The following is a 72,089-nucleotide window of genomic DNA, read 5'->3' on the forward strand; positions in this document are numbered from 1 at the left end:
TCCACTAATTGACGTGGTTAAATTTAAATATGCTACATGGGACAAGCTCCCGCTATCGGTAGCTGGTCGTATTAATCTGATCAAAATGATTTTACTCCCAAAACTGAGCTATTGTTTTCAACATAGTGCCGTTTCAATACCTAAATCTTTCTTTGCAACCCTAAACTCCCTTACTACATCCTTCATATGGGGGAAGGCTAGACCTAAACTTAAATTATCCACCCTGCAGAGACCTAAGCGGGGGGGCGGGGCGGCTTTGCCGGACTTCTATCTGTATTACCTTGCTGGACAGGCCAAAATGATAAGTGAGTGGATGCCCGGGAGGTCTCTCCCCAACTCTGAAAGCCATATATTACATTCAGCTAAAGTTGATTGCCCGCTGGGTTTTTTAGAGATGGAGAAAATTGCTGTCCCTCGTTTGCTTCCTTTGCTTCGCCTGGCACGATCAATATGGAGACAAATTAAAAAAGTGACACAATATGTAGATATAGCAGCCGAAATGCCGTTATGGAATAATGGTTACTTTCCGGGATTATTCGGTCACCCGTCTACCGAATTTTGGATATCATATGGCGTTCTCACGGTGAGCAATATACATAGCCGGGGGGGTTTTGTTTCTTTTGAACAATTACAAAACACTCATAATATACCGAAGTCTCAATTTTTCCGCTACCTGCAACAAAGATCTGCCTTCCAATCACATGTACGAAATACGGGTGCGGGTCGAGCTATTTCAACTCTGCCGTTAATAGGAATTCTTAATTCACAGGGCCCTCAGGGACTCATTTCCTCTTTATACACCTATCTGATTTCCATAGGCGAAGTATCTGCTATAGATTCAATTAAGGGAAAATGGGGGAGACTTCTTCCGGATACATTAGGAGAAGAATGGGATGAAATCTTGGAATCTCCAACTAAGGTCTCCCCATCAATCAATAATAAGATGATCCAATTATATATAATTTATCAATCTTATTTGACCCCGATTCGTCTTTTTAAAATGGGCCGTCTTCATTCAACAAACTGCTTGAGATGTCACTCTAGTGACGCAGATTTTATTCATATGATATGGAAATGTCCTGTTATTTTTCAATATTGGAGAGAAGTGACGGCACTATTGACATCTTTGGTGTCGATCCCTGTTCCACTTGAGCCACTGGTGTGTTTGTTTGGAGTATGGGAGGCGGAGGCTTGGGATCACCACACAGGAATATTTCTGAGGGAGTCACTGTTCATGGCACGAAAGGTGTTGGCACTGCGTTGGATGGGAGGCTCTAGTCCATCTCTTAGAGCATGGGTTGACTTAATAAATTCAATTATTCCGTACGAGCGGACGCTGTATCAGAATAGGGGTTGTCCAACTAAATTCGAGAAGATATGGGGAAGGTGGAATTCATCTTGTCACACTGTATAAGTTAAAAGGACTTAATATACGCATAAGAAAAGGGTGTATGATTCTCTAGATATTAGTTACCAACAGAGCGGGATGTCTTTAGAACTCTTCTTTGTAAGCGGCATTACGTTTGTATTAGAGGCTTTATTAGAAGTTAATGTAGTTACAGTTAAAATTTTAAAATAAGGCATTAATGATCAACATGCACAATTTATTATCTTTATAATATCTTATACATGGCTATGTATGGTAATTTCCTGTAATTAATGGAAAATGATGAATACGAGCAAAATGTGTATGATCTTTCCTGAAATCAATAAACGAATTTAAAAAAAAAAAAAAGTGGCAGAGTATGTATATGTTCCCTACACAATTGTTCCCAGGTACCATCAGTCCAGGATTTTTCTTTCCTAGCAACAACACATTGTCTCTACAGAAAACAAGCAAAAGACATTTGTTCGTTTAGTCCTTTCGGGGTCATCGTATCCAGTCTAAAAGTCCATTTGCATTCTCTTTGTAGAATGGTCCTATCTATATCACCGCCCCTTGGGCTCGGTTTTACCACTTCAATAACCATGAATTTTATATTTAAAGTATCAGTGGGATGTTGAAGTCTCATATGTCTGGCAAGTGTGGTATCTCTGCCATTTTTAATGTCTCCCAGATGTTCTCCTACCCTCCTGGGACACTCCCTTTTCGTTTTCCCAATATAATTTTTGGGGCAGGGGCATGTAGCCATGTATACTACTGCTGTTGATTTACAATTTGAGTAGTCCCTTTGATAGAAGGTCTTCCCTGTGGATGCACTCATAAAAGATTTTCCAGGTGTCATCCAACTACAAAATTTGCACCCCCCACATCGGTAGAAGCCACAGGGTCTCCTTTCCAGCCATGTGCCTCCTATTTTTGGTTTCATATAGTGGCTGTGCACCAGCTGATCTTTAAGGGATCTCCATCTCCTGAATGTAATGTCGGGATGTTCACCTATTACATCTCTAAGGTCAGGGTCCATCCTTAGGATGTCCCAATGTTTTTTAAACACCTCTCTTATTTTCTGATGTTGATAGTCAAAGGTCCCTATCACTCTTATTACCTCATTATCTGGTGGGGTTTCTTTTTTCTGTAGTAATTGTTGTCTCTTTGAGTTAGCCGCATGTTGATATGCTGTATTCAAAACGGAGAGGGGGTAATTCTTCTCTTTAAATCTATTTTTCATGTCAGCTGCCTGACTATGAAACATCCCACTGTCTGAGCAGTTTCGCCTAAGCCTTAGGAATTGCCCCTTAGGGATTCCCCTTTTGAGCGGGGTGGGATGGTGACTGTTCCAGTCAAGAAGACTGTTTGTACTGGTCGGTTTTCGATAGATACTTGTCGTCAGATGGCCCCTTTCTGTCTTTTTAATGACTACGTCCAAAAATGCCAATTGCTCTCTCTGTATCTCCCAAGTGAATTTTAGATTGATCTTATTGACATTAAAATTCGTCTTTTTAGGGTAACCCATGATTACATAGATATTACTATTACCCCGTTATATTTACTTTAAACTAACTGGCCAAAACCCAGCAACATCCATGAAGTCTGGCAGTTCCTCGGGTTGGTAGGCTACTACAGAAGATTTATCAAAGACTTCACTAAGATAGCCGCACCACTGCAAGACCTTTTAGTGGGCCAATCTAAGAAAACCAGGGGAAAGAACACCCTGTTTGACTGGAACGACAGGCTGGAGGGATCTTTTGCTCGGTTGAAGTTGGCTCTCACGGGAGATGAAGTACTGGCCTACCCTGAATATTACCAACCGTTTGTGTTGTATATGGATGCCAGTAACATGGGACTGGGAGCAGTGTTGTCCCAGGTGCAGAAAGGCAAAGAAAGATTAATTGCCTACGCCAGCAGGAAGCTTCGTCCCACTGAAAGGAACCCCGAAAACTACAGTTCCTTCAAGCTGGAGTTCCTCGCTATTGTCTGGGCAGTAACAGAGAGGTTCAAGCACTACCTGGCCTCAGCAAGATTCACAGTTTACATGGACAACAATCCGCTGACTCACCTGGAGACACCAAAACTAAGTGCCTTGGAGCAGGGATGGATGGCCTGGTTGTATAAACTATATATTCACCATCAAGTACTGTGCAGGGCACAAGAATGCCAATGCCGATGCATTGTCCAGGTTTCCTAACTTACCAGAGGTGGAAGAGGATCCAGAAACTCTTGAAGAGATTGAGTTACCAGCTTTCCATCACCCCGGGGCGACTCAGTATTCCCATACTTACTGTTGAGGAACAAGCAAGTAATGACAAGCAAGAAGCTACACTGAACCCATTACCTCATCATGAATGGACAGAGATGCAGGACAGTGACCCCACGGTCCGTCTGGTCAAAAAGCTGCTGACGCAGGCCGATTCACACCCTGGTCTAGATGCTCCACAAGAGACTCAACAGCTGTGGCAAGAGAAAGGCAAACTGTTTATGTATGATAGTAAGCTGTGCCAGAGGAATATTGATCCACGCACCTACGAGTTGGTCTGGCAGATAGTGGTCCCAAGACAAGATGTGCCAATGGTTCTGGAAGCGTACCATTATTGGGCAGGACACTTCAGATGGAAGAAGTTAGAGATCCTGCTACGTGGAAGGTTTACTGGATTGGCATGAGAAAAGCCATTGAAAAGTGGTGCCAAGAGTGTGGCCCATGCAACCTGCGCAGTACCGTGACAGTCAGAGGGCTCCCCTACAGCCCATAGTCACCAAACAGCCACTTGAACTGGTTGCCTTAGATCATGTGAAGTTAACTCCAAGCCGGTCAGGCTATGTCTATGCTCTGACCATTGTGGATCATTACTCCAACTTCCTGGTAGTGGTGCCTGTCAAGGACCAGACAGCGAAGACAGCAACCAAAGCCTTCCAGTAACACTTTTGCCGACCATACGGATACCCAGAGAAGGTACTTACCATCCTTTGAAGCGGAAGTGTTTCAAGAGCTCTGCAACCCGTACGGATGCAAGAAAATCGGAACAACACTGTACCACCCACAAACCAACAGTATGTGTGAAAAGATAAACCAGGTGGTTATCGATCTGTTAAAAACCTTGCCTTTGAACGAAAGAAACTTATGGCCAGAGAAGTTGCCAGACTTGGTAGACTTGTACAATCACATCCCAGTGAATTCCACCAACTGCACTCCAGCATACCTGATTAGAGGAGGATCTAGCAAATTACCTGTTGATCTTGACATGGGAGTCCTCACACCAGAAACTACCTCACCAGATGCAGATTGGGATAATGAGCGACAACAGAAGTACCACCAAGTACAAGAGTGTGTAAAAAGAAGCTTGTCCCAAGCAAGACAAACACAAGAGAGACTATAACCAACATGCCCCTGCAATTCCCTTGTCACCAGGTGAACAAGTGCTAAAGCGTAAGAGAAGAATGCACAAACTCGATGACCAGTAGGAAGCAGAACCATATACCATCTTACCATCCAACTTTGACAATACAAAAGTATGCCATATAAGTAAAGACAGAGGAGGAACTTCAACTGCGGTATCCAGAGATCATCTTAAAGTATGCCGTGATAAACTGAGAGAAAAAGAAAAGGATCCAGGAACTTCTCAACCAATGGAGGAAGAAGAAAAAAAATCCACACCGTTCTTGGAGATTTTCCCCAGTTTTGGACTCAAGTACATCAGGCCATAGTAATACCTGTCTTGACTTTTCCCCAGTTGGAAGTACTGGAACAAAATGTGATTCAAGACCATCCTGAACCAGAAGAGACTCTACAACAGCGGGCTCAAGCAACAGACGTCACACCAGCAGTGGAACCAGATAATCCACCCCCTGCTATCGGTGAATCTGTCATGCCCACAGTGAGTAGAAGTAGTCCCAGAAGGTCCAGTATACCTGTGCTACGCAGACTCACCAGAAGTGTAGCCATAAGAGAGTGCACTACACCAGTGGTGGCGAGAACAGTGAACCCCGTTAGGTCACTAGCAATCCCTGTACTGCATAGTTCTATGTAGCAAAAAAAAAGGAAAATCCAGCTCGTTTCAGGGACTAAAAATGTCAATAATTGGTGTTACCTGTTTGAAATGTTTGCTTATATTTGTTACAGGTTTAAAATGGACAATGGGATAATGGACAGTGAATTACCCAAAAACTGTCTTTGTACATAATTGGCACCCTCAAGGTGCACCCTGGTTCTACTCACTTTGACAGCGTGGGTAGGGCCTTGCTTCTTCACAGACCTGAAGCAGAAACCGTCTGGCGCAGCCGAACCCCGGGTGTGGATATGCCTTGTAGCCTGTCCAAACACTACGTTGGGGGTACTGTTTTATATAAACAAGGACACCCTGGTATAAGACCAGAGGTACATTTATACATTTGTTTGCAACGTTCAAGCTAAAATTGCCTCCCGTAAGGGACGAAAAAGTTTAAACCTGTTTATGTATTTCAAAATGTTTTTGCACCTTTGTAACCTGTTGTTTGTGAGTTCTGGATTTAACGGGGGGGGAATGTGGAACCCCAGGAGTTTGGGTACCACAGTAGTGCTACCTTCCTCTCGGGGAGGGTAGTGCTATGCCTGGAAACAAGAGGGATCTCTTTGGCAGGTAACCTCACACACACACCTTCTGTATCCAGGCAAGGAGGGGAAGCTCAAAACCCTGTTTTAGGGCAGCTTCCCTGGATAAAGATCCTGGTTTAGAGGAGGAATCAGACAATCTGGAGCAGACAGTGAAGGGAAAGGAGCACAGAGGAGAGAATAGGGCTCAAGGAGGCTGCGAGTGGGCCTCCGAGGAGCCAGAGCGCAGAGACCGGGTACCGGGAGCCTGAGGCTGTGGAGAGCTCCAAGACCCATAGCACAACTGGAGGGAACAGAACTACACGTGTACTGCCCAAATTTAGCCTGTGGTACAGCAGCATCCTGTAGCCTGGAGTCACCACGCAGAGACTCCAGAAGGAATGGATCAAGCTGCCTGCCATACAGGCACTGTCCCAGGACAGAAAAGGAACAGGACCTTGTTAGGACACTTCAGGCAGCAAAGGACTTATAGCGAGCGCAAAGTGGAAGGCTCCCAACATGACTTGCCAAGCAGATTTCACTTGTTTCCGGGCTGCCTGGATACCTAATGTAACTGTTGCCGGTACCCTGGACTGAGGCCTGCTACATCTTCAGGAAACCTGGTAAAGACTGCAACACTGTGTCCTTTACTCATTGACTGGCATACACCATCATCGCCATACACCTTAGGAGCCCTGGGGACCCCGCTTTACCTGTGGGAAGCGTCACCATCATTGCTGCAGCAACATCCCCCAGAGGACCCCTTTAAAGCAGCATCGGTCTCCACTGACCAAACACCACAGGTGGCGTCATGACAGGCTTTATCACAAATTCCCTTTAAAGGCCTTCCCCTTTTCAGTGAGTCCCAGGGCCATGGACCGGGTTGCAGCCACAGTGACATCCCCTTTAAGACCGAACCCAGTATCGAATACCCCGCTGCCTTGGTGGGCGACTCAGATATCCACTAAGAATCTAAGACTGAACGTTCATCCGTCCTTTCAAGATCAGCGGTATCGAGAGTTCTGTGGCCTGTCGTCTAAAGCTGCCAAGGACTATGAATGTACACAGTATTGCATGTCTCTCTACTGAAGCCTGTCTCTCCTGGTAGTTTCCTGGGATGCGTTGTACCCCCTCCACAACCCTTACTGGTAGATGGGCAGGAGTAGTTATTGGTGGAGGAAATCAATGATTACAGGATCTGCAGAAATCGACTTCAGTATCTTATAAGATGGCAGGGGTATCCACCTGAGGAGGACTGTTGCTAACACTTGTGCCCCAAAGAAGAGCACTCAGTTCCATCAAAGATACCCTGAGAAACCAGGTCCGGGATCATCCTGAGGCCGCTGTTAAGGAGGGAGTAATGTCAGGACTCTGATTCTCTGTTCACCTGTGATGCTTTATTGCCCTTTTTCAAGATGGCATCTGCTGCCTCACCTCTGCACATGTGATCCGCCCTTCCTGTCTTTATAACCCTAGTTTGCCTTCCAGTCCATGCTTGTGTATTCTGCTTGAATCCCTGGCTCTGTGCTGCAAGAGACTGCTCCTCTCCAAAAGGTTTGATTCTCCTCTTCCAGCAAACCTCTCCAGTTCTCAGTAGCAAGCTGTGTGTGTGTGCAGTGGCAGTATCTGTGACTGTTCTGAACTTCCTAAAAGACTCACAGTCCTGCACTGTTTTCAGGACTTTTATTCAGAGACTGCCAGCCCTGTTGTGAACGTTGTCTTCTGAACAGCTTCCCCTAGTGTGTGCCTCGCCCAAGAGACTTTGCCTGCAGCAGTGCTGCATATGAACTACTTCAGTATCTCCCTGTTTGCTGTGTTTTCTTGAACCATTGCTTACCTGCTGCACCTGCCTTAATTTGTGTAAATACAGACTTGTTACCATACTCCTGTTCAGTTTACTCATTGCTTCAAGCCAAGAGATTCCTGAGTGGTCCACTATAATTGTTACAGATACTCTACAATGCACAGACATTGACAGGGAGGGCCATGTAAAAACCTGAGGATGCTGCAATGTTTTTGCATTCAGGCACATGTTCAATGGCCCCATCAAGGTGTACATCCGAACTCCTGCAAAACGGGATTCGGAAGTATACAACGTTGGGACCATAGATTATAATGCTGTTGGCAGCACGACCTGCTCTCTGCGGTGCATCATTTTCGAGCGTGTTTGCTTACTTTAGGCAGACACTCAGACGTAGTAGACTCCGGCTGAGTGTTCATCTTCAGTAGGCATCATATCACACATTTGTTCTGCTGGCTTCATTATAATCTATGGCCCTGTCGGTGTATATGTACAGCACAAATCCCATTTTGCATGGGATTTGGACATAAGCCACAATGGGGCCACAGAATTGGTACTGGAGTGCAATGTGAAAGCACCCTATTACTGCTCAGGACAGCAGATGCTGGAGGGATTGAATTTTCTGGCATTTCATCATGCCTAGTCCATTGCTCCGCAAGAAGATCAGCTGCTGGCAAAGATACCTAGAAATCGACTTCTCCAGCTATCTAATGTGTATGGCTAATATTAAAGCATTTGGACCATGAGAACGTTTCCTTTTCTCATTTTTGCTTGCATTGTGGCCTCTTTTTTTATTATTATTTTATGTTTGTCTTCCCCTATACTGGTTAACAAAGTGAGAAGTGTAGTTTGATCGTGTTCCAGCTGATATGTCTTTGCTATTTCTTTAAGGGTAATTACATACAAATGAACAGGTTAAGCAGGTTCACCTCAAGGTGAAACCCAGGATTAACATCTTAAAAACATACTCAAGAAGCTTGTTGATTCTACCTCTTTAACCAGAGAAAGCGGAGGTTCCTCATTGTGACTTGCCTACACAGCATATGATACAGTACATATTTAGGCATGAGTACACTGACAGTATTCCAGTTTTTTTTGCCACTTAGGCACAGATAGTAACTCAGTTCAGATTGCATTAATCTTTATTGTTGCAATATGTAAATTTCCAGAAACTCAGTAGTAAAGCTGGATGCAGAATTGAAAATGCTGTCATACCCATGCTTGTTTTCAATACCTAGAGGGGAGTTCTCCACTGTCAAGACACCTGTGGTGGTGGCCTATGTCCCTCAAGAACAAAGGGATTGTGCATGTTGAAATCCAGCATGCCTAAAGGTACCGTCACACTAAGCGACGCTGCAGCGATACCGACAACGATGCCGATCGCTGCAGCGTCGCTGTTTGGTCGCTGGAGAGCTGTCACACAGACAGCTCTCCAGCGACCAACGATCCCGAGGTCCCCGGGTAACCAGGATAAACATCGGGTTACTAAGCGCAGGGCTGCGCTTAGTAACCCGATGTTTACTCTGGTTACCAGCGTAAAAGTTAAAAAAAACAAACACTACATACTTACCTTCCGCTGTCTGTCCTCCGGCGCTGTGCTCTCCTCTGCACTGTGTAAGCACAGCGGCCAGAAAGCACAGCGGTGACATCACCGCTGTGCTCTGCTTTCCAGCTGGCCGGCGCTCACAGTGCAGACTGCAGAGAAGCACAGCGCCGGGGGACAGACAGCGGAAGGTAAGTATGTAGTGTTTTTTTTTTTTTTTACTTTTACGCTGGTAACCAGGGTAAACATCGGGTTACTAAGCGCGGCCCTGCGCTTAGTAACCCGATATTTACCCTGGTTACCAGTGAAGACATCGCTGGATCGGCGTCACACACGCCGATCCAGCTATGCCAGCGGGAGATCCAGCGACGAAATGAAGTTCTGGACTTTCCCCAGCGACCAACGATCTCCCAGCAGGGGCCTGATCGTTGGTCGCTGTCACACATAACGATTTCCTTAACGATATCGTTGCTACGTCACAAAAATCAACGATATCGTTAACGATATCGTTCAGTGTGACGGTACCTTAATCCTTCTTATCTGAACAGCTGCTAATAGGGGAAAATCAGTGCACCTCATACTTTCTGTTAAAATTGCTCCATCTGTACATATTATATTGTAATAGATCTGAAGTCTATGAAATAGATACTGTAAGATTGATTAGAACCATGAGTAGATCATTTACGTCTTAATTTTTAGTAGCAAAGTTAGTGTAATGTTACAAAATATCTAATACCTAGAGAAGAGATAATTCTGCAGATGTTGCAAAAACAGCAACTCCTAGAATGACCTTACTGAAAATTTCTGTACAGCCCAAAAATTTCTTTACACTGTTAACAAGTTTAGAACTATATTATCCAGTTGTATTATTATTATTTATTATTATAGCGCCATTTAGTACATGGCGCTTTACATGTTAGGAGGGGTATATATTATAAAAACAGGTACAATAAGCTTGAACAATACAAGTCACAACGGGTACAGGAGGAGAGAGGACCCTGCCCGCAAGGGCTCACAATCTACAAGGGATGGCTGAGGATACAGTAGGTGAGGATAGAGGTGGTCGTGCAGCAGTTTGGTCGATTGGTGGTTACTGCAGGTTGTAGGCTTGCCGGAAGAGGTAAGTTTTCAGGTTCTTTTTGAAGGTTTCGGTGGTAGGTGAGAGTCTGATATGTTGTGGTAGAGAGTTCCAGAGTAAGGGTGATGCGCGAGAGAAATCTTGTATGCCATTGTGGGAAGAGGAGATAAGAGGGGAGTAGAGAAGGAGATCTTGTGAGGATCGGAGGTTGCGTGCAGGAAAGTATCGGGAAATGAGGTCACAGATGTATGGAGGACACAGGTTGTGGATGGCTTTGTATGTCATGGTTAGGCTTTTGTACTGGAATCTCTGGGTAATGGGGAGCCAGTGAAGGGATTGACAGAAGGGAGAGGCCGGGGAATAGCGGGGGGACAGGTGTATTAGTCAGGCAGTAGAGTTTAGAATAGATTGGAGGGGTGCGAGAGTGTTAGAGGGGAGGCCACAGAGCAGGAGGTTACAATAGTCGAGGCGGGAGATGATGAGGGCATGGACTAGGGTTTTTGCAGATTCTTGGTTTAGGAATGTACGGATCCGTGAAATATTTTTGAGTTGAAGGTGGCAAGAAGTAAGGGCTTGGATATGCAGTTTGAAGGAGAGATCAGTGTCAAGGATTACCCAGAGACAGCGAGCTTGTGGGACTGGGGAGAGGGCAGCCGTTTACTGTAATGGATAGGTTCGTTGGGGGGGGTCGCGTGAGATGGGGGAAAGACAATGCTGTTTTGTCTATGTTAAGTTTTAGAAATCTAGCGGAGAAGAAGGATGAAATAGTGGACAGACATTGAGGGATTCTGGTTAGTAGGGTGATATCTGGTCCAGAGATGTAGATCTCTGTGTCATCAGCATAGAGATGATACTGAAAACCGTGAGATTCTATGAGCTGTCCCAGGCCAAAAGTGTAAATGGAGAAGAGCAGGGGCCCTAGAACTGAATCTTGCGGGACTCCAACAGATAGGGGGCAAGGTAAGGAGGTGGTGTGTGAATGGGAGACGCTGAATGTTCGGTCAGTTAGGTATGACGAGATCCAGGATAGGGCCAAGTCTGTGATGCCAAGGGATGAGAGGGTCTGTAGTAATAGGGAATGGTCCACTGTGTCAAAGGCAGAGGACAGTTCCAGGAGGAGGAGGACAGAGTAGTGTCGCTTGCTCTTGGCGGTTAATAGGTCATTGGTGACCTTAGTTAAGGCAGTTTCAGTGGAGTGGTGTGACCGGAAGCCTGATTGTAAGCTGTCGAAAAGGCAGCAGGAAGATAGATGGGAGGACAGTTCAAGATGGACGTGTTGTTCCAGTAGTTTTGAGGCATAGGGGAGAAGTGATATAGGGCATTGTATCATCGCTGATGCACACCATGAGCATACCTGCAATCACACACCTTCATCAAACTGTTTTACTCCTCCTTTTAATTATTTTGCCAATCACAAAAATCAATAGCTTCATAGTAATGTAAATTTTTTTTAACTTTCTTCTTTAGAAAAAAGCTTGGATAATCCATATTAAGTTCTGCATATCTTTTAATTTTGGCGTATGTAACACCCCAGGTAACCGGTTGTTACCGTGATGTTGCCTTCCTTTCAGGGAGGGTGATGTCATGCCTGGAAGCAAGGAAGATCCCTTTAACAGGTAGTACACCTACGTGCAACACATTCTGATTCCAGGTCAGAATAGAGAGCTCTGAATCCGGTTTCAGGGGAGCTTCCCCCAAATATATATGCTGTATATATATTCTTGTCTGGAGGAGGAGTTAGTGGAGTGGAGTTGAGTGGAGAGACAGTGAAGGAGAGAGGAGTGTGAGCAGAGCTGGGGTCGTGCAGCCACGTGTGGTGCTGCAGCTGCAGGCCAAAGAGGAAAAGCATGAACGTTGTATTGATAGCAAGTGCCTGAGGGGAGAAGCACAGGAGAACAAAAGAGCTGGAAGGGAGCTGCAGTTGTGCTCCTTCCAAGCTGAAGAGCAGGAACCGGGCACTGGGAGCCCAAGGCTGTGTAGTACTTTATGTCCCACAGCAGAACCAGAGGACAGTAGATTTTAAGTCGACTGTCCTTACTCCAACCTGAAGGTACAGCAGCACACAGAGCCCGAGTCGTGATAGAGACTCTGTAAAAAGGTTTGAGTTGCCTATCATGCAGGTACTGTCCCAGGACAGAAGAGAGAGGACCTTGACAGAAGCCACAGGCAGTAAGGAACTCGCTTAAAAGCGCGAGACGGAAGGCTTATGAAACTCACCTGGGAAAGGGATCTGTAATTGTTTCCAGGCCGACCGGACCTCACCAACACCTGTTGCTGGTACTCTGGACTGTGGCTGTCTACCATCAGTAAACGAGGTAAAGAGACTGCAACCCTGTGTCCTCTATTTATTTTCCAGCACCACACCATCCTTGCCAACCACACCGGAAGCCCTGGGGACGCAGCTTCACCTGTGGGAAGCCATACTATCCCTGCTGCCATAACATCACCCCAGAGGACCCCTTTAAGCAGCGTTGGTCACCGAGTGGCGTCATGAACATTTATTATTTCACAAACCCCTTTAAAGACTGTCCCTTTTAATTGGGCACCAAGGGCCCCGGACCGGGTCACTGCCATCGTGACACATCCCTTTAAGTACCGGACCAGGTATACCAAGTACCCCACGGCCCTGGCGGGTGTTTCACGTAGTTTGCTGGATTCCTAATGGATCAAATTGAATTGCCTTTTCTGTTCTTGAATCTATAGCTCTTTAAACACTCAAAAAGGATGGCCTTTTATCCATATTATATCGTTTTTTCCATCAACTAGCTTTGGAAGGTACATTACTGATCTTACACAGGCCCTACTACAGTCTAACTACACTACATCCAGCTACCACCCTCCACTACTCTTCCCTCGTTTGAGGTGCACTCCGTATGCATTGATTCCCCCTCTAACCTCCAGCTGGCTGTCATCTACCACCTCCCAGAACTAGCCATCTCCACCTTTCTCGACCACCTCACCACCTGGCTACTTCATTTCTTCTCTGCTGACATCCCCACTATCATCATGGGTGACTTCAATATCTCCATTGACACTTCCATCTCAGCTGCCTCTAAACTTTTATCACTGACTGCCTCCTTTGGCCTCACTCAATGGTCCTCTGAGGCCACTCACAAACATGGCCACACGCTGGACCTCATCTTCACCAGCTTCTACTCCCTTACTAATCTCACTAACTCACCTCTCCCCCTGTCTGACTTCAACCTACTGACATTCTCTTCCCTCTCCTCTCCTAGTGTGCAACCCCCACTCCACAAACTCACCCTCGCAGAAATCTCAACACCTCAACTTACAATCACTCTCTGAGTCCCTTCTCCCTCTTACAGACATAGCCTCCCTTCATGACACAGATGCTGCTGCCACTTTTTATAACACCACAATAACAGCAACACTCAATTCGGCTGCACCGATCATGCATAGAAGAATTCGTACACTCAACAGACAGCCCTGGCTGACCAGCCTGACCAAAGAACTGAGACGGGCTTCCAGGATCGCTGAGCGGAGATGGAAGGGATCCTGATCTGCTGACCACTTCACTGCATACAAGCAGTCCCTCGCCAGCTTCAAGTACAGGTTCACTGCCGCAAAATAAACGTACTTCTCATCTCTCATATCCTCCCTGTCTCACAACCCTAAACAGCTTTTCAACACTTTCAATTCTCTACTCCGTCCCCCCGCACCCCCTACCTCCCCTCTCATTTCTGCTGAAGACTTTGCCTCTTTCTTTAAACAGAAGATCAATGCGATCAGAGAAAGCTTTGGCCCACAGCGCCTAATGCCCCTCTTAGCTGCTCAACCCTGTTCCTCCAAAACCAGCTTCTCCACCATAGCAGAAGATCAGCTCTCCACCCTCCTGTCAAGATCACACCTCACCACCTGCACGCTTGACCCGCTCCCATCCCACCTCATCCCTAACCTTGCCACGGTCTTCATCCCAACCCTAACACACCTGTTCAACCTCTCACTCAAAACAGGTGTCTTCCCCTCAGCCTTCAAACATGCCAAGATCACACCCATCCTCAAAAAGCCCTCCCTCGACCCATCCTCTGTGTCTAGCTATCGCCCAATATCTCTTCTCCCTTATGCCTCAAAATTACTGGAACAATACGTCCATCTTAAACTGTCCTCCCACATCTCCTCCTCCATCTTTGAGCAGTTACAATCTGGCTTCTCACCCCACCACTCAACTGAAACTGCCCTAACTAAAGTCACCAATGACCTACTAACTGCCAAGAGCAAGTGACACTACTCTGTCCTCCTTCTCCTGGACCTGTCTTCTGCCTTTGACAATGTGGACCACTCCCTTCTGCTACAGATCCTCTCATCTCTTGGCATCACAGATTTGGCCCTATCCTGGATCTCGTCATATCTGACAGACCGAACCTTCAGTGTCTCCCTCCTCCACACCACCTCACTTCGCCCCTTGTCTAATGGTGTTCCTCAAGACTCTTCTTGTTCTAGGGCCCCTACTCTTCTCCATCTACACCTTCAGCCTGGTACTCCTCCTCCTTAGCCTCCCATTTATGGGTAAAGGCCCCTTCACATTAAGCGACGCTGCAGCGATACCGACAACGATCCGGATCGCTGCAGCGTCGCTGTTTGGTCGCTGGAGAGCTGTCACACAGACCGCTCTCCAGCGACCAACGATGCCGGTAACCAGGGTAAACATCGGGTAACTAAGCGCAGGGCCGCGCTTAGTAACCCGATGTTTACCCTGGTTACCTTCCTAAAAGTAAAAAAAACAAACAGTACATACTTACCTAACGCTGTCTGTCCTCCAGCGCTGTGCTCTGCACTCCTCCTGTACTGTCTGTGTGAGCACAGCGGCCGGAAAGCAGAGCGGTGACGTCACCGCTCTGCTTTCCGGCTGACCGACGCTCACAGCCAGTACAGGAGGAGTGCAGAGCACAGCGCTGGAGGACAGACAGCGTTAGGTAAGTATGTACTGTTTGTTTTTTTTACTTTTAGGATGGTAACCAGGGTAAACATCGGGTTACTAAGCGCAGCCCTGCGCTTAGTTACCCGATGTTTACCCTGGTTACCAGTGAAGACATCGCTGGATCGGTGTCACACACGCCGATCCAGCGATGTCCACGGGAGATCCAGCGAAGAAATAAAGTTCTGGACTTTCTTCAGCGACCAACGATCTCCCAGCAGGGGCCTGATCGTTGGTCACTGTCACACATAACGATTTTATTAACGATATCGTTGCTACGTCACAAAAAGCAACGATATCGTTAACAATATCGTTATGTGTGAAGCTACCTTAAGTTGTTGCTGGTATTCATCCCAGCTCAGAACCTCTAGGACCTCTCCTTCCTTCTTTTCTGCCCCGGGGAACTCCATAAAATCAGTCCCAGGGTTCAACCAGCGGTATACAGTCCTTTCCGCGTAGATTTCACCCGGAAGGCTGGTGGGCTGGATCGGGGCCTTCATAAAACTTTCCATCCCCGTGGCCTGGTCCCATTCCCCCAGGATCTGAATGCGTCCGGATCCATAATGGGGTGGTGCAGCTAGCGGGCCCACTAGGAGTTCCTAGGCTACTGGGGCAGGGTCGGTCTCCTTACCTGCTGCTGCGGAGTCTCCAGTGCCGGTCTCCACTGCTGGTATCGAGGGCCGTCTGATGGGATGCAAATGGGAAGCGGTTCCTGCAGCGCTTCTCCTGGCACCGCCTTCCACGTTTCGGCGTTCAGCTGCATCCGCAGGAGCTGGCCGGTGATTTCTTCCACTCCGGCTTGCAGGAGTTCGGGGACGGCTGGTGACGGCTTACCACAGCTTCCATCCAGGTGGCTGGGGGAGTACTCCGCTTCCACTCCACGCTCTGGTTCCGGGCTGCTCGCCATGTCGTCCTCTGCTTTGCTCTTAGCGTCCTCTGGTTCCCGCTCTCTCCTTCAGGGGCGGAGCTTCTTCTTCCTCTTTCTTCCGCCATTTAGGCTCAGGAGGTGGATCTCAGTTGCTTATGGGCATGTCCGCACGGTACAGTAATATTTGGAGTGGGCGGTTATTATTTTTGCGCCACACAGTTAGTTCCCGCCCACGATGGTGCACTTTCCTTTTCCAGCGTTCCTCATAGCGCTATAATGGCGGCAGTTTTGGCGGCAATTCACAATGCACATGTCTCTCAACACAACACAGTCTCTTAGGCGCACATGACCCGATTCTCAGGGTCGGTCCATCCTGTTCGTGACGCCAAGATGACTCACCCACCAGGACCGTGGGGTACCCGCTACCGGGTCCGGTGTTCACAGGGGGATGTCACGGTGGCGACCCGGTCCATGGCCCTGGGCGCCCATGAAAAAGGGGAAATTGAATAAAGTTTGTTTGTGACACCACCTGTGGTATTCGGTCAGTGGGGACTGACGTGGCATTAAGGGGTCCTCCGGGGTGATGTTATGGCAGCTAGATGGTATAACTTCCCACAGGTGAAGTATATCCCCAGGGCTCCTGGAGTGTAGATGGAAGATGGTGAATGGTGCAGTAAAGAACGAGGACACAGGTTTGCAGTCTCTTTACCTGGTTTACTGAAGACTTCAGGCAGCCACAGTCCAGGGTACCAGATCACAGGGCAGGCAGGGTCCGGCTTGGAAGTGAATCCAGAGTCCCCTTTACCTGGTGGTAGCGTGGTGGTGTTGTAGTCCCTTACTGCCTATGGCTTCAGATAAGGTCCTCACTAGGGTTGAGTGACTTTTAGTTTTTCAGGGTCGAGTCGGGTTTCATGAAACCCGACTTTCTCAAAAGTCGGGTCGAGTGAAATCGGCCGATCCTATTGAAAAGTCGGGGTCGGGGATCGGCCGAAACTCGAAACCCAATGTAAGTCTATGGGTTTTTTGTTTGTTTTTTTACATTTCCTTCAGGGTGATATAGCAGAAAAGCCGGAAATTCAATTACCGGCTTTTCATTTCTCCTGCCAAAACCCGACATGATATGAGACATGGTTTACATACAGTAAACCATCTCATATCCCCCTTTTTTTTGCATATTCCACACTACTAATGTTAGTAGTGTGTATGTGCAAAATTTCAGCGCTCTAGCACTTAAATTTAAGGGTTAAATTGCGGAAAAAATTGGCGTGGGCTCCCGCGCAATTTTCTCCGCCAGAGTAGTAAAGCCAGTGACTGAGGGCAGATATTAATAGCCTGGAGAGGGTCCACGGTTATTGCCCCCCCCCCCGGCTAAAAACATCTGCCCCCAGCCACCCCAGAAAAGGCACATCTGGAAGATGCGCCTATTCTGGCACTTGGCCACTCTCTTCCCATTCCTGTGCAGCGGTGGGATATGGGGTAATGAAGGGTTAATGCCACTTTGCTATTGTAAGGTGACATTAAGCCAGATTAATAATGGAGAGGCGTCAATTATGACACCTATCCATTATTAATCCAATTGTATGAAAGAGTTAAAAAAAAACACACACAATATTAAAAAGTATTTTAATGAAATAAACACACCGTTTCTTGTAATATTTTATTGTACGCTCAATCCACTCGCTGAAGACCCTCGCTCTGTAACAAATAAAAAATAATAAACCAACAATATACATACCTTCCGTAGATCTGTAACGTCCCACGTTGTAAATCCATCTGAAGGGGTTAAAATATTTTACAGCCAGGAGCTCTGCTAATGCAGTGCTGCTCGTGGCTGTAAACCCCAGCGAATGAAGGTAATGTAGGTCAATGACCTGTAGTTACCTTCATTCGCGGTGATGCGCCCCCTGCTGGATGTCCCTGGAGCATGGGAAAAGTTCCCAGGCTCGAGGTCATATGAGGACATCCAGCAGGGGGCGCATCACCGCGAATGAAGGTAACTACAGGTCATTGACCTACGTTACCTTCATTCACTGGGGTTTACAGCCACAAGCACAGCTGCATTAGCAGAGCTTGTGGCTGTAAAATATTTTAACCCCTTCAGATGGATTTACAACGTGGGACGTTACAGATCTACGGAAGGTATGGATATTGTTGGTTTATTATTTTTTGTTACAGAGCGAGGGTCTTCAGCGAGTGGATTGAGCGTACAATAAAATATTAAAACAACCTGTGTTTTTATTTCATTAAAATACTTTTTAATAATGTGTGTGGTTTTTTTTTAACCATTTAATGCAAATGGATTAATAATGGATAGGTGTCAGAATTGATGCCTCTCCATTATTAATCTGGCTTAATGTCACCTTACAATAGCAAGGTGACATTAACCCTTCATTACCCCATATCCCACCGCTACACGGGAATGGGAAGAGAGTGGCCAAGTGCCAGAATAGGCGCATCTTCCAGATGTGCCTTTTCTGGGGTGGCTATTAATATCTGCCTTAATCCGATTGAACACTGGTGGGGGACATTATAAATGCCGTTTCTGAGGCAAAGTCAACAAATGCCAAAAATTGTGGGATGTAGTCCAAGAATCCTGGGCTGGAATAGCAGATGACAGGTGCCAGGAGTTGGTTTACTCTATGCAACCTAGATGTGAAGCAGTTATAAAAAAAAACCTGTAGGTGTACAACTAAATATTAGGTTAGTGATGCAGAGGAATGCTAAATTGACATAGTACATATTGTGAGTTTGTAAAGACAAGTGCAGACACTGCTATTTTTTTTTTCGAACAGCACAATGTTCATTTTTTGTTATTTTCTGTAAAGTAGTTAAAAATTATATACATTTCTCTTCATGTTTTGAATTAGAAAACAGTGTGCAACTGTTCCCAATGCAAGGAAATAAAAACTAGTATAAAGATTTTGTGATTAGCTCATGTTTTTGAACACCCTGCTATTTTGAACACTACGGAATTATATTGTGCCTTGTGACTTAGTCGGGACAATGGGACAAGAGGTAGGCCTAATAGGCACACATAATGCACACAGCAAGAAGCAATCTGAAATAACTGTCATTTTTTGACACTTACAGTGGGGAAAATAAGTATTTTATACACTGCCGATTTTCCCACCTATAAAGAATGCATAAGGAGTTATCCGAAGCTATTCGATCATCACTAATTGCAATGCATATGTTCATTCTTTAGCGTGTTTTCATGCAATTTATATAGATGTGTGCACATACCTTACTGGACTAGTTTCCCTGAGCACTTAAAGGGAAGATGCCACATCTCAAAATGCTATTAACATGCAGCTATGGGGTTAATCTGTGGGTTAATATAGTTCCAAAGACGCTGGTCCTCTGTACTAAGGCTAGGTTCACATTGCGTTAAGTGCAGTCTGTTCAGCGCGTACGCTAACGGACTGCGCTAACGCAAGTGCCGAAAAAGATCGCGTTTATGCGATCGCGCTAGCGCAGATGCTCTATCTGTGCTAGCGGTGACGGACCTGAAAACGCTGCAGACTGTGTCCAAGGCTCCATCACAGAATGACGGCACATCACTAACGCATGCCGATTATGACATGTGTTAGCGATGCGCTACATAATGGCAGTCAATGGGTGCACTAACGCATCCGTTACATAGCGTTAGTGCCGCTATGTAACGGATGCCGTCAGCGGACTGCACTTAACGCAATGTGAGCCCAGCCTAAAAGACCGGCTATTGGGAGTAAATGAACTTTATTCCTCCCAGCTGTCTCGGGCTTTCAGTAATAAAGGAGCGGTTTACCAGGCTTCAGTACATAGTGAGGGGCCACTGTACCTACACCTCGACACTGACTGATGCACTGCTGATACATATGTCCAAAGAGACTTTAATGTAGCATATGCAGGGTTAATGGGAGCACATACATACAATACATGGACAGGCCTCTAGTGTAATGTTGAATGTAAAGATGGGGTTTCTGGTGGGATTAGTTCACTAACACCTTTCTCCACTAGATGGCAGAACACGGCTTCTGTCCACTATTATCTTATATTGCGCTGCAATGATAGGGACCAGCATAAAGCTGTACATGCAATAAAGTTATATTCAGTAAAAATGAAAAAGTTAATGGCCTTTAGACTATTAACAGGAACCAGTAATGTATAAATACTGTTCAGTTATATTTGATAAAATCCAGGTTACCATAAACTCCCATTTTTAAACAGATCTTATGATTTCCTATCTGAGTCTTGGAATTTTGGGGAGGTGATATATTCTTTTATATCATTATTCAATTCAACCTAGTGAAAAACGCTGTGTATGAAGACATTTTAAAATTAGATCTTGACATTAGCATAACATCTGTCCATAATGTGTTTTACCAAAAAAAAAAATGCATGCAAGAAGAAATAACAGCACATTTTTGACTACATGATGCCTGCTTAAAACATTTGTCACATGATACTGTACAAAGTTCAAATTTGTTAAGCACCCTACACCCAGTTTTAAGATAAAGTAGGCCACTAAAATTAAATGCAATTTTTTAGCAGTAAAATTTGTAATTTTCTCTACATAATCCAAATTTCAAAGACGAGAATAGTGAGCGCGGTCTTTGAAAGAAAGGTAGAAGTTTGCAAGCTGTTGGAAAACGAGTCTGTCAACCTGTCACTAGGAAGATAGTAGATTATCCAGTGTAGTGGTCTTCAATAAAAATATAAATGTTATTAATTATAAAGCATAAAATGAATAGTCCAGTGTCACAAACACACCAGGGAATTACGGGCAAACGTGTTGGATAGAGAGCCTTAATCATTGCAACATGATCCGAAATGCATTTGCCTGGAATTCCCTGGTGCGGTTGTAACACTGGACTATCTATTTTATGTTTTATAATCAATAAAGTTTATATTTTTATTGAAGAGCAATACACTGGATTTTCTACTATCTTTCTGAATACATTCCTACATGGCACTACTGGTTTCTGCTCTATGATCTTCTAAATGGTGAGCTTTTTTTCCTTTTCTCACTAGAAAGGACTCAAATATCATATGGACCCCAGAACTTTCCTATCTATTGTTGTTTGTTATTGGTTATCGTTGACCGTGTTGGGTTAGAAATACCATTTGATTACCCGTCACATTGTTATTTTTCAAATGTCATATTGATGTTTTATATGTCCTATTCTAAGTTATGAAATGTTACGTGTGCTCTGTACAGTCCGCAAGGTGTTATATTTAGGTAGTATTTTGCCCTAAAGTTAATTATCACAATTTTATACTTGCATGTTTAATGATTTGACTATGTGATATGACATATTTGCAACCTAAATGTTAGTTATGCTGTGAGTGGGTGATTGCGCCCAAGGGTCAAGAAATGCCTTTTGCAGGATGTCACTGGGTAAGGGTTGAGAAGCTTGAGTCATCACTAGTGATGAACAATGAATCTTTGCCTTGTAGCCTTAAATATTAAGTTGCTCTGATTTGCAGGTGCAATTAGGTGAGGGCATGCTGCATGTGCAGCTTCTTCAGCTGCACAGTACCAGAGGTGGAGAGGGCCCAGCGATGCAGTGCTGGTACATATGTGTGGTGTGATGATACTTATGGGTGGTGTTCTGATAGTTGGTTTGTGCAGGCTCTTAGCAATCACAGTAGACATCCTATGTAGCTACACAGAACACTACTGTTTCATCATCTCTCTCTGTAGACAAGGTGGCACTATACATCTAAGGATATGCACTAAATGCTTTTCACATTTAATTTTCTAGCAGACCTAGGAGTCAAACTCAGGACAACTAGCTTCTAAAGCAGAAATATTTAAGGGGCATTCTCATAAAATTGATTTAGTTAGACAACATGAAAATAAGCAAGTTTACAGTTGTTGTCACTACATAATGTGGGACGTTCTGTGTCAGGATTCGAATCCAGCAGCTCGTGTACACCATTCTAAATCAGATACTAGTACCTGTGTTGTTCCTGATGTCTCCAACCTGAGTTCCTGATGTCTCCACCCCAAGTTCCTGATTGGTTCACCCTGTGATCTCCTTATTGAGCAACCTACTTAAACCTGGCACTGCACTTCCTTCATTGCGAGGTTATTGAGCTCCCAGCCTTTAGTCTAGCTTCTTCACACCTGCTGCTTATCTTCAAGATCCTACTGCTTCTCTATGTACTATTTACTTATCTCTGGCTATATCCTGACTACATTATGACACGGTTCCACCCCTCAGTGTGTCTGGGATGCAGTTATTGACAGTGCGGCCATCCAATCTTGTACAGGGGTGTGCTAAAGCTGTCAGTACTTTGATTGACAGCTCACCATCCTATCTGGTACAGGAGCATGCTGAGCTGTCAGTGTGTTGATTGACAGCTCGACTATCCTATCTGAGACTGGGAGGCATCAGCTGTCTCCAAGTGTTCATTATGCCAGGTGATTGCCATGCTTCTTAACTGAGCTGTTTCTCCTTGACCTCTGCCAGATGTACATTCATATTGTGAGGTTTGTGCACTTGTGCCTTGAGTTCTGTATGCTTGATCTTTTGTTGCCTGACCTTGCACTTTGTTCTGACCATCTGTCTGTTTAACCTCTTCTGCTCTAATCCTTTATCCTCCTGGTATTCTAACCTCAGAACGTTACCTGACTACGCTTTTGTCTCTTCCTTATGTTTCTGAAGTACCCTCCTGTCTTATGATCTTGGAGTCCTTGACTATTCTAACTCATGACCTGGCCGTGAGAAGTGTCAGACATTACCTGCTTATCCTCCCAACTATACTGCTGCTCTATAAACTGACCTCTGGCTATATCCTGACTACGATTCCCGCTTATCCTCAAGATCCTACTGCTGCCCCGTGTACCGACCTCTGGCTATATCTGACTACGTCACCTGCTTATCCTCCCAATGATGCTGCTGCTCTGTGTACTGATCTCTGGCTATATCCTGACTACGATTCCCTCTTACCATGAAGATCCTATTGCTGCTCCGTGTACCGGCCTCTGGCTATATCTTGACTATGATTCCTACTTATCCTTCCAACTACACTGCTGCTCCGTGTACCATCATCTGATTATATCCTGATGACGATATGTGCCAGTGCTGCCCATATTGGTTGCAATATCACTACTCTAACTCAGGCCAGTTCTTAACAGAATAATCTCACATACAAAATGGAGTCTATTGCTGCCCAAGTGAGACAACAAGTCGCTGAACTTCAGAATTTTGGTGCCACATACCAAGACAAATTTTCTAAGTTGCAAACACATGTGTTCGGTCACCAAAAGGAAATTATCGAGTTGCAGAGGCAACTTCTGGACTTACTCAACTCAGGCTCAGAATCAAATGCACGCATGCCGCTGCCCGCAAAATTCAGTGGGGATTGTTATCATTATCATGGATTCCTTAATCTATGTCGTATTTATTTCCAGATGCAACCTTCTCAGTTTACCAGTGATAGGTAAAAGATTCTCTTTATCATTAAGGCTCTTGCATTGGTCTCACCTTATGTGGAAAAGAACTCTGACCTCCTAAATGACTTACCTTCCTTCATCACTGGTATGGATCAAGTGTTTGATGACCCAAATCCTTGTGCTACAGCTGAAACCAAATTGCATAACCTACGTCAAGGGCAGCGCTCTGTAGCTGAATATACCTCTGAATTCCACAGCTGGGTGGCAGACACCACATGGAATTTAGCTGCCCAGAGGAGTCAATTTAGACAAGGATTATTATCAGAGCTAATTCAGTATAAACTTGCAAGGGTTGAGACCCCTGATAATTTAGAGGACTTTTTTCGACTATGCATCCAAATTTATCAGAGACTCACTGAATGAAGAAAGGAAAGACTGCGAGTATTGGGAAACAACCCTAACTACTCCTTTACTCGATCAGCCTTAAAACACCAACAGGAAATAGAAAGTGTTCCTGAACCTATGCAAATTGATGTAATCCGTAAACCTCTCTCTGCAGTAGACAAGAAGAGGCGATTTACAGAAAATATATGCATCTATTGGAGGGGACTGGTCATTTGGTCATCAACTGTCCTAATAAAAGGACCATAGCTTTCATAAATGCCAAAATTGAAAGCGATTTAAACCTTTTTGAGCAGTCAAATTTGGTTAAGCAGACCATCTCATCTGTAATGCGCGATAAAGGCAAAGAGCAATCACCATTGTCACATTTTGTCATTCCCATACAGGTCATAATTGGGAGCCAAAAAATACAATGCTCTGCCATGTTAGATTCTGGAGCAGAAGGAAATTTTATGGACTTACAATTTACACTTAATAATAACATAGTAGGACTAAGTCCGTGCCAATCAATATGGAAACTGTGAATGGATCACCTTTATCTTCTGGACATGTTACTCACGAAAGAATTGAACTTGAAATCTGTATTGAACCGAATCATCATTAAGCTGTTAGTTTCCATCTTACTTCCTCTCCAAAATTTCCAATTATTCTAAGAATTCTAGTTTTCAATCCATAGCCCATCTATCAATTGAGCATCGAGGACCATTACCTTATACTCTGAGTACTGTAAGAACAATTGGCATGTTAATCTATCTGTTCTCAAACAATTTCAAGTATCCAAGATTTCTCATCAGAATGATGATAAACTACCACCTCAGTAGCAGCAGTTCAGTGAGGTCTGCAGTAAGAAGAAAGCCGATGAACTGCCTTCTCAATGTTGTTCCGACTGTCCCATTGAATTGCTTCATGGAGCATCCATTACATTTGGGTGAATTTATAATCTTTCTGAACCGAAATTAAAAGTACTAAAGGAATATCTAGATGAAAATGTAGAGGAAGGCTACATTCAACCTTCTTCGCCAGCTAGAGAACGCTTGTTTTTTGTAGAAAAGAAGGACTCAACCCTGCGGCCATATATTGATTACAGGGAAATAAATAAGATTACCATTAAAAAATCGCTATCCACTCCTCTTAATTCCTGAGTTGCTGGAGAGACTGAGTTCTGCCAAGATTTTTGCCAATCTCGATCTAAGAGGGGCTTATAATGTCATACAAATTAGCCCAGGAGATGAGTGGAAAACCATCTTTAGAACTAGATATGGACATTTTCAATACCTGGTTATGCCTTTCGGCCTTAGCATTGCCCATGCCACCTTTCAGCACTTCATTAATGATGTTTTACGATATTTCCTGGATCAATTCATTGTTCTTTATCTTGATGACATACTTATATTTTCAAATACCTTGGAGGAGCATCGCAGACATGTCCAGTTAGTCCTGAAACTAGCGGAGAATCAGCACCATATCAAACTCGAAAAATGTGAATTTCAACAAACTAGGACTCAATTCATAGGATATATCATCTCTCCAGAAGGTCTGAGTATGGATCACAGTAAAATCAGAAAGGTAGTTGACTTGCGTACCCCAATAAATCTAAAAGACGTCCATTGCTTTATAGGGCTTGCACATTTCTACAGAAGATTCATTTAAAACTTTTCAAAAGTTATTTTACTAGTTACTTCACTTACAAAGAAAACCAAAGTGTATTCCTGGTCCTCAGAGGCACAGGTGATGATCGACAATTTAAAGACTCTTTTTACGTCCGCACCATTACTAGTCCATCCAAATCCTGAACTACATTTTGTTGTCGAACTAGACACCATACTCTGCATTGGGAGCCATTTTATCACAGCAAGTTTGGGACAAGATGCTCCATGCGAATTCCTTTCTCATACCATGTCATCTGCAGAAAAGAACTGGGACATTGGAAATAAGGAACTTTTAGCTATTAAAGTCACATCTGTGAATGGTGACATCTTTTGCAAGGGGTCAGTCATCCAGTGACTGACCTTACTGACTACGAAAATTTTGAATTCATCCGTCCAGCAAAGAGGTTGTCTGCAAGACGGGCATATTGGACCTCATGTTTCTCAGGGTTTATTTGTTTAATTTCTTATTGCCAGGTTCAAGAAATGGCAAGGCTGATGGTCTGTCCAGGATTTTACCAAACCTCAGGAGAGAGCTAACACTAACTGTATAATTCTAGCCCCAAACTTTTGGGGGGAAAACTGATCACCAAAGAATTTTTAGCAAAGATTAACCCCTTTGCCCTGAAGCCTGTTTTCACCCTTCTGACCAGGCCAATATTTACAATTTTGACCACTGTCACTTTATGAGTAGAGATGAGCGAATTTGATCAGGTCCCTGCTTATTCGGCAAGCTATGGCACTGTGTGTTGGGCTCACAATGCATGTGCTGTGACTGTGACTCAGTCGTGACACATGCAGTTGTGGAGCCAAACAGATGCTCAGCTGGCATGCTCCATGTATCTGGGTTCCCTCTGCAGCTTATTTGGCAAGCGCTATAGCTTGTTGAATAAGCAGGGACCTGAACAAATTCGCTCATCTCTATTTATTACCCATTATCCAGAGACTCCAGTACAAAAGCCTAACCATGACATACAAAGCCATCCACAACCTGTCTCCTCCATACATCTGTGACCTCGTCTCCAGGTACTTTCCTGCACGCAACCTCCGATCCTCACAAGATCTCCTTCTCTACTCCCCTCTTATCTCCTCTTCCCACAATCGCATACAAGATTTCTCTCGCGCATCACCTCTACTCTGGAACTCTCTACCACAACATATCAGACTCTCACCTACCATCGAAACCTTCAAAAAGAACCTGAAGACCTACCTCTTCCGGCAAGCCTACAACCTGCAGTAATCACCGATCGACCAAACCACTGCACGACCAGCTCTATCTTTACCTACTGTATCCTCACCCATCCCTTGTAGATTGTGAGCCCTCGCGGGCAGGGTCCTCTCTCCTCCTGTACCAGTTGTGACTTGTATTGTTCAAGATTATTGTACCTGTTTTTATTATCTATACCCCTCCTCTCATGTAAAGCGCCATGGAATAAATGGCGCTATAATAATTAATAATAATAATTTATGAGGTCATAAGTCTGCAACGCTTCAAAAAATCCCACTGAAACTGTTTTCGTGACATATTGTGTTAGGAGTCGAGTTTCCTCTGCTGCACAGGAGGAATCTCGATCCGTGTCTGCTGCGGTCTCCCATTCTGCATCGGCCGCAGTGGGGTCTGCTCAGCGGAGGCGTCACTCCCAGCGTCTTGCTGGGACTGATTCTGTGCAGAGGGTTACTACTGCCTTTTCTGGCTCTCCTGTTGTACCCTGCACTGATCTGCGGCGAGCAGGCTTCTCTGGGACTAAGTCCTTATTTTCACACACTGAGCATGCCCAGGGCAAGATCTCCCGTTGGAGATCAAGGGTCACATGCTCAGGTACTGCAGCACATTCCATTGGTCCTCCAGGAAGGTCCTGAAAGGGCAAAACTTCAGTAGCAGCTTCCTGTGCTGCAACTATATAAACTGCGCATGACCGCACGGCCATGCGCTAGTATTGTCTTGATAATATGTGTGTGTGTTGTGAGTGAAAGTCGCTCTTTAAAATACCCTCCCTATTGGATGACTGTTCGCGGAAGGTGTATGTTTGCTATCTAGCGCCCGACTTATCCAACAGCACGTTACACACATAACAGCGTCTAGTTGCTGTGACCGCCTGCACGGCGCCGTGCGCTTCCTCTGCGCTTTCCTTACCCAAGCCTGGGTGGTTAGTGGCGTCCGTCAGTGCACTCTCGTGCCTTTATATACTATTTTAATAGTTTCCTTACACACCCAGTTGCGGTGTTGTGCCAGCAAGTGGTCTAATCGGACTTCAATCCTGTGTTGGGGTTGTGTTCGCTGACTTCTTGCTCGCGCTCTATGTGCGGTACCGCGGTCCTGTGACTCAACAGGATCGCTTCCTTCACGCAGGGTGAAGTTAACCCGTGCGTGTATACTTATAGTACCGTCATATAGTCCGTCTTACTAGCAGCAGGGTTTTTACCTGCACGGTGGACCTCGGACTGCGAACGCACCTAGTTTCATATCATCTATACTTGGTGCGTTCCGCCAGTCCTTAACATAATACTAGCGCCAAGGTCTGGCTAGTAAATGGCGGACATTCAGCAATCTTTGCGGTATATCCAGCAGCTGGAGGGTACGTTGACGGCTCTCGAGAGCTCAACCTCAGCTGTGGATGTTACCGCAGTTGCTGTACAGGCTGCTAGCGTGGCTGCAGCAACCTTGTCCACTGCCACCCCAGTTCCAACATTATCCCGCCTCCCGTTGCCAGAAAAATTTTCTGGAGATTGCAAAACTTGTAGGGGATTCGTGAGTCAGTGCTCTATCCATCTCGAGCTCCTGGCTGCACGTTTTCCTACAGAGCGGGCTAAGGTGGGATTTATTGTCTCTCTCTTGTCGGACAGGGCGTTGGAATGGGCTACGCCGCTGTGGGAGCGTGGTGATCATGTGGTGCAGAATACTCCGTTGTTCCTGAGCACTCTGAAAAAGGTATTTTTAGGACCTCAAGTCACCCATGATACAGCGCTCCAACTACTGGCTTTAACTCAGGGTGAGTCCTTGGTCAGCCATTTTTCCGTCCGCTTCCGTACTTTAGCTTCCGAGCTGGAGTGGTCGGATAAGGCCCTTATCCCCATATTTTGGAGGGGCCTGGCTGATCACGTTAAGGACGCTCTGGCCACTAGGGAGATTCCTGCCACACTGGAGGAATTAATAACTGTTTCTACTCGTATTGACCTCCGTTTTAACGAGCGGAGGTTAGAGCGAGCCCAGTGTAGGCAGAGGTTTCGGCTGGCTCCCACCTTCGCCAAACCTTTGGAATCTCCAATCCAGTCATCCAAATCACATGAGGCCTTAGAGATGACACGAGCGGGATCCAAATCTCTGTCCGCCCGTGCACATAAGGTCCGTCATGTTTGCCAGCAGTCAGGACATCTTGCCTCCAAGGGTCCTCAGCGGTCGGGGAAACGTCAGCGTCTAGTGGCAGTTGGAGGAGGTACACTAGACACGGCGACGTTTGCCTCAAAGTTGTCCTTCAAGGGGACAATTACCATAGGCCCACCCACTCTTATGGTCGAGCTATGCGTGGATTCTGGGGCAGAGGGTAACTTTATGTCTTCCACTTTTGCCCAGCGTCACGCAATACCCTTGGTGATGCTCGCCAAGCCAGTAACCGTTCGAGTGGTAAATGGGTCAACACTACCCTCACAGATTACCCACCAAACCATTCCTTTCACGCTTTCTGTGTCTCCATCACATCAGGAGATAATCTCCCTATTAGTCATTCCTGAGGGAATTGATGAGGTCCTGTTGGGGATACCATGGCTTTGCTACCATTCTCCTCATATTGAGTGGTCCTCTGGGAGAATTTTGGGATGGAGTAAATCCTGCGAGGGTAGATGTCAGAGGGAGTGCGTTCAGGTTGCTACTACACAGGTACCCGCAGATCTTTCCTCTCTCCCCAAGCACTATTGGCCCTATGCAGACGTGTTCTCCAAAAGAGCTGCGGAGACCCTTCCGCCTCACCGCCCCTATGACTGTCCTATTGACCTCTTGCCTGGTGCTGAGCCTCCCCGGGGTCGAGTCTATCCATTATCTCTCCCGGAGACGGAGGCAATGTCTCAGTATATCCAAGAGAATCTGGCAAGAGGATTCATTAGGAAGTCAGTGTCACCGGCAGGGGCTGGGTTCTTCTTCATACAGAAGAAGACTGGAGACTTACGTCCATGCATAGACTACAGGGGTCTTAACGCCATCACCGTTAAGAACAAATACCCATTACCCCTGATATCTGAGCTGTTTGATAGGCTACGGGGAGCGAGGGTATTTACAAAGTTAGATCTGTGGGGTGCTTACAACCTGATTCGCATCCGTGAGGGGGATGAATGGAAGACGGCTTTTAACACCAGGGATGGGCACTATGAATATCTGGTGATGCCCTTCGGGCTCTGTAATGCCCCAGCCATTTTCCAAGACTTTGTGAACGACATCTTCCGAGATATGCTCACCACCTCGGTCGTAGTCTATCTGGATGATATTCTCATCTTCTCTCCAGATATTGACTCCCATCGGAGAGATGTTCGCAAAGTCTTCGACCTCTTACGGGCAAACTCCCTCTACGCCAAGTTGGAGAAGTGTGTGTTTGAGCAGGAGTCCTTGCCATTCCTTGGTTATATCATCTCTGCCCAGGGTTTGGCTATGGATCCTGCCAAGCTACAGGCTGTAATGGACTGGCAGGAACCCCATTCTCTTAAAGCGGTGCAGCGCTTTATGGGGTTCATTAATTACTATCGCCAGTTCATTCCACACTTCTCAACTTTGGTAGCTCCCTTGGTTGCCCTCACCAAAAAGGGAGCAAATCCCAAGTTGTGGTCAGAGGAAGTCTCCAAAGCCTTTCTCTCGATCAAGTCTCATTTCGCTATCGCTCCCATCTACATCGCCCCGATGTTGATAAACCATTTATCTTGGAGGTGGATGCCTCATCTGTTGGTGCTGGAGCAGTCCTTTTCCAAAAGGATGCTCAAGGTCGGAAGCATCCTTGCTTCTTCTTCTCCAAGACCTTCACACCAGCGGAGAGGAATTATTCCATCGGGGACAGGGAGTTGCTAGCCATGAAGTTGGCTTTTTCAGAGTGGAGACATCTCTTGGAGGGAGCTCGCTTTCCCTTCCAAGTCTTCACTGACCACAAGAACTTGGTATATCTACAAACGGCCCAGCGGCTGAATTCTCGCCAGGCTAGATGGTCCCTGTTCTTCTCCCGGTTCCATTTTACTCTCCATTTTCTCTCCGGGGAGAAGACCGTTCGTGCCGACGCTCTCTCCCGCTCCGTAGTGTCATCTGAGGAGGAGGAGCCTCGGCTTATTGTCCCTTCTGAGAGCCTGAGAACTGTAGCTCCGGTTTTGCTAGAGTCTGTGCCCCCGGGCAAGACTTTCGTGCCAGCTAACTTGCGACCGGAGGTTCTCTCTTGGGCTCACTCCTCCAGAGTGGGTGGGCATTTTGGGACCAAGAGGACATCTGAGCTTTTGGCGAGAACATACTGGTGGCCGCATATGGCCCGAGATGTCAGGGACTATATTCAGGCGTGTGTTTCCTGCGCCCAGAATCGGTCTCCTCAGCAACGGCCTGCTGGGTTGCTTTACCCTCTACCGGTGGCAGACAGGCCCTGGGAGATGGTCGGGATGGACTTAGTGGTGGGCTTACCCAAGTCGCGTGGCTGCTCCATTATTTGGGTTGTCACCGACCATTTCTCTAAGATGGTGTATTTGGTGCCGCTTCCTCGGTTACCTTCAGCACGGGCCTTGGCGGTGTTGTTCATTAAGCACGTTTTCCGATTGCATGGTATGCCTGATAGGATTGTCAGCGATCGGGGTCCCCAGTTCGCGTCTCGGTTTTGGAGAGAGCTCTGCCGTTTACTCAGCATAGAGTTAAACCTCTCCTCTGCATACCATCCCGAGACGAATGGGTTGGTGGAGAGAACCAACCAGACTCTGGTGACATATTTGCGTCATTTCGTCTCTGCTAAGCAGGACGACTGGGCATCTTTGCTACCTTGGGCGGAATTTGCCTTGAACAACGCCGTAGCCGATTCCACTGGTCAGACTCCTTTTCTCCTTAATTACGGCCAGCATCCGCGTGTCCCTGTGCCCATGCCCGTGTCATCCACCGATTCTAGGGTGGCAGACTGGGCGGTGGAGGCACGTGACATCTGGGACCGCACACAGGATGCCATCCGGGCCTCCAAGGAGAGAATGAGGGTTTCGGCTGATACACACCGGCGCCCCGCAACGGTCATTCTTTGCTCCTGGTGACTTAGTGTGGCTCTCCGCCCGTAACATCAGGCTGCGAGTTGAGTCCACTAAGTTTGCTCCTCGCTACATTGGCCCGTTTAAGGTTCTGGAACAGGTCAACCCTGTGATCTACCGTTTGGCTATTCCTCCACGCCTTGGTATCACCGATACTGTTCACGTTTCCCTCTTAAAGCCCGTTCGTTTGTCCCGGTTTTCTGAGTCATCTGCTGGGACATCGGGTTCATCCACGGATGAGTTTGAGGTGAATGCTATTGTGGGGTGCAAGGTGGTACGTGGCAAGAAATTTTATCTGGTGGACTGGAAGGGTCACGGCCCAGAGGATAGAACCTGGGAGCCTGTAGAGCACATTCGGGCTCCGCTGCTTATTGCAGCTTTTGAGCGTAGTGAGGCTCAAGGAGGGGGGCCCTAGGAGGGGGGGTAATGTTAGGAGTCGAGTTTCCTCTGCTGCACAGGAGGAATCTCGATCCGTGTCTGCTGTGGTCTCCCATTCTGCATCGGCCGCAGTGGGGTCTGCTCAGCGGAGGCGTCGCTCCCAGCATCTTGCTGGGACTGATTCTGTGCAGAGGATTACTACTGCCTTTTCTGGCTCTCCTGTTGTACCCTGCACTGATCTGCGGCGAGCAGGCTTCTCTGGGACTAAGTCCTTATTTTCACACACTGAGCATGCCCAAGGCAAGTTCTCCCGTTGGAGATCAAGGGTCACATGCTCAGGTACTGCAGCACATTCCATTGGTCCTCCAGGAAGGTCCTGAAAGGGCAAAACTTCAGTAGCAGCTTCCTGTGCTGCAACTATATAAACTGCGCATGACCGCACGGCCATGCGCTAGTATTGTCTTGATAATATGTGTGTGTGTTGTGAGTGAAAGTCGCTCTTTAAAATACCCTCCCTATTGGATGACTGTTCGCGGAAGGTGTATGTTTGCTATCTAGCGCCCGACTTATCCAACAGCACGTTACACACATAACAGCGTCTAGTTGCTGTGACCGCCTGCACGGCGCCGTGCGCTTCCTCTGCGCTTTCCTTACCCAAGCCTGGGTGGTTAGTGGCGTCCGTCAGTGCGGCACTGCATGCACTCTCGTGCCTTTATATACGGTGTTGTGCCAGCAAGTGGTCTAATCGGACTTCAATCCTGTGTTGGGGTTGTGTTCGCTGACTTCTTGCTCGTGCTCTATGTGCGGTACCGCGGTCCTGTGACTCAACAGGATCGCTTCCTTCACGCAGGGTGAAGTTAACCCGTGCGTTTATACTTATAGTACCGCCATATAGTCCGTCTTACTAGCAGCAGGGTTTTTACCTGCACGGTGGACCTCGGACTGCGAACGCACCTAGTTTCATATCATCTATACTTGGTGCGTTCCGCCAATCCTTAACATATTATACTTCACGATAGTGGTAAAATTTCTTTGTCATGACTTGCGCTTATTTGGGGAAAAAATGGAAATTTTACAAAAATTTTGAAAATTTTGCAATTTTCAAGCTTTTAATTTTTATGCCCTTAAATCAGAGAGTCATATTGCACAAAATAGTTAATAAATAAATAGATAATATTTCCCACATGTCTACTTTATATCAGCACAATTTTTTAAACAATTTTTTTTGTTAGGAAGTTATAAGGGTTAAAAGTTGACCAGCGATTTCTCATTTTTACAACAAAACTTGCAAAACCATTTTTTAGGGACCACCTCACATTTGAAGTGACTTTGAGGGGCTTATATGACAGAAAATACCCAAAAGTGACACCATTCTAAAAACTGCACCCCTCATGGTACTCAAAACCACATTCAAGAAGTGTGTATTGAGCACCTTGAACCCACAGGTGCTTCTCAAAAGTTTATAAGCCTTGAAAATAAAAAAAACTAAATTTTCCCCAGATAAATCTTTTTTAGCTCCAAATTTTGCATTTTCAAAAGGGTAGCAGGGGAATTTGCTCCATATAGTTTGTTGTGCAATTTCTCCTGAGTGACCAGATACCCAATATCTAGATGTGTATTGAACACTTTGAACCCCCAGATGCTTCAAAGAAGTTTATAACGTTAAGACGTGAAAATGAAAACATCACATATTTCCTGCAAATATCTTTTTTAGCTCCAATTTTTTTCAAGGGTAACAGGAGGAAATGGACAACAACATTTGTTGTGCAATTTCTCCTGAGTTCACTGATAGTCCATATATCATCGAAAACTACTTTTGAGGCACAGTGCAAAGTTCAGAAGGGAAGAAATGCCATATTATAGTGCAGATTTTGCTGTACTTGTTTGAGGGTGCCATGTTACATTGGCATAGCCCCTGAGGTACCAACACAGTAGAACCACCACAAGTGACCCCATTTTACAAACTAAACCTCTGAATGAATTCATCTAAGGGTGCAGTGATTATATTGATACCACAGGTGTTTCACTGACTTTTATACCATTGGGCAGTGAAGAATAAATAATTTACATTTTTACCACCAAGATTGAGTATTAGCCCAAGGTTAACATTTTCATACTGGGAAATGGGTACAAGAGGCACCAAAATGTATCCCACAATTTCTACTGAACGTGGCAATATCCTATATGTGGCGAAAGGAACGGAATGCTATTTGCCTCCTGGAATACAGATTTTCCTAGAATGGTTTGCGGATTCCATATAAAGAACCCCTAAGTGCTAAAAAAGCAGAATTCCCCCTTCAAGTGACCCCATTTTGGAAATTATAACCCTTTGGGAATTTATCTACAGATGTAGTTGTAAGAGGTCCCAGAGACTGTTTTATACCCCAAACACGTTTAAATGTTGTTAAATGTTGCTAACTGTATATGTTTAACCCATTAACGACCGCCGATACGCCTTTTAACGGCGGCAGTTAAGGGTACTTAAACCACACGGCCGTTAATTAACGGCGCTGTTGAAAAAGTAAATAACGCCCCCCAGAGTCCGATTTTCTCCGGGGTCTCTGCTGCCGGGGGTAGCCGAGACCCCAGAGAACATGATTCGGGGTTTTTTTTTACCGACCCCGCTTTTGCGATCGCCGGTAATTAACCGTTTACCGGCGATCGCAAAAAAAACCAAAACGCGATTTCCCTTTTAATTTCTCTGTCCTCCGATGTGATCGCACATCAGAGGACAGAGAAATGAGGTCCCAGATAGCCCCCCAATACTCACCTGTCTCCCCATCTCTCCACCATCGTTATCCGGCAAAAAAATGGCGGGCACATGCGCAGTGCGCCCGCCGGCCGGCACCGGGAGGATCTTTGGGGTCTCGGCTGCCGGGGGTAGCCGAGACCCCAAAGAACATGATCGGGGTTGGTTATACCGACCCCTGTTTTGCGATCGCCGGTAATTAACTGTTTACCGGCGATCGCAAAAAAACCCAAAAAAGTGGTGTGTAATTCTCTGTCCTCTGATGTGATCGCACATCAGAGAACAGAGAAATAGGGGGATTCGGGGACCCTATTATACTTACCGGTGTCCCTGGGTCCTCCTGCGTCCTCTCCTGCCCGCCGGCGTCTTCTTTGGGAAACAAAATGGCGGGCGCATGCGCAGTGCGCCCGCCATCTGTCGCCATCTGCTGGCCGGCAGTAGAAAGCAGTTGGGGCTAAAATTAGGGCTAGGGCTAGGGTTAGGGCTAGGGTTAGGGTTAGGGCTAGGGTTAGGGCTAGGGTTAGGGCCAGGGTTAGGGCTAAATTTAGGGTTAGGGTTGGGGCTAAATATAGGGTTAGGGTTGGGGCTAAATTTAGGGTTAAGCTTCTTTCACACTTGCGTCGGCCCGACATACCGACGCACGTTGTGAAAATTGTACATAATGTAGACAGCGGATGTAGTTTTTCAACGCATCCGCTGCCCAATCTATGTCCTGGGGAGGAGGGGGCGGAGTTACGGCCACGCATGCGCGGTTGGAAATGGCAGATGCGACGTACAAAAAAACGTTACATTGAACGATTTTTTGTGCCGACGGTCCGCCGAAACACAACTGATCCAGTGCACGTCGCGATCCGTTGGCAATACAAGTCTATGGGCAAAAAACGCATCCTGCGAGCACTGTTATGATATGGTGGTCTAGGAGCAACATGGAATGAGCTCTGAAGGAAGTGGTAACTGTACTGACCGCAGTCCCTAAGCTCAACACAACACTAGAAGTACCCGTGGGATGCTCCTAACTCTCCCTAGGCACCTCGTCACAGCCTAAGAGCTAACTACCCCTAAGGATAGAAGCAGAAAAACTATCTTGCCTCAGAGAAAATCCCCAAAGGATAGATTAGCCCCCCACAAATAATGACTGTGAGTGGAGAGGGAAAAGACATACACAGAATGAAACCAGGATGAGCACAGGAGGCCAGTCTAGCTTGATAGATAGGACAGGATGGAATACTGTGCGGTCAGTATAAAACACTACAAAAATCCACGCAGAGTTTGCAAAAAATCTCCACACCTGACTAAAGGTGTGGAGGGTAAATCTGCTTCCCAGAGCTTCCAGCAAGCTGGAAAAACATAGAAAGCACAGAACGGATAAGTCCACAATCTATGGACAGAAAAGAGCAAGCAAAAACTTAGCTTAGCTGAACTGGTCAGGATAACAGGGAAATCCAAAGAGATGTGAATCCAACAGGAACCATTTACAAGTGGCACTGGCTGAAGGAAAAGCCAGACATAAATAGCCGAGCAGAAAAGACGATCAGTGGAAGCAGCTGAAGACAGCTAAATCCAAGGAGTAGCCATACCACTAGAAACCACAAGAGGGAGCCCAAGAGCAGAACTCACAAAAGTGCCACTTACAACTTCCGGAGGGAGCCCAAAAGCGGAATTCACAACAGTACCCCCCCTTGAGGAGGGGTCACCGAACCCTCACCAGAGCCCCCAGGCCAATCAGGACGAGCCAAGTGAAAAGCACGAACCAAATCGGTGGCATGGACATCGGAGGCAACAACCCAAAAATTATCCTCCTGGCCATAACCCTTCCACTTGACAAGATACTGAAGCCTCCGCCTCGAAAAACGAGAATCCAAAATCTTCTCAACCTCATATTCCAACTCTCCCTCAACCAACACCGGGGCAGGAGGGTCAACCGAGGGAACAACGGGCACCACATATCTCCGCGACAAAGATCTATGGAAAACATTATGAATGGCAAAAGAGGCTGGAAGAGCCAAATGAAAAGACACCGGATAAATAATTTCAGAAATTTTATAAGGACCAATAAACCGAGGCTTAAACTTAGGGGAAGAAACCTTCATAGGAACATGACGAGAAGACAACCAAACCAAATCCCCCACACGAAGCCGGGGGCCAACACACCGACGGCGGTTAGCAAAACGTTGAGCCCTTTCCTGAGACAACGTCAAATTGTCCACCACATGAGTCCAAATCTGCTGCAGCCTGTCCACCACAGAATCAACACCAGGACAATCAGAAGGCTCAACCTGCCCAGAAGAAAAATGAGGATGAAAACCAAAATTACAAAAGAAAGGTGAAACCAAAGTAGCCGAACTAGCCCGATTATTAAGGGCAAACTCGGCCAATGGCAAGAAAGACACCCAATCATCCTGATCAGCAGACACAAAGCATCTCAAATAGGTCTCCAAGGTCTGATTAGTTCGCTCAGTTTGGCCATTAGTCTGAGGATGAAACGCCGAAGAAAAAGACAAATCAATGCCCATCCTAGCACAAAAGGCCCGCCAAAATCTAGAGACAAACTGAGAACCTCTGTCAGACACAATATTCTCCGGAATGCCATGCAAACGAACCACATGCTGGAAAAACAATGGAACCAGATCTGAGGAGGAAGGCAACTTAGGCAAAGGTACCAGATGGACCATTTTAGAGAACCGGTCACAAACAACCCAGATAACAGACATCTTCTGGGAAACAGGAAGATCCAAAATAAAATCCATGGAAATATGCATCCAGGGCCTCTCAGGGACCGGCAAAGGCAAAAGCAACCCACTAGCGCGGGAACAGCAAGGCTTGGCTCGGGCGCAAGGACTGCACAAAAGCACGGACATCGCGCGACAAGGAAGGCCACCAAAAGGACCTAGCAACCAAATCTCTGGTACCAAAAATCCCAGGATGACCAGCCAACACTGAACAATGAACCTCAGAAATCACCTTACTTGTCCATCCATCAGGAACAAACAGCTTCCTCACAGGACAGCGGTCAGGCCTATCAGCCTGAAATTCCTGAAGCACCCGCCGCAAATCAGGGGAGATGGCAGAAAGAATCACCCCTTCCTTAAGAATGCCAACCGGCTCAAGGACTCCAGGAGAATCAGGCGAAAAACTCCTAGAGAGGGCATCAGCCTTAACATTCTTAGATCCCGGAAGATACGAGACCACAAAATCAAAACGGGAGAAAAACAGGGACCATCGAGCCTGTCTAGGATTCAGCCGCTTGGCCGACTCGAGGTAAATCAGATTCTTATGATCGGTCAGGACCACAACGCGGTGCTTAGCTCCCTCAAGCCAATGTCGCCACTCCTCAAACGCCCACTTCATAGCCAACAACTCCCGATTGCCGACATCATAATTGCGTTCCGCAGGTGAAAACTTTCTGGAAAAAAAAGCACACGGTTTCATCAAAGAACCATCAGACTCCCTCTGAGACAAAACGGCCCCTGCCCCAATCTCAGAAGCGTCGACCTCAACCTGAAAAGGAAGAGAAACATCCGGCTGACGCAACACAAGGGCAGAAGTAAATCGGCGTTTAAGCTCCTGAAAGGCCTCAACAGCCTCAGAGGACCAATTCATCACATCAGCGCCTTTCTTCGTCAAATCAGTAAGGGGCTTAACCACACTGGAAAAGTTGGCAATGAAACGGCGATAGAAATTAGCAAAGCCCAAAAATTTTTGAAGGCCCTTCACAGATGTGGGTTGAATCCAGTCATGAATAGCTTGGACCTTAACAGGATCCATTTCTAAAGACGAAGGAGAAAAAATAAAACCCAAAAAAAAGACCTTCTGAACTCCGAATAGGCACTTAGACCCCTTCACAAACAAAGCATTATCACGAAGGATCTGGAACACCATCCTGACCTGCTTCTCATGAGACTCCCAATCATCGTAAAAAATCTAAATATCATCCAAATATACGACCATGAATTTATCAAGATAATTGCGGAAAATATCATGCATGAAAGACTGGAACACAGATGGAGCATTAGAGAGCCCAAATGGCATCACAAGGTATTCAAAATGGCCTTCGGGTGTATTAAATGCAGTTTTCCATTCGTCACCCTGTTTAATACGAACAAGATTATATGCCCCTCGGAGGTCAATCTTAGTAAACCAACTAGCCCCCTTAATCTGAGCAAACAAATCAGTAAGCAAAGGCAAGGGGTATTGGAATTTGACCGTGATCTTATTAAGAAGACGATAATCAATACAGGGTCTCAAGGAGCCATCCTTCTTAGCAACAAAAAAGAAACCCGCTCCCAATGGTGACGAAGAGGGCCGAATATGCCCCTTCTCCAAAGACTCCTTAACATAACTCCGCATGGCAGCATGCTCTGGCACAGACAGATTGAAAAGTCGGCCCTTAGGGAACTTGCAACCAGGAATCAAGTTAATAGCACAATCACAGTCCCAGTGCGGTGGAAGGGAACTGGACTTGGGCTCATCAAATACATCCTGGAAATCCAACAAAAACTCAGGGACCTCAGAAGAGGGGGAAGAGGAAATTGACATCAAAGGAACGTCACTATGTACCCCTTGACAACCCCAACTAGTCACCGACATAGTTTTCCAATCCAGTACCGGATTATGTTCCTGTAACCATGGAAAAACCAGTACAACAACATCATGCAGGTTATGCAACACCAGAAAACGGCAATCTTCCTGATGTGCTGGAGCCATGTACATAGTCATCTGCGTCCAGTACTGAGGTTTATCCTTGGCCAAGGGTGTAGCATCAATACCCCTCAAAGGAATAGGGCTCTGCAAAGGCTGCAAGGAAAAACCACAGCACCTGGCGAATTCTAAGTCCATTAAGTTCAGGGCAGCGCCTGAATCCACAAATGCCATGACAGAAAAGGACGACAATGAGCAAATCAGGGTCACAGATAAGAGAAATTTAGGCTGTATAGTACTAATGGTAACAGACCTAGCGACTCTCTTAGTACGCTTAGGGCAATCAGAGATAACATGAGCAGAATCACCACAGTAAAAACACAGCCTATTCTGACGTCTGAATTCCTGCCGTTCTGTTCTAGTCAAAATCCTATCACATTGCATAGGTTCAGGACTCTGCTCAGAGGACACTCCCATATGGTGCGCAGCTTTGCGCTCGCGCAGACGCCGATCAATCTGAATGGCTAGAGACATAGATTCGCTCAAACCGGCAGGCGTAGGGAAGCCCACCATAACATCTTTAAGGGCTTCAGAAAGACCTTTTCTGAAAATAGCAGCCAGAGCCTCCTCATTCCATCTAGTGAGCACAGACCATTTTCTAAATTTCTGGCAGTATAATTCTGCCGCTTCCTGACCTTGACACAAGGCCAACAGGTTTTTTTCTGCATGATCCACAGAATTAGGTTCGTCATACAATAATCCGAGCGCTTGAAAAAATGCGTCTACATTCAATAATGCCGGATCCCCTGTTTCAAGAGAAAAAGCCCAGTCTTGAGGGTCACCACGCAGCAACGATATGTTGATTTTTACTTGCTGAATGGGATCACCAGAAGAACGGGGTTTCAAAGCAAAAAACAATTTGCAGTTATTTTTAAAGTTCAAAAACTTGGATCTGTCCCCAAAAAAACAAATCAGGAGTAGGAATTCTAGGCTCTAAAGCCGGAGTCTGGACAACATAGTCTTGGATACTCTGTACTCTTGCAGCAAGTTGATCCACACGAGAAAACAAACCTTGAACATCCATGCCAAAGCATATATCCTAAACCACCCAGATATCAAGAGGGAAAAAAAGGCAAACCAGAGCACAGAAAAAAAAATGGTTCAGAACTTTCTTTTCCTTCTTTTGAGATGCATTTAATTCATTTTTGGCCACTTGTACTGTTATGATACGGTGGTCTAGGAGCAACATGGAACGAGCTCTGAAGGAAGTGGTAACTGTACTGACCGCAGTCCCTAAGCTCAACACAACACTAGAAGTACCCGTGGGATGCTCCTAACTCTCCCTAGGCACCTCGTCACAGCCTAAGAGCTAACTACCCCTAAAGATAGTTTTCCTGCTTCTATCTTGCCTCAGAGAAAATCCCCAAAGGATAGATTAGCCCCCCACAAATAATGACTGTGAGTGGAGAGGGAAAAGACATACACAGAATGAAACCAGGATGAGCACAGGAGGTCAGTCTAGCTTGATAGATAGGACAGGATGGAATACTGTGCGGTCAGTATAAAACACTACAAAAATCCACGCAGAGTTTACAAAAAATCTCCACATCTGACTAAAGGTGTGGAGGGTAAATCTGCTTCCCAGAGCTTCCAGCAAGACAGAATTAATTCATACTGATAAGCTGGACAAACATAGAAAGCACAGAACGGATAAGTCCACAATCTATGGACAGAAAAGAGCAAGCAAAAACTTAGCTTAGCTGAACTGGTCAGGATAACAGGGAAATCCAAAGAGATGTGAATCCAACAGGAACCATTTACAAGTGGCACTGGCTGAAGGAAAAGCCAGACATAAATAGCCGAGCAGAAAAGACGATCAGTGGAAGCAGCTGAAGACAGCTAAATCCAAGGAGTAGCCATACCACTAGAAACCACAAGAGGGAGCCCAAGGGCAGAACTCACAAAAGTGCCACTTACAACTTCCGGAGGGAGCCCAAAAGCGGAATTCACAACAGTACCCCCCCTTGAGGAGGGGTCACCGAACCCTCACCAGAGCCCCCAGGCCAATCAGGACGAGCCAAGTGAAAAGCACGAACCAAATCGGTGGCATGGACATCGGAGGCAACAACCCAAAAATTATCCTCCTGGCCATAACCCTTCCACTTGACAAGATACTGAAGCCTCCGCCTCGAAAAACGAGAATCCAAAATCTTCTCAACCTCATATTCCAACTCTCCCTCAACCAACACCGGGGCAGGAGGGTCAACCGAGGGAACAACGGGCACCACATATCTCCGCGACAAAGATCTATGGAAAACATTATGAATGGCAAAAGAGGCTGGAAGAGCCAAATGAAAAGACACCGGATAAATAATTTCAGAAATTTTATAAGGACCAATAAACCGAGGCTTAAACTTAGGGGAAGAAACCTTCATAGGAACATGACGAGAAGACAACCAAACCAAATCCCCCACACGAAGCCGGGGGCCAACACACCGACGGCGGTTAGCAAAACGTTGAGCCCTTTCCTGAGACAACGTCAAATTGTCCACCACATGAGTCCAAATCTGCTGCAGCCTGTCCACCACAGAATCAACACCAGGACAATCAGAAGGCTCAACCTGCCCAGAAGAAAAATGAGGATGAAAACCAAAATTACAAAAGAAAGGTGAAACCAAAGTAGCCGAACTAGCCCGATTATTAAGGGCAAACTCGGCCAATGGCAAGAAAGACACCCAATCATCCTGATCAGCAGACACAAAGCATCTCAAATAGGTCTCCAAGGTCTGATTAGTTCGCTCAGTTTGGCCATTAGTCTGAGGATGAAACGCCGAAGAAAAAGACAAATCAATGCCCATCCTAGCACAAAAGGCCCGCCAAAATCTAGAGACAAACTGAGAACCTCTGTCAGACACAATATTCTCCGGAATGCCATGCAAACGAACCACATGCTGGAAAAACAATGGAACCAGATCTGAGGAGGAAGGCAACTTAGGCAAAGGTACCAGATGGACCATTTTAGAGAACCGGTCACAAACAACCCAGATAACAGACATCTTCTGGGAAACAGGAAGATCCAAAATAAAATCCATGGAAATATGCATCCAGGGCCTCTCAGGGACCGGCAAAGGCAAAAGCAACCCACTAGCGCGGGAACAGCAAGGCTTGGCTCGGGCGCAAGGACTGCACAAAAGCACGGACATCGCGCGACAAGGAAGGCCACCAAAAGGACCTAGCAACCAAATCTCTGGTACCAAAAATCCCAGGATGACCAGCCAACACTGAACAATGAACCTCAGAAATCACCTTACTTGTCCATCCATCAGGAACAAACAGCTTCCTCACAGGACAGCGGTCAGGCCTATCAGCCTGAAATTCCTGAAGCACCCGCCGCAAATCAGGGGAGATGGCAGAAAGAATCACCCCTTCCTTAAGAATGCCAACCGGCTCAAGGACTCCAGGAGAATCAGGCGAAAAACTCCTAGAGAGGGCATCAGCCTTAACATTCTTAGATCCCGGAAGATACGAGACCACAAAATCAAAACGGGAGAAAAACAGGGACCATCGAGCCTGTCTAGGATTCAGCCGCTTGGCCGACTCGAGGTAAATCAGATTCTTATGATCGGTCAGGACCACAACGCGGTGCTTAGCTCCCTCAAGCCAATGTCGCCACTCCTCAAACGCCCACTTCATAGCCAACAACTCCCGATTGCCGACATCATAATTGCGTTCCGCAGGTGAAAACTTTCTGGAAAAAAAAGCACACGGTTTCATCAAAGAACCATCAGACTCCCTCTGAGACAAAACGGCCCCTGCCCCAATCTCAGAAGCGTCGACCTCAACCTGAAAAGGAAGAGAAACATCCGGCTGACGCAACACAAGGGCAGAAGTAAATCGGCGTTTAAGCTCCTGAAAGGCCTCAACAGCCTCAGAGGACCAATTCATCACATCAGCGCCTTTCTTCGTCAAATCAGTAAGGGGCTTAACCACACTGGAAAAGTTGGCAATGAAACGGCGATAGAAATTAGCAAAGCCCAAAATTTTTTGAAGGCCCTTCACAGATGTGGGTTGAATCCAGTCATGAATAGCTTGGACCTTAACAGGATCCATTTCTAAAGACGAAGGAGAAAAAATAAAACCCAAAAAAAAGACCTTCTGAACTCCGAATAGGCACTTAGACCCCTTCACAAACAAAGCATTATCACGAAGGATCTGGAACACCATCCTGACCTGCTTCTCATGAGACTCCCAATCATCGTAAAAAATCTAAATATCATCCAAATATACGACCATGAATTTATCAAGATAATTGCGGAAAATATCATGCATGAAAGACTGGAACACAGATGGAGCATTAGAGAGCCCAAATGGCATCACAAGGTATTCAAAATGGCCTTCGGGTGTATTAAATGCAGTTTTCCATTCGTCACCCTGTTTAATACGAACAAGATTATATGCCCCTCGGAGGTCAATCTTAGTAAACCAACTAGCCCCCTTAATCTGAGCAAACAAATCAGTAAGCAAAGGCAAGGGGTATTGGAATTTGACCGTGATCTTATTAAGAAGACGATAATCAATACAGGGTCTCAAGGAGCCATCCTTCTTAGCAACAAAAAAGAAACCCGCTCCCAATGGTGACGAAGAGGGCCGAATATGCCCCTTCTCCAAAGACTCCTTAACATAACTCCGCATGGCAGCATGCTCTGGCACAGACAGATTGAAAAGTCGGCCCTTAGGGAACTTGCAACCAGGAATCAAGTTAATAGCACAATCACAGTCCCAGTGCGGTGGAAGGGAACTGGACTTGGGCTCATCAAATACATCCTGGAAATCCAACAAAAACTCAGGGACCTCAGAAGAGGGGGAAGAGGAAATTGACATCAAAGGAACGTCACTATGTACCCCTTGACAACCCCAACTAGTCACCGACATAGTTTTCCAATCCAGTACCGGATTATGTTCCTGTAACCATGGAAAAACCAGTACAACAACATCATGCAGGTTATGCAACACCAGAAAACGGCAATCTTCCTGATGTGCTGGAGCCATGTACATAGTCATCTGCGTCCAGTACTGAGGTTTATCCTTGGCCAAGGGTGTAGCATCAATACCCCTCAAAGGAATAGGGCTCTGCAAAGGCTGCAAGGAAAAACCACAGCACCTGGCGAATTCTAAGTCCATTAAGTTCAGGGCAGCGCCTGAATCCACAAATGCCATGACAGAAAAGGACGACAATGAGCAAATCAGGGTCACAGATAAGAGAAATTTAGGCTGTATAGTACTAATGGTAACAGACCTAGCGACTCTCTTAGTACGCTTAGGGCAATCAGAGATAACATGAGCAGAATCACCACAGTAAAAACACAGCCTATTCTGACGTCTGAATTCCTGCCGTTCTGTTCTAGTCAAAATCCTATCACATTGCATAGGTTCAGGACTCTGCTCAGAGGACACTCCCATATGGTGCGCAGCTTTGCGCTCGCGCAGACGCCGATCAATCTGAATGGCTAGAGACATAGATTCGCTCAAACCGGCAGGCGTAGGGAAGCCCACCATAACATCTTTAAGGGCTTCAGAAAGACCTTTTCTGAAAATAGCAGCCAGAGCCTCCTCATTCCATCTAGTGAGCACAGACCATTTTCTAAATTTCTGGCAGTATAATTCTGCCGCTTCCTGACCTTGACACAAGGCCAACAGGTTTTTTTCTGCATGATCCACAGAATTAGGTTCGTCATACAATAATCCGAGCGCTTGAAAAAATGCGTCTACATTCAATAATGCCGGATCCCCTGTTTCAAGAGAAAAAGCCCAGTCTTGAGGGTCACCACGCAGCAACGATATGTTGATTTTTACTTGCTGAATGGGATCACCAGAAGAACGGGGTTTCAAAGCAAAAAACAATTTGCAGTTATTTTTAAAGTTCAAAAACTTGGATCTGTCCCCAAAAAAACAAATCAGGAGTAGGAATTCTAGGCTCTAAAGCCGGAGTCTGGACAACATAGTCTTGGATACTCTGTACTCTTGCAGCAAGTTGATCCACACGAGAAAACAAACCTTGAACATCCATGCCAAAGCATATATCCTAAACCACCCAGATATCAAGAGGGAAAAAAAGGCAAACCAGAGCACAGAAAAAAAAATGGTTCAGAACTTTCTTTTCCTTCTTTTGAGATGCATTTAATTCATTTTTGGCCACTTGTACTGTTATGATACGGTGGTCTAGGAGCAACATGGAACGAGCTCTGAAGGAAGTGGTAACTGTACTGACCGCAGTCCCTAAGCTCAACACAACACTAGAAGTACCCGTGGGATGCTCCTAACTCTCCCTAGGCACCTCGTCACAGCCTAAGAGCTAACTACCCCTAAAGATAGTTTTCCTGCTTCTATCTTGCCTCAGAGAAAATCCCCAAAGGATAGATTAGCCCCCCACAAATAATGACTGTGAGTGGAGAGGGAAAAGACATACACAGAATGAAACCAGGATGAGCACAGGAGGTCAGTCTAGCTTGATAGATAGGACAGGATGGAATACTGTGCGGTCAGTATAAAACACTACAAAAATCCACGCAGAGTTTACAAAAAATCTCCACATCTGACTAAAGGTGTGGAGGGTAAATCTGCTTCCCAGAGCTTCCAGCAAGACAGAATTAATTCATACTGATAAGCTGGACAAACATAGAAAGCACAGAACGGATAAGTCCACAATCTATGGACAGAAAAGAGCAAGCAAAAACTTAGCTTAGCTGAACTGGTCAGGATAACAGGGAAATCCAAAGAGATGTGAATCCAACAGGAACCATTTACAAGTGGCACTGGCTGAAGGAAAAGCCAGGCATAAATAGCCGAGCAGAAAAGACGATCAGTGGAAGCAGCTGAAGACAGCTAAATCCAAGGAGCAGCCATACAACTAGAAACCACAAGAGGGAGCCCAAGGGCAGAACTCACAAAAGTGCCACTTACAACCACCGGAGGGAGCCCAAGAGCGGAATTCACAACAGGGCACATTTGCAGGATCCGTTTTTTGTCCAAAACGACGAATTGCAACAGATGCCAAACGACGCAAGTGTGAAAGTAGCCTTAAGGTACTGTCACACTAGACGATATCGCTAGTGATCCGTGACGTTGCAGCGTCCTGGCTAGCGATATCGTCCAGTGTGACATGCAGCAGCGATCAGGCCCCTGCTGTGCTGTCGCTGGTCGGGGAAGAAAGTCCAGAACTTTATTTGGTCGCTGGACTCCCCGCAGACATCGCTGAATCAGCGTGTGTGACACCGATTCAGCGATGTCTTCGCTGGTAACCAGGGTAAACATTGGGTAACTAAGCGCAGGGCCGCGCTTAGTAACCCGATGTTTACCCTGGTTACCATCCTAAAAGTAAAAAAAACAAACACTACATACTTACCTACAGCCGTCTGTCCTCCAGCGCTGTGCTCTGCACTCCTCCTGTACTGGCTGTGAGCGTCGGTCAGCCGGAAAGCAGAGCGGTGACGTCACCGCTCTGCTTTCCGGCCGCTGTGCTCACACAGACAGTACAGGAGGAGTGCAGAGCACAGCGCTGGAGGACAGACGGCTGTAGGTAAGTATGTAGTGTTTGTTTTTTTTACTTTTAGCATGGTAACCAGGGTAAACATCGGGTTACTAAGCGCAGCCCTGCACTTAGTTACCCGATGTTTACCCTGGTTACCGGCATCGTTGGTCGCTGGAGAGCGGTCTGTGTGACAGCTCTCCAGCGACCAAACAGCGACGCTGCAGCGATCCGGATCGTTGTCGGTATCGCTGCAGCGTCGCTAAGTGTGACGGTACCTTTAGGGCTAGGGTTAGGGTTGGGGCTAAAGTTAGGGCTAGGGTTAGGGTTGGAGCTAAAGTTAGGGCTAGGGTTAAGGCTAGGGTTGGGGCTAAAGTTAGGGCTAGGGTTGCGGCTAAAGTTAGGGCTAGGGTGGCGGCTAAAGTTAGGGTTAGAGTTGGGATTAGGGTTAGGGTTTGGATTAGGGCTGGTATTAGGGTTAGGGTTGGCATTAGGGTTAGGTTTGTGATTAGGGTTAAGGTTAGGGTTGGGATTAGGGTTAGGTTTGAGGTTAGGGTTGAGATTAGGATTAGGGGTGTGTTGGATTTAGGGTTTTGATTAGGGTTATGGTTAGGATTGACATTAGGGTTGTTTTGGGGTAAGGGTTGTGATTATCATTAGGGTTGTGATTAGAATTATGGATCGGGTTGGGATTAGGGTTAGGGGTGTGTTGGGTTAGGGTTGGAGTTAGAATTGGGGGGTTTCCACTGTTTAGGTACATCAGGGGTCTCCAAACACGATAGCCAATTTTGCGCTCGAAAAGTCAAATGGTGCTCCCTCCCTTCTGAGCTCTGCTGTGCACCCAAACAGTGGGTTACCCCCACATATGTGGCATCAGCATACTCGGGATAAATTGGACAACAACTTTTGGGGTCCAATTTCTCCTGTTACCTTTGTAAAAATAAAAACTTGGGGGCTACAAAATCTTTTTTGTGGAAAAAAAAATATTTTTTATTTTCACGACTCTACATTATAAACTTCTGTGAAGCACTTGGGCATTCAAAGTTCTCACCACACATCTAGATAAGTTCCATGGGGGGTCTAGTTTCCAAAATGGGGTCACTTGTGGGGGGTTTCCACTGTTTAGGCACATCAGGGGCTCTCCAAACGTGACATGGCGTCCGATCTCAATTCCAGCCAATTCTACATTGAAAAAGTAAAACGGCACTCCTTCTCTTCCAAGTTCTGCGGTGCACCCAAACAGTGGTTTACCCCCACATATAGGGTATTGACGTTCTCAGGAGAAATTGCACAACAACTTTTGTGGTCTAATTTCTCCTGTTACCCTTGTGAAAATAAAAATTTGGGGGCAAAATGATCATTTTTGTAGAAAAAATGTGATTTTTTATTGTCACGGCTCTACATTACAAACTTCTGTGAAGCACCTGGGGGTTTAACGTTCTCACCACACATCTAAATAAGTTCCTTAAGGGGTCTAGTTTACAAAATGGGGTCACTTGTGGGGGGTTTCCACTGTTTAGGCACATCAGGGGCTCTCCAAACGCGACATGGCGTCCGATCTCAATTCCAGCCAATTCTACATTGAAAAAGTAAAACGGCACTCCTTCTTTTCCAAGCTCTGCGGTGCACCCAAACAGTGATTTACCGCCACATATGGGGTATCGACGTACTCAGGAGAAATTGCACAACAACTTTTGTGGTCTAATTTCTCCTGTTACCCTTGTGAAAATAAGAATTTGTGGGCGAAAAGATCATATTTGTGTAAGCAAATGCGATTTTTTATTTTCACGGCTCTACGTTATAAACTTCTGTGAAGCACTTGGGGGTTCAAAGTGCTCACCAGACATCTAGATAAGTTCCTTAAGGGGTCTAGTTTCCAAAATGGTGTCACTTGTGGGGGGTTTCCACTGTTTAGGCACATCAGGGGCTCTCTAAACGTGACATGGCATCCGATCTCAATTCCAGCCAATTCTGCATTGAAAAAGTCAAACGGCGCTCCTTCACTGCCAAGCTCTGCGGTGCGCCCAAAAAGTGGTTTACCCCCACATATGGGGTATTGGCGTGTTCAGGAGAAATTGCATAACAAAATTTATGGTTACATTTCTGTTTTTACACATGTGAAAATAAAAAAAATGCTTCTGAATTAAAATTAAGTTAAATGTTCATTTTTTCCTTCCACATTGTTTCAGTTCCTGTGAAGCACGTAAAGGGTTAATAAACTTCTTGAATGTGGTTTTGAGCACCTTGAGGGGTGCAGTTTTTAGAATGGTGTCACACTTGGTTATTTTCTATCATATAGACCCCTCAAAATGACTTCAAATGTGATGTGGTCCCTAAAAAAAATGGTGTTGTAAAAATGAGAAATTGCTGGTCAACTTTTAACCCTTATAACTCCCTAACAAAAAAAAATTTTCTTTCCAAAATTGTGTTGATGTAAAGTAGACATGTGGGAAATGTTATTTATTAACTATTTTTCGTGACATATCTCTCTGATTTAAGGGCATAAAAATAGAAAGTTTGAAAATTGCAAAATTTTAAAAATTTTCGCCATATTTCCGTTTTTTTCATAAATAATCACAAGTAATATCGAAGACATGTTACCACTATCATGAAGTACAATAAGTCACAAAAAAAACAATCTCAGAATCAGCGGGATCCGTTAAAGCATTCCAGAGTTATAACCTCATAAAGGGACAGTGGTCAGAATTGTAAAAATTGGCTCGGTCATTAAGTACCAAATTGGCTCTGTCACTAAGGGGTTAAATACCTTATGCTGCTATGTATATTATGTTAATATACAAATACCCAAAATGAAACAATACTGAGTACTAACTCAAAAATACTAATAACTACAATGAAAAAAACAGAGCTTAAGTACGAAATATATAAAATTCCCATAAATCTTTACTCACCAAATTTTAAAAGAATTTTCAAAACAAGAAACCGATACAAAAAATGCCAAATTAGAGGCTGCAAAAAAAACAGTCTAGGGAGCCCTTTAATTCATCTTATACTCATATGTAGGTTCTAAATTAGCATAAATATATAAAGTGCAAAAGAGTGCTTAACAAGACAAAATGCTGCCGAAAAGCATGCTAATATATCTAGACAGCCAGCTGCTAAGGATATTGTTTAGACAGGGAGTGCTGGTGTTCTTTTTACAATGCTAATATATCTATTAATATTATAAGGTGCTAATTTATATATATAAAGTGCTGTTATTTATACTTGCATATAATATGCAAGCATAATATCTAGTGCTAAACCAGGACAACCAGTGTTATAATAATAAGGTGCACAGATACGCATGATCATGATATGAGAAACTTACATATGAGTAGAGTCTGATGCAGGTGCTCCCGCCAACCCAACGCACGTTTCGTGATAGTCACTTCCTCAGGCGAATTAGCCAATAGCACAATAGAAACACATGTGTATATCATTACGGCAGTCACAGGAAATGAAATGTAAGAGCCGGAGAACGTCTGTAAGTGGCGCATGCGAGGTGACCCCCTGACATGATAAATGGCCATTTCCGTTTGCGCAAACCTCCAAATGGGTCACTTATGGAAAAGCCCACAAGAGAATCACTGCACATCATCTATGGACCACTAATAAAAGAGTAAGAACATTGAATAACAAAAGAAAAGTTTGAGAAGAATAAGTAGACACATAAGTGAAGGATGAACATAAAAATGAAAAAAAATGTGAAAATATTGAATAAATGAAGGAGTGAATGATCAAAGAAAAATGGAGACAAAGAATGAATGCAGATAAAATGCAACTGTAAATCTCAATATAATAGGATGCAATAAATAGTGAAACATCAATGAAATGCGAAAACGCACATCAACAGTAAATGACAGTGCACCAATACATTGCGCAAAAAATAAATGAGAAAATAAATAAAAGTATCAAATAATAACATATAAAAATAGAAATAAAAAGCAAAAATAGTGACAAATGCTCCAATCTCAATAGGATGCAATAAAGAGTGAAACATCAATTTAATGCGAAAACGCACATTGACAGTGAGAAATAGTGCATTAGTACATTGCACAAAAAATAATAAAATAAAATATTGACAAATGCTCTACATATATATTTTTTTCTCACTCAAGAATATAGTTCAAAAATATGTTAAGGTCCAAAAGTCCAAAGGCAAATAACTCAGTGCCACTGAAACGCTATGCATATAATGTCCATAACAATGTTCTTTTGGATAAAGTAGACGAAAACCAGCTCACCAGACTCCAATGGCCGCTTCAATCACATCAGAGACATCTGAGGCATCAAAAATAAGACCAAACTGTAAACAAACAAATACAATTAAAAACTAATAAGAAAAAAAAACACATAAAACCAAAAACACATATGATCAAAATAAAAATTCATACTTTAATTTAAATTAATTAAAATAGATTTATTTGTATTAGTTAAGACCCCCCACCCCTAAAAAGACTGTTGCCAATAAAAACCAATGGAATTCAAATACAGAAAAAAGATTACCAAAAGAAGATTATAAAAAAGCCCCAAAACCAAAACCCCTCATTTAGGCCTGAAGGACTTACATTATTAAGTCTGTAAATCCATCGGCTCACAAGTCTAGATAAACTTCTAAAAAGATCACCCCTCTTTGTCCCAATGAAAATAGGTCAATAGCTCTAAAAATAAGCTTACTTGCATCAAAACGATGACATTGTTGGAAATGTTTTGGTAATGTCTTCAAGGGTTAGTCTTCTTTTGAGGAACATGTGAGATGGTGTAGAATTTTATATACATGACTTCCCTCAGAATTATAGAATTTTTTTGTTTTGACCATATATCTACAAGCCTTGCAAGATGTGCAAGGATAAAATCCCTGAACATTGGTGCTGGAAATCCTTGAAGAGCCAGATCCAGATGACTACTGACTATGGATTAACATGTCTCGAAGATTTTGTGATCTCCGTGCTGTAATAGCCGGATGATCTGGCAGAAATTGTCTCAAAATGGGATCAGTTTTAAGAACATTCCAATGTTTTTGTATAATGGATGTAAACTGATCCCATTGTTTATGAAAACATTTTATTAGACACACTGGTTGTGTTGAAATATCCTCTGAAACTCTTCTTTTTTTGTATAGCAATTGATCACGAGGAATCTGAACAGCTCTGTTATATCCCCTTCTAATTTGACGATGGCTGTATCCTCTATCACGGAAGCGTTGATACAGAAGACGAGCTTGCTTATTAAAAGTAGTTTGAGAAGAGCAACTCCGTTTTAAATGTAAATGTTGACCAATATGGATTGATCCAATAGTCAATTTAGGATGAGAGGACTTTGCATGAAGCAACATATTAGTGGTCGTTGATTTGCGATACACATCCGTGGATATAAAACCCTCCATTGATATGACCAATCCACTTTTCAGGAAACTGTTCATGTAGGAATGCTCGGACCTGACACCAAGATGGTGCACCAGCACATTATGGGTGTCAGGTCTGAGCATTCCTACATGAACAGTTTCCTGGAAAGTGGGTTGTAGTCTTGGGCCAGTTGAATGGCCACCAAGGTCTCCCGATCTGACCCCCTTAGGCTTTTATCTTTCGGGTCATCTGAAGGCAATTGTCTATGCTGTGAAGATAAGAGATGTGCAGCATCTGAAACAACAGATACTGGAAGCCTGTGTTAGCATTTCTTCTGCGGTGGTGCTATAAGTGTCTCAAGAGTGGGAGAAGAAGGTTGCATTGACAATCCAACACAATGAGCAGCACTTTGAACACATTTTACAAGTGGTCATAAACTTGAAAATAACTCATGAAAGAATAAAGTTACGTTAAAATCAAGCACACCATTATTTTTATTGTGAAATTCTCAATAAGTTTGATGTGTCACATGACCCTCTTCCTATTGAAATAAATAAAAATAGATCTAAAATGGCCAACTTCAAAATGGCCACCATGGTCATCACCCATCTTGAAAAGTGTTCCCAGTCCCATATACTAATGTTCCACAAACAGGAAATTGATATCACCAACCATTCCCATTTTATTTAGGTGTATCCATATAAATGGCCCACCCTGTAGTGATAGCAGTGTACACTCTAGAACACACCACTGATAGCTGAATGTGTTACAGCAGACCATGTGTTGAGCTTTATACTGTAATTTCACTTAGGCTGTGTTCACATATATGGTAATGATCTGTTAGAATGGATCCATTCATTTAGGAAAAAAGCTGTGCTGACGGATCTGTTGCCGTTTGACTCCAATGTAAAAAAAAAAAAACGATTTGGCATAGATTGGTTTGTGAATAGTGGACTAAAAAGTTATATCTTAAAAATAAAAAAGTCAGACTTTTTTTTCCTTATAAAGTTATAAAAATGATGAAAAATATTTGCAATAATCACATTTTTTTTATTTTGCAATTTAAAACTAAATGTCACAAACTAGTAAAGAACATGGGCATTTTCTGTATTCCTGTATTATTTATGGTGATCAGTAAATTACATAAATAAAAATGTTTTTTTTTCAGTTAACTAATAATATAAGTTAATAAATAGGTATGACTTATGGCTGTAAGTGTCAAAAGATGAAAAAAAAATATTTTAGTCATTGAACTAAAAACAAAATTTCCATATTTAAAGAGATTAAATTACAGACTTTGCGACATTTGAGAGGCCTGGATGTCTTCCTGGAGCAGAACAATATTGTATCATACAATTATTAGGTTCTGTAAAAGGACGTAGATCTGGGGATTTATTATGACGGAATATAGGCTGAACTGGATGGACAAATGTCTTTTTTCGGCCTTACTAACTATGTTACTATGTTACTATGTATGTTACATATAGCTGTTTTTCTCCTATTTAAGCTATAGATGTTTGATGTAGTTCATGCTGTATATAGGGAGGCTGTAGAAATGACAGGAAACATGTAATTTTGAATATATACAGTGCCTTGAGAAAGTATTTGGCTCCCTGGAACTTCTCAACCTTTTCCCACGTATCATGCTTCAAATATAAAGATACCAAATGTAAATTTTTGGTGAAGAATCAACAACAAGTGGAACACAATTGTGAAGTTGAATGAAATTTATTAGTTATTTCAAATATTATTTGGCCCCTTTAGCTTAATACTTTGTTGTGCGACCTTTTGCTGCGATTACAGCTGCAAGTCACTTGGGGTCTGTCTCTATCAGTTTTGTACGTCGAGAGACTGAAATTCTTGCCCATTCTTCCTTGGCAAAAAGCTCGAGCTCAGTGAGGTTTGATGGAGATCGTTTGTGAACAGCAGTTTTCAGCTCTTTCCACAGATTCTCGATTGGATTGGGCTTTGACTTGGGCATTCTTACATCTGGATATTTTTATTTGTGAACCATTCCATTGCAGAATTTGCTTAATGTTTGGGATCATTGTCTTGTTGGAAGACAAATCTCCATCCCAGTTTCAGGTCTTTTGCAGACTCCAACAGGTTTTCTTCAAGAATGGTCCTGTATTTGGCTCCATCCATCTTCCCATCAATTTTAACCATCTTCCCTGTCCCTGCTGAAGAAAAGCAGGCCCAAACCATGATGCTGCCACCACCATGTTTGACAGTGGGGATGGTGTGTTCAGGGTGATGAGCTGTGTTGCCTTTACGCCAAACATATCGTTTGGCATTGTTGCCAAAAAGTTCGATTTTGGTTTCATCTCACCAGAGTACCTTCTTCCACATGTTTGGTGTGTCTCCCAGGTGGCCTGTTGCAAACTTTATACAACACTTTATATGGATATTTTTGAGAAATGGCTTTCTTCTTGCCACTCTTCCATAAAGGCCAGATTTGTGCAGTGTACGACTGATTGTTGTCCTATGGACAGACTGTCCCACCTCAGCTGTAGATCTCTGCAGTTCATCCAGAATGATCATGGGCCTCTTGGCTGCATCTCTGATCAGTCTTCTCCTTGTCTGAGATGAAAGCTTAGAGGGACGGCTGGGTCTTCATAGATTTGCAGTGGTATGATACTCCTTCCATTTCAATTTGATTGCTAGCACAGTGATCCTTGGGATGTTTAAAATTTAGGAAGTCATTTTGTATCCAAATCCAGCTTCAAACTTCCCCACAACAGTATCACGGACCTGCCTGTTGTGTTCCTTGGTCTTCATGATGCTTTCTGTGCTTCAGACCCCTGAGACTATCACAGAGCAGGTGCATTTATATGGAGACTTGATTACACACAGGTGGATTACATTTATCATCATTAGGCATTTAGGACAACATTGGATCATTCAGAGATCCACAATGAACTTTTGGAGTGAGTTTGCTGCACTGAAAGTAAAGGGGCCGAATAATATACACATTTGTGTTCACCTTGTTGATTCTTCATCAAAAATTTACATTTGGTATCCTTATGTTTGAAGCATGATATGTGGGAAAAGGTTAAAAAATTCCAGGGAGCCGAATACTTTCGCAAGGCACTGTATATGCATGTAATGTGTATTATTGTGCATTATTCTACAGTGTTTATGTGTGTGTCATATATGTCAATGAATCTTATTTTTCCTTGTGCATCTGTGTACCATGTATACCCATGTGTGTTACAGCATGTGTAATGTTAACATATAAAAGTGTGAGTGGGTCATTACACAGGGCGGCCAAAACATATGTCTTGTGTTGGAGTATTTTGATGTAAGTGTTCTCACCTGATGCAATGGTTGCGTTATGGCTTAGCATAATTGCTTGGTGAGGATACACTAATTTCCCACCAGTAGTGGTCAGATACAAAGAAATGGTAAAGTGCTGCAGAAAATCACTTACAACAGACCTGGGCAAAGTGCGGCCCGTGGGCCACATCCGTCCCTTTGGCTGTCTCAGTCCGGCCTGGGGACCGAGGCAGCCAAGGGGCTCAAAAACAGGGGTCCACAGACTGCACCACTCGTGTCATCATCTACCTCCAGCCACTTCCTCCACCAATCAGCACGTGAAACAGCAGATGCGATGACGTCATTTCATCGCGTCAGCTGAGTGCTGCAGAGAGTCAGTGCACCGGAGACACCAAGACAGAAGCAGAGTGCCGCGGAACGGGACCGAGGTCAGTATGTGGTGTTCATTTTTTTTCATGTAGATGGGATGTTTGGGTGGGCATGGGGAGGCTATGGGGGGGTCGTGCTGCACAAAGGGAGGCTATGGGGGGGTCGTGCTGCACAAAGGGAGGCTATGGGGGCCTCATGCTGCAAAAGGGAGGCTATGGGAGCCTCATGCTGCACAAGGGGAGGCTATGGGAGCCTCGTGCTGCACAAGGGGAGGCTATGGGGGCTTCGTGCTGTACAAGAGGAGGCTATGGGGGCCTCGTGCTGTACAGGGGGAGGCTATGGGGGCCTTGTGCTGCACAAGGGGAGGCTATGGGGGCCTCGTGCTGCACAAGGGGAGGCTATGGGGCCTTGTGCTGCACAAGGGGAGGCTGTGTGGGGCTTGTGCAGTATATAGGGAGGCTGTGTGGGGCTCACGCAGTATATGGGAAGGCTGTGTGGGGCTCAAGCTTTATATAGTGAGGCTGTGTGGTGCTAATGCAGTATATAGGGAGTCTGTGTTGGGCCCATGCAGTATAGAGTGGGGAAAAACAGTATTTAGTCAGCCACCAATTATGCAAGTTCTCCCACTTAAAAAGATGAGAGAGGCCTGTAATTGACATCACAGATAGACCACAACTATGAGAGTCAAAATTGAGAAGAAAAATCCAGAAAATTACCTTGTCTGATTTGGCAAGGTTTAATTTTCAAATTATGGTAGAAAATAAGTATTTGGTCACCTAAAAACATGCAAGATTTCTGGCCTTAACAGACCTGTAACTTCTTCTTTAAGAGGCTCCCCTGTCCTCCACTCATTGCCTGTAGTAATGGCACCTGTTTGAACTTGTTATCAGTATAAAAGACACCTGTCCACACCCTCAAACATTTACACCCCAAACTCCACTATGATGAAGACCAAAGAGCTATCGAAGGACACCTGAAACAAAATTGCAGTCATGTGCAGCACCCCAGGTAGCCGGTTGCTGCATTGATGTTGCCTTCCCTTCGGGGAGGGTGATGTCATGTTTGGAGGCAAGGGGGATTCTTTCTATCAGGTAAGGCATTCAACACATCTATAATAATAATCTTTATTTTTATATAGCGCTAACATATTCCGCAGCGCTTTACAGGTTGCACACATTATCGTCGCTGTCCCCGTTGGGGCTCACAATCTAAATTCCCTATCAGTATGTCTTTGGAATGTGGGAGGAAACCGGAGTACCTGGAGGAAACCCACGCAAACACGGAGGGAACATACAAACTCTTTGCAGATGTTGTCCTTAGTGGGGCTTGAACACAGGACTCCAGCGCTGCAAGACTGCTGTGCTATCCACTGCGCCACCGTGCTGCCCAATCTAGACCGAATCTAGGCCAGGAGGGGGAACTCAGGACCCGGATTCAGGGGAGCGTCTCTTAGCTATATGTATCCTCGTCTGGAGGAGGAGCCAGTGAGTCTTAGCCAGTAGCAGAGGAGTGAGGAGAGGAGAAGGACATCTGGAGCAGACGTAGGGGCCGAGTAGCCACGAGGGAACTGCTACCCCTGGAAAGAGTGAGAAGCAGAAGGAGAGTTGAATTGTAAAGGAGCTTAGAGGGAAGAAGCATAGTGGAGGAAAGGGCTCAGGAGGGGAACAGAGGAAGGACCCCCTCAGAGACAGAGCGCAGAAGCTGGTAACTGGGAGCCCGAGGTCGTATTGTTCTCCAGAACGCGGGACAGAATCGGAGGGCATAGTACTATATGTCAATTGCCTGTAACAAGTCTGAGGTGAAGCAGTAACCCTAAGAGCAGGGTCATCTAAGAGATCCTATAAATAGGCTCAAACTGCCTATCGTACAGACATCTGTGTTAGAACAGGAGAGAGGGGACCCTGTCAGCAAGCTTTAAGCCGCAGGGGCCTCGCCATCTGGTGCAAGTAGGAAAGGCTTAAGGACCTCACTTGGGAGAGGGATCTTCTATTGTCTCCAAGCCGGCCGGACTACAGCTACCCTACACCTGGTACCCTGGACTGAGGACTGCTACCATCAGTAAACCAGATAAAAGACTGCAAACTCTGTGTCCTCTACTTATTCGTCGGCTTACACCATCTTGCCATACACTTAGGAAGCCCTGGGGACCCCGCTTCACCTGTGGGAAGCGTCACCATCTTGCTGCATACCATCAGCCCAGAGGACCCCTTTAAGCAGCGTCGGTCCCAACTGACCAAACACTACAGGTGGCTTCACGAACATAGACATTACAAATCCCCTTAAAGACCTTTCACTTTAATTGGACGCCCAGGGCCATGGATCGGGTTGCAGCCACCATGACATCCCCTTTAAGACTGGACCCGGTACCGAGTACCCTGCGGCCCTGGCTTGGGGTGCTCCACCAGGCTGGAAAGACTGAATCTGCAATAGGCAAGCAGCTTGGTGTGATGAAATCAACTGTGGGAGCAATCATAAGAATATGGAAGACATACAAGACAACTAATAATCTCCCTCTATCTGGGGCTCCACGCAAGATCTCACCTCGTGGGGTCAAAATGATTACAAGAACGGGGAGCAAAAATCCCAGAACCACACAAGGGGACTTAGTGAATGACCTGCATAGAGCTGGGACCAACGTAACACAGGCTACCATCAGTAACACATTACACCACCAGGGACTCAGATCCTGCAGTGCCAGACGTGTCCCCCTGCTTAAGCCAGTACCTGTCCAGGCCCGTCTGAAGCTTTCTAGAGAGCATTTGGATTATCCAGAAGAGTATAGGGAGAATGTCATATGGTCTGATGAAACCAAAGTAGAACCGTTTGGTAGAAACCAAACTCGTCGTGTTTGGAGGAGACACAATGCTGAGATGCATATAAAGAACACCATACCTACTGTGAAGCGTGGGGGTGGCAATATCATGCTTTGGGCTGTTTGTCTGTAAAGGGACCAGGACGACTGATCTGTGTACATAAAAAAATGAATGGGGTCACCATGTATCGTGACATCAGCAAGGGCAATGAAGATGAAACGTGGATGGGTCTTTCAGCATGATAATGATCCCAAGCACACTGCCAGGGAAACGAAGGAGAAGCATATCAAGGTCCTGGAGTGGCCTAGCTAGTCTCCAGATCTCAACCCCATAGAAAACCTTTGGAGGGAGTTGAAAGTTCGTGTTGCCCAGCAACAGGCCCAAAACATCACTGCTCTAGAGGAGATCTGCATGGAGGAATGGGCCAACATACCTCCAACAGTTTGTGCCAACCTTGTGAAGACTTACAGAAAACGTTTGACCTCTGCCATTGCCAACAAAGGATATATAACAAAATATTGAGGTGAACTTTTGTTAATGACCAAATACTTATTTTCCACCATAAGTTGAAAAATAAATCTTGCCAAATCAGACAAGGTGATTATCTGGATTTGCTTTCTCAATTTTGACTCTCATAATTGTGGTCTACCTATGATGTCAATTACAGGTCTCTCTCATCTTTTTAAGTGGGAGAACTTGCACAATTGGTGGCTGCTGAAATATTTTTTTCCCCACTGTATATAGGGAGACTGTGTGGGGCTCGTGCTGTGTGGAGCTCATGTTATGTAAAGGAGGCTGAGTGGGGCTCATGCAGTATATATAGGGAGGCTATGTGGGTCTCATGCTGTATATGGGGAGGCTGTGTGGGGCTTATGCAGTATATATAGGGAGGCCGTGTGGGGCTCATGTGGTATATACAGGGAGGCTGTGGGGCTCATGCAGTATATAAAGGGAGGCTGTGGGCGGATCATGCTGTATGTAGGGAGACTGTGTGGGGCTCATGCTGTATATAAGGAGGCTGTATGGAGCTCATGCTATATATAGGGAGGCTGTGTGGGGCTCATGCTGTATATAAGGAGTCTGTGTGGAGCTCATGCTGTATATAGGGAGGCAGTGTGGGGGCTCTTACAGTATATAAGGGACTATGGGAGACTCATACGATATACAGAAGGGGTTTTTACTTGGGTTGAAACGATATATAGGAGAATATCAGCATACTTAATTCTGCTCAATATTAAGTGATACAATTAATAATAATTAGTGATGAGCGAGTATACTCCTTCCTTGGGTTTTCCAAAGCATGCTCAGGTGATCTCCAAGCATTTGTTAGTGCTCGGAGATTTAGTTTTCGTCGCCTCAGCTGCATGATTTATGGCTGCTGGACAGCAATGAGTATACTCGCTCATCACTAATAATAATATTATCAATAATATAATTATAATATAATGATATTAATATTGAGCAGAATTAAGTAGAGCCTATTGGTTCGGCCCTCGACAACAGTCACAGCCTCTCATGTGGCCCCTCAGGAAAATTAATTGCCTACCCCTGGCTTACACCATAGTTAAAAGAGTTGTCTGTACTTTAGCTACAAGTCTGCAGTCACGCTATGTGATTGGACACTTTTGACTCCTCACATTGCGAGTACTGCGTGCTGTGAGGATTCTCTGGTGTCGGATTTGCATACTTCCAGCCACATTCTGACTAGACTATATCCGGCAATCACACGCCCGGCACTCCTGGAACTCACCTCACCTTTATGAAGCTCACCTTTATGATCAAGCACTAGCAGCAGGGGAGGTAAATATAGTGAAATGAACATTTGAGGGACACTGGATTAACCACCTAAGGGTACCGTCACACTAAAACGACGCTGCAGCGATACGACAACGATGTCGATCGCTGCAGCGTCGCTGTGTGGTCGCTGGAGAGCTGTCACACAGACAGCTCTCCAGCGACCAACGATCCCGAAGTCCCCTGGTAACCAGGGTAAACATCGGGTTACTAAGCGCAGGGCCGCGCTTAGTAACCCGATGTTTACTCTGGTTACCAGCGTAAACGTAAAAAAAAACAAACACTACATACTTACATTCCTGTCGCATCCCTCGGCGCTGTGCTTCTCTGCACTGACAGTGAGCGCCGGACAGCCGGAAAGCACAGCGGTGACATCACCGCTGTACTTTACGGCTGGCCGGCGCTCACCAGTCAGTGCGGGAAGCTGAAGGCGAGGGACATGATGGGAAGGTAAGTACAGGGTGGAGCGCGGTAATTTGCTGATTTGGGAATGAAATAAAAAAATTATGATCATTAGAAAAATTTATTTTATATTTTAATTATACTGAACAGTAATGGAATTTTTAAAATACATGGTTTTAAATAGTGTATCTGGCAAATGTCGACCTTCGCTATCCACACACTGCTGCATACGTTTTCTGAAGTTTTCATGAACTCTAACAAGCATGTCCACTGGTATTCTGCCAATTTCAGCTTCACTATTGTTCCTTAGGTCTTCCAAGGTGTTGGGACGGTTGATATACACCTTAGACTTCAGGTAACCCCAAAGGAAAAAATCGTATGGGGCTAAATCTGGGGAGCGTGCTGGCCAGTTCACATCTCCCCTCAAAGAGATAAGCCGTCCAGGAAACATTTGCCTCAAACAATTCATGGTAACCCTCGCTGTGTGTGCAGTGGCACCATCCTGTTGGAACCATGTATCCTCTAGTTCCATTGCCTCAAGAGCCGGCTGAAAATAATCCTGTATCATAGACAAGTACCGTTCGGAGTTCACAGTTATGGCACGACCATTATCCTGAAAAAAGTAAGGACCAATGATGCCTACTCGTGATATGGCGCACCACACAGTGACGCGGTCCGAATGCAGAGGTCTCTCGTGAACTTCTCTGGGGTTTGTTTCACTCCAGTAACGCATATTTTGTTTGTTTACACACCCACTGAGGTGAAAATGTGCCTCATCAGAAAAAAACACAATTGCGTCATGGGGTATCGTTGCTAACATGTCTTCACAAGAGGTCCGCCGTGTCAAATAGTCCCATGCTGACAAATGTTGGACCACGCACATTTTATACGGGTGAAAATTCAGTTCATCATGAAGAATCCGGTGGAGAGAACGTCTTGAAATGCCAAGAGCAAATGATTGCTTCCGAGCAGAGCATTTCGGAGATTGCAGTACTGCTGCTCTAACTCTCTCGATGTTTTGTGGTGTTGTAATCCTTCTCTCAGGTCCCCTTCGTACACATGACACATTCCCTGCTGTTCTGAATGCATTCACCCAATTTACAATTGATTGCCGTCCAGGAACACGTCCGCGTGGAGGAACAGCGAATTGTAAACGAAAAGCACGCTGCACTGCAATGATCGACTGGGCATTTGAAAAATACGCTTCAACACAAAATGACCTCTCCTCACGTGTCCACTGCATGATGGCAACTGAAAGGCAGAGGAATACAAATCTCCCATCAGCCACTGTAAGCCACACCCACTCTCCCCTCTCTTCGACCGACAGTGCCGCCACAGCATGCAGTGCAAAAAAGCAAATTACCGCGCTCCACCCTGTATGTAGTGTTTTTTTACATTTACACTAGTAACCAGGGTAAATATCGGGTAACTAAGCGCGGCCCTGCGCTTAGTAACCCGATGTTTACCCTGGTTACCAGTGAAGACATCGCTGAATCGGCGTCACACACGCCGATTCAGCGATGTCAGCGGGAGATTCAGCAACGAAATAAAGTTTCAAACAATCTGCTACGACGTACGATTCTCAGCGGGGTCCCTGATCGCAGTAGCGTGTCAGACACAGCGAGATCGTAAGGATATCGCTGGAACGTCACGGATCGTGCCGTCCTAGCGATCAAAGTGCCACTGTGTGACGGTACCCTAAGAGAGGCGAGATTAGCCAAATCAGGAGTCTGAAAACTAATGTCTAGGTCAGTAGGAGTCTAATGAGCCTTAAAGGGCCACTGACACCCCCTCCAGCCGTTATAAACTAAAAGAGCCACCTTGTGCAGCAGTAATGCATTTATTCCCAAATAAAGCCTTTTATAACTTCTCCAAAACACCTGTCTTTAGTCAGGGAGGCAGGTCCTCACTCCCCTGCTTGAAACGCCACACTGCCGTCACTCAAATTTTCAGGGGCGCCGGGCACCGCACCCTCCGCGCTGTTGTCGCTTGAAATCCAGCGCCTGCGCTGTGTAGTACTGTCTGGTGCAGGTGCAGTGAGCTCTGGCCGTCTGACGTCCCAGCCAGGTTTGCAGACTGCGCCTGTGCGGCCGCCCTGCCTATGAATCCCAGCCCCGCACTGTGCATAATGCATAACACACTGCGGGGCTGGGATTCCCAAGGTGGGTGGCCGCACTGGCCGCACAGGCGCAGTCTGCAAGCCTGGCTGTGAGGTCAGATGGCCAGAACTCACTGCGCCTGCACCAGACAGTACTACACAGCACAGGCGCCGGATCTCATGTGAAAACAGCGCGAGGGGGCGTCGCCTGGCGCTCCTGCAGATTTGAGTGACGGCAGTATGGCGTTTCAAGCAGGGGGTGAGGACCTGCCTCCCTGGATACAGACAGGTATTTTGGAGAAGTTATAAAACGCTTTATTTTGGGAATAAATGCACCAAAAACTAAAAGAGCCACCTTGTTAGAATGCAGCAATACTGCTGCACAAGTGGCCCTTTAAGAAATCATTTGAGTTTAAAACTCTGACAATTTTATTCTAACTTACATCTCATTTGTGTGTCCATTTTTTACATCCGCATCACATCCGTGTGATATCTATATACAATTCATTTTCATACAAGTACATGAAAAAATGGAAATTAACAAATACAGTTTCCTGGATTTATAATAGAGATGTATTCGTAAATGGCTTCTCCATACCGTGCTTCCCTTAACCGACAGGTCTTTCCCTACACACACATAGGGAGATACCAGTCAATCAAGGGGAGTAAGGTGGGGAAATGGTGCCAGAGACCTGCTTCTTGGCTCAGTCAATGTGCTGAAAGAAGAGACATGGCAGAACATCCAAAAAATCATAAGTTGATCTAATGCCGCTAGGCAAAACTTTACAAACTCAACATGAGGTTTTTAGTTTAACATTCGATCAGACTGTATGAAGCCAACTGCCACATCACGGTGAACCTCTCAGTGGTTCCTCAATTTATATAGCCTAAAGGTACCTTCACACATAACGATATCGTTAACGATATCGTTGCTTTTTGTGACGTAGCAACGATATCGTTAAGGAAATCGTTCTGTGTGACAGCGACCAACGATCAGGCCTCTGCTGGGAGATCGTTGGTCGCTGAGGAAAGTCCAGAACTTTATTTCGTCGCTGGACTCCCTGCAGACATCGCTGGATCGGCGTGTGTGACACCGATCCAGCGATGTCTTCACTGGTAACCAGGGTAAACATCGGGTTACTAAGCGCAGGGCCGCGCTTAGTAACCCGATGTTTACCCTGGTTACCAGCGTAAAAGTAAAAAAAAAAAAACACTACATACTTACCTACCACTGTCTGTCCCCGGCGCTGTGCTTCTCTGCACTCCTCCTGCACTGGCTGTGAGCGTCGGTCAGCCGGAAAGCAGAGCGGTGACGTCACCGCTGTGCTTTCCGGCCGCTGTGCTCACAGCCAGTGCAGGAGGAGTGCAGAGAAGCTGAGCGCCGGGGACAGACAGCGGTAGGTAAGTATGTATTGTTTTTTTTTTTTACTTTTACGCTGGTAACCAGGGTAAACATCGGGTTACTAAGCGCAGCCCTGCGCTTAGTAACCCGATGTTTACCCTGGTTACCCGGGGACCTCGGGATCGTTGGTCAGTGTATCAACAGGTAAGGCGACCTGGTGACTCACAGCACCCATGCTGCAAGACTGAGTCCCCATGTCTTCAGAACGGACCCCCCCCCCACAAGTGCAAAACCACAACAAAAATGACCACCACACAGCACCAACACCAAGTGAAAGGAGCAAAAAATAGTCACCTTCAACAAGCTCTCAGACTGAAGTGAACGCAAAAATAAAACCCTTTGCAGGCTCCTGCTAATTAAAAACGTGTGCCAAATGGGAGCAGTGCTGGCCAAGAATGGGGACAGACCATGCAATGTGCTGATAAGAGACATGGATCGCACCTCAAAAAAATCATACATTGATCTAATGGCAAAAATTTACAAACTGAACATGAACTTCTTAGTTAACATTCTGATCAGACTGTATGAAGCCCACTGTCATACCACGGCGAATCTCTCAGAGGGCCCTAACTTTTTTCCAGCATCTTGGAGCAGTCATCTGAGTTGCATTTTTCCTGACCACTTCAAAGTATGCTTTCTCTAAAAAGCTGCAGGGTCACGTCATGTCAACGTATCTAATAAGGGTGTATTGGCCCCTCAAGAAAACATTTTATTTCCCAAAATGCACCAACTTTATTATGTGGTGTGTGCCAAAATGGCACAAAATATTGTCATAAATGGTAATAAATATGTTGCACAGCAGATAAAACAGTTTTTTCGAATATAATGCACCAAAGAAAAAGAGCAAATAAATGTCTCCCTATCTATTTTTTTATACAGGAAAGATATATATCTTTGTACTGTGTTACCAGTAGATAGAAAATTATTTAGACATGAGAGTCATCAGTGGTTGATACATTTTATTGCCTAACTGAAAAGATAATAACCTTAATATCTTTTCAGTTAGCCATTAAAAGGTATCAACCACTGAGGACTCTCACGTCTAAATATTTTTCTATCTATTTTTATAGATATATTTAAAATGTTGTTAGTGCAATCACTAATCTGAGCACAAGAGATATTTTTTAAATGTGGAAAGGTTCATGATAAATGTCTAACTTAATCAGGTTAGAAAAAATATTAGATTGCAGATTTTAGTTAGGCTCACAATCTAATGTTTATAGGGGTTTCTGAAAAATCCCCAAAAATCAATCCCATGTGTATGGCCACCTTAAAGGGTTTGACATTGAAAATTTTTTTTTTCTAGGCATGGAACTTTTTCAAAATAACAGAGACATATGCAGTGCCCCAGGGGCCTGGTCGTTGCAGTAATGTCATTCTTCCACCAGGGGGAGTGATGTTACGTCTGATGGCAATAAATGAGATCACCTTACTAGGTATCACAAACCACACAACACACTTCAAACTCCAGGCCGCCAGGGGGACTGGTAGTCTGGATAGGAAGTCAGGGAGAAGCTGGCTGGAGTGAGAGGGAGCCAGATGCAGACTGAGGTCTGTGGAGAACGAGGGTTCACGGAGCTGCGCCTGCCCCACGTGCGGCAGCATCCTAAGAAAGGACACGAAGGGAATTGCGTTGCTGAGAGTGAGAAACAAAGTCATAGCACAAGGAGAGGAATCCAGAGGGAGTTCTGCCCTGCAATAGGCTGCCTCCCTCTGAGGTGCAGAAGCCGGTAGCCAAAACACCAAGGGAGTAAGGATCTCTATGCTTTACTTCAGAGACTGGCAGGACAGTTAATTCCACTTTGGCTGCCCGACCTTATACCCAGGAGGCACGGTGGCAACTTGTGGGGGCTGGGGCGTCGTAGGGTCCCTGTAAAAAGCCTCAGGCCATCAGTCATATGGGTTTGTCCTATCCATCAGGGGGACAGAGAGAAAGAGACATTACATCTACGATAATTATGAGGACCTCACCGAGAAGCTCAGCAGGGAGGAACTACAACACTCAGGCGCTAGAGGAAGGCTACTGATTTCCACCTGGATAAGGGGACTCTGGATTTGCCTTCAGACCGGCCGGACACTGCCTGACCTGTGGTCTGGTGCTCTGGACTGTGGACACTGAAGCCTTCAGTAAAGGTAAAGAGACTGCAATCTTGTGTCCTCGTTCTTTACTGCGCCTCACACAATCCATCATCTACACTCTGGGAAGCCCTGGGGACATACTTCACCTGTGGGTAGGTATACCATCTAGCTGCCATAACATCACCCCAGCGGACCTCTAAGCAGCGTTGGTCACCCTGACCAAATACCATAGGTGGCGTCACGAACACTATCCCTTTAAAGACCTTTCCCCCATTTATTAACGGACATTCCCTAGGGCCACAGACTGGGTCAGACACCGTGACATCCCCGCTGAGAACCGAAGGACCCGGTACAGAGTACCCCATTGCCCTACTGGGGGCGCTCCACATACTCACCTTTTGTCACCGATAGATTCAGCATAGGCCTCTCCAGAGGTCGGCACCAGTGTCGGAATCAATGGCTATCAACTATGTCACATTCTGCTGAATCCTGTGATTGGCTGAAGCAGTCAGTTGACTAGCACAGCACGGCATTCAATGTTTCTCTGATGTGCCCTTCTAGTCATCTGACCGCTGAAGTCAATCTAGAGGTCTCTGGCATGCAGTATAGACCTTGCTTGAGGAACCAGCCTAGGCTTCCTGTACAAATGCAAGTCCATTTGTAATTTTGGAAAGATCCATGTCTTGGATAACATTTTTTTCAATATCGGACAACATCTTTAGCACAAAAAGCCTAAAAAAGCTAATGCGACTGCTCCTGGCTGTAAACTACTGGTGAATGAATGAAATGCTGGGAGCAGAGCTTCGGTGACTAGTGGTGACATCACCGAAGCTGCGCTCCCTGGTGGCCTGAACTAAAATGAACTCTTCAGCATGGGAAAATCAGCTGGTATTTTAGTTCTCTGCAGGTGAGTTACATATGCAAATACATTTGTAAACATGCACTGCCTATTCAATTGCACACTTGCTCAATTTATACTCCACTGACACACACAAATGATACACCATTTCAAAGGTCAAATTACCTGCAGGTGGCATTTGCCTTGGGGTCTTTCCAGCTTGCCAAGTGCTTGCCCAGCCTATTTCAAGCAAATTCGATGACTGCACACTTCACTGCAGGTGAGTCACATATGCAAACACATTTGTAAACATGCACTGCTTTTTCGGTGATTACTTCGCTCCACACACACAAATAATACACCATTTGAAAGGTAAGCTTGCCCGTTCAGCAAGGAAAGACACAAACAAACCACACATTCACAATTTAATCAATAAATACAGTTTAAACATTCATTTTCAGAAACCTGCAGTAAAAAACAATAACCTGCAGGTGGCACCACAACCTCAAGTTGCTCCGTTTATACTCCACCGGCACACACAAATGATACACCATTTCAAAGGTCAAATTACTTGCAGGTGACATTTGCCTTGGGGTCTTTCCAGCGTTCCCAGCCTATATCAGGCAAATTCGAGGATTACATACTTCACTGCAGGTGAGTCACATATGCAAACACATTTGTAAACATGCACTGATTTTTCAGTAATTACTTCACACCACACACACAAATGGTGAGTCACATATGCAAACACATTTGTAAACATGCACTGCTTTTTTGGTGATTACTTCGCCCCACACACAAATAATACACCATTTGAAAGGTAAACTTGCCCCCTTCAGCAAGAAAAGACACAAACAAACCACACATTCACGATTTGATCAATAAATACAGTTTAAACATTCATTTTCAGAAACCTGCAGAAAAAAAACAACCAGCAGGTGGCACCACAACCAATTTATTGTATCACCAATCTACATATATAAATACATCTCTGTGTTCATCATCTCATAAAATACATTAACATTTGACCAGCTTGATTTTCCTGAAATTGCCTGCACCCCCGACAACCAATGTGCGAAAATTTTGCACGGCCAACTAGTACATTTTTATTTTATTTTAATTTTTACATAAATAAAAGTACACATATTTGGTTTTGCCACGTCCGTAACGACCCAACCTATAAAATTGTCCCACTAGTCAACCCCTTCAGTGAACATCGTAAAAATAAAATAGGCAAAAAACTATGCTTTATCATCATACCGCCGAACAAAAAGTGGATTAAAACGCAATAAAAAAAAATCTACATAAAAATGATACCACTAAAAATGTCATCTCAGCTCCATCAGAGGAAAAATAAAAAAGTTATAGCACTCAGAAAAAAGTGATGCAAAAATAATTTTTTTTCCATAAAATAGTTTTTATTGTGTAAAAGCGCTAAAACATAAAACAAACCATATAAATGAGGTATCGCTGTAATTGTACTGACTAAGAATAAAGCTGCCTTATCAATTTTACTATGGTGCGGCATAAAAAAAAATCCTGAATTGCTGGTTTTTGTTCATTCTGCCTCCCAAAAATCATAACAGAAAGTGATTAAAAAATGTCATGTGCTCAAAAATGGTACCCATAAAAACGTACACTTGTCCTGCAAAAAACAAGTCCCCACATGACTATCTCAGCAAAAATATGGAAAAATTATAGCCATCACAATGCAATAAAAAGCGTATTTAAGTGTGTGACAGCAGCCAAACATAAAAAACTGATATCAATCTGGTAACGCTGTAATCGAACCAACACGAATAATTAAGTCGTCTAATCACTTATACCGCACGAGTAATGGCATAAAAAAAAAATAAAACCAATTCTGTAACTGCTCTAAGTTTTTTAATTCTGCCTCCCAAAGATTACAGTAAGAATTCGAGCACATTTATCCTGCGCTCTGCGTTGAGCGCTTGCACCGGAGTTTCCGTGTAAATCTCTGAAAAACATGATACAGATGGAACCTACAGTGGAAGATTCCCTATAATGAGGCAGATGGAAGCACTGTGAATGACATCTGGACGCCTATGATCCAGCGGTGTCTGTCTTTTTAGGTGTGCATAAAAGTGCTGTCGACCACAGTTTTATGCACCTCTGAAAGCAAGTACATCTCTGAAAAGAGGCCAGATGGAGTCCAGAATAACTGTGCTGCAGCATTATAGTGAATGAATCCCTCGGGGTTTCATTTGAATCACGTCTCCGGAAGCATAAGCTGGGCAGTACTACGTATTGGTGACTGCAACATGCTGGAGACTACAGCATATGGGCACCACAATGGCAGTTTGCAATTCACTCAGCAACATCCACTGCTGCTTGTTTCTGGAAAACACCCATGGAGTCAAAATTGTCAATACACCTATAGATAAATTCCCCAAGGGTATAATTTCCAAAATGGGGTCACTTGAGGGGGTTCTGCTCTTCTAGGACTTAGGGGCTCTGTATATGGAGTCCGCAAACAATTCTAGCAAAATCAGCGCTACAGAAGGAAAGTTGCGTTCCGTCCCTCCTGATTCTCGCTGTACAGCAATACTGTACAGCCTCATATGGGGTATTTCCACATTCAGCAGACATTGGCCAAAACTGACACCAAAATTTGTCCCACATTTGTCCCAGTGTGAAAATGTACAATCTTGGGCTAAAACAAAATTCTGGTGGTAAAAACTTAATTATTTTTCTTCACTGCCCAATGGTATAAAATTCTGTGACACTCCTGTGGTGTCAATATAATCACTGCACCCCTAGATAAATTCATTGGGAGATGCAGTTTGTAAAATGTCACTTATGGGGGACTCTGTTATTCTAGCACCTTAGGGGCTCTATTATTATTATTTATTTATATAGCACCATTATTTCCATGGTGCTGTACTTGAGACATGTGACATGGCACCCTCAAACCAGTCCAGCAAAATCTTATCTCCAATATGGCACTTCTTCCTTTCTGAGCTTTGCACTGTGCCTCAGGCCAGTTTCACACGTCAGTGGCTCCAGTATGTGAGGTGACAGTTTCCTCACATACTGGAGACACTGACTCACGTAGACACATTAAAATCAATGTGTCTCTGCAGATGTCAGCGTGTTTTCACGGACCGTGTGTCCGTTTGGAAAACACGGAGACATGTCAGTGTTCGTGGGAGCGCACGGATCATACGGACCCATTAAAGTCAATGGGTCCGTGTAAAACACGTACCGCACACGGATGATGTCCGTGTGCAGTCCGTGTGCCATGCAGGAGACAGCGCTACTGTAAGCGCTGTCCCCCCAGCTTGTGGTGCTGAAGCCCCATTCATTTCTTCTCTCCAGCAGCGTTCGCTAGAGAGAAGGAATGAAAAATCTTTTTTTTTTTTTGTTAAAATAAAGTTCCCGGTAATCTCCCCCCTTCCTCCCCCTGTGCGCCCGCCCGCTGGCAGTAAAATACTTACCCAGCTCCCTCGGCGCTTCCATGCTCTCAGCGTCGCAGCTCTTCCTGTATGAGCGGTCACGTGGTGCCGCACATTACAGTGATGAATATGCGGCTCCACATCCCATAGGGGTGGAGCTGCATATTCATCACTGTAATAAGCGGCACCACGTGACCGCTCATACAGGAAGAGTTGCGGGCGGGGAACTTTATTTTAACAACAAAATTTTTTTTTTTAAAAATGATTTTTCATTCCTTCTCTCCAGCGAACGCTGCTGGGAAGAAGGAATGAATTCTGGATTCAGCGCCCAAAGCAGGGGACAGCGCTTAACTCTAGCGCTGTCTCCTGCACGGTGCGTGTGGTACCCAGTCGGCACACGGACGGCACACGGCTGCTGCACGTGTGCCACACTGATGTGCCACGTGAGCACGCGGACACGGATAACTCCAGTACCGATTTTTCCTGTACCGGAATTATCTGGACGTGTGGGACAGGCCTCAAAAGTAGTTTTTGGACACATGTTTAGTATTAGTGGACTCAGGAGAAATTGCACAACAAATTTTGGGGTCCATTTTTCCCTGTTAACCCTGTGAAAATAAAACATTTGGGACTAAAAGAACATTTTTGTGGAAAAAAATGTGATTTTTTTCATGGCTTAACATCACTAACTTCTGTGAAGCACCTTGAGGTTAAATGTGCTCACCACACATCTAGATAAGTTCCTTGAGCAGTTTAATTTCCAAAATGGGGTCACTTGTGGGGGTTTCCACTGTTTAGGCTCATCAGAGGCTCTCCAAATGCGACATGACACCTGCAGAATAGTGATGAGTGAGTATACTCATTGCTCGAGTTTTCCCCCGTGCACGCTAGTATTTGTTAGTGTTCAGAGATTTAGTTTTCAACACCTCAGCTGAATGATTTACAGCTAATGCCCAGCTTGAATACATGGGGGGATTCCCTAGCAACCAGGGAACACCCACATGTAGTTAAGTTGGCTAGTAGCTGTAAATCATTCAGCTGGGGCGATGAAAACAAAATCTCCGAACACTAACAAATACTTGGAGACCACCCGAGTGTGCTCGGGAAAGTCCGAGCAACGAGTA

Source organism: Ranitomeya imitator, chromosome 1 (genome assembly GCF_032444005.1).
Source record: "Ranitomeya imitator isolate aRanImi1 chromosome 1, aRanImi1.pri, whole genome shotgun sequence".
Lineage (NCBI taxonomy): Eukaryota > Metazoa > Chordata > Amphibia > Anura > Dendrobatidae > Ranitomeya > Ranitomeya imitator.